This window comes from Sesamum indicum, linkage group LG11, assembly GCF_026168435.1.
Source record: "Sesamum indicum cultivar Baizhima isolate 11 linkage group LG11, ASM2616843v1, whole genome shotgun sequence".
Lineage (NCBI taxonomy): Eukaryota > Viridiplantae > Streptophyta > Magnoliopsida > Lamiales > Pedaliaceae > Sesamum > Sesamum indicum.
Window position 1 is genome coordinate 11,538,079 of NC_142667.1, and position 72,089 is coordinate 11,610,167.

At 31.9% G+C, this 72,089-nt stretch overlaps 5 protein-coding genes and 1 non-coding gene across 8 annotated transcripts; 1 reads left to right on the top strand and 5 right to left on the bottom strand.

Annotated features, from left to right (window-relative positions):
- Window positions 1-8,514: 8,514 nt before the first annotated feature.
- LOC105173712 (P-loop containing nucleoside triphosphate hydrolases superfamily protein) lies at window positions 8,515-13,365 on the bottom strand. Of its 2 annotated transcripts, XM_011095572.3 has the most exons (10): window positions 13,099-13,365; window positions 12,929-13,001; window positions 12,703-12,812; window positions 12,084-12,227; window positions 11,333-11,441; window positions 10,895-11,247; window positions 10,742-10,815; window positions 10,171-10,475; window positions 9,649-9,895; window positions 8,515-9,108 (listed from the first exon to the last, which is right to left on the bottom strand). In XM_011095572.3, the coding sequence occupies exons 1-10, from the start codon at window positions 13,223-13,225 to the stop codon at window positions 8,863-8,865; spliced, it is 1,788 nt and encodes a 595-aa protein (XP_011093874.1). In that variant the 5' UTR covers window positions 13,226-13,365; the 3' UTR covers window positions 8,515-8,862. The 2 variants fall into 2 exon arrangements, with proteins under 2 accessions (XP_011093874.1, XP_011093875.1); XM_011095573.3 differs by lacking the exon at window positions 13,099-13,365 and having other exon boundaries at window positions 12,084-12,189; window positions 12,929-12,948.
- Window positions 13,366-25,420: 12,055 nt separating this feature from the next.
- LOC105173713 (3-oxoacyl-[acyl-carrier-protein] synthase II, chloroplastic) lies at window positions 25,421-31,854 on the top strand. The gene is made up of 14 exons (XM_011095574.3): window positions 25,421-26,205; window positions 26,928-27,133; window positions 27,227-27,430; window positions 27,890-28,000; window positions 28,096-28,191; window positions 28,324-28,369; window positions 28,446-28,525; window positions 29,099-29,167; window positions 29,260-29,344; window positions 29,883-30,037; window positions 30,126-30,206; window positions 30,804-30,863; window positions 31,214-31,368; window positions 31,587-31,854. Exons 1-13 carry the CDS (start codon window positions 25,872-25,874, stop codon window positions 31,328-31,330), a joined length of 1,644 nt encoding a protein of 547 aa, XP_011093876.1. The 5' UTR covers window positions 25,421-25,871; the 3' UTR covers window positions 31,331-31,368; window positions 31,587-31,854.
- Window positions 31,855-32,776: 922 nt separating this feature from the next.
- On the bottom strand, window positions 32,777-32,850 carry TRNAV-CAC (transfer RNA valine (anticodon CAC)). Its single transcript has one exon. It is a non-coding gene; the product is annotated as a tRNA-Val (tRNA).
- Window positions 32,851-33,252: 402 nt separating this feature from the next.
- LOC105173715 (ARM repeat superfamily protein) lies at window positions 33,253-43,778 on the bottom strand. Of its 2 annotated transcripts, none has more exons than XM_020697737.2 (18): window positions 43,129-43,778; window positions 41,758-42,289; window positions 41,323-41,583; window positions 40,974-41,065; window positions 40,074-40,277; window positions 39,593-39,997; window positions 38,499-38,677; window positions 38,277-38,370; window positions 38,094-38,150; window positions 37,310-37,444; window positions 37,110-37,181; window positions 36,762-36,875; window positions 36,524-36,685; window positions 36,310-36,438; window positions 36,026-36,127; window positions 35,862-35,941; window positions 34,357-34,506; window positions 33,253-34,221 (listed from the first exon to the last, which is right to left on the bottom strand). In XM_020697737.2, exons 1-18 carry the CDS (start codon window positions 43,624-43,626, stop codon window positions 33,609-33,611), a joined length of 3,879 nt encoding a protein of 1,292 aa, XP_020553396.1. In that variant the 5' UTR covers window positions 43,627-43,778; the 3' UTR covers window positions 33,253-33,608. The 2 variants fall into 2 exon arrangements, with proteins under 2 accessions (XP_020553396.1, XP_011093877.1); XM_011095575.3 differs by having other exon boundaries at window positions 33,253-34,212; window positions 43,129-43,777.
- A 6,164-nt stretch (window positions 43,779-49,942) lies between these two features.
- LOC105173716 (Plant invertase/pectin methylesterase inhibitor superfamily protein) lies at window positions 49,943-50,948 on the bottom strand. The gene has a single exon (XM_011095576.3). It carries the CDS (start codon window positions 50,763-50,765, stop codon window positions 50,187-50,189), a length of 579 nt encoding a protein of 192 aa, XP_011093878.2. The 5' UTR covers window positions 50,766-50,948; the 3' UTR covers window positions 49,943-50,186.
- A 15,258-nt stretch (window positions 50,949-66,206) lies between these two features.
- On the bottom strand, window positions 66,207-67,094 carry LOC105173717 (uncharacterized). The gene has a single exon (XM_011095577.3). It carries the CDS (start codon window positions 66,950-66,952, stop codon window positions 66,344-66,346), a length of 609 nt encoding a protein of 202 aa, XP_011093879.1. The 5' UTR covers window positions 66,953-67,094; the 3' UTR covers window positions 66,207-66,343.
- Window positions 67,095-72,089: the final 4,995 nt, after the last annotated feature.

Here is a 72,089-nt window from a genome sequence, read left to right on the forward strand (position 1 = left end):
TTAGCACATTCGATATATATGTGTAGTTTATTTGATTAAATTTAAGATATTAATAATTGATCAAAATTAATAAATAATTAACTTTAATATTTTATGAATAAAAATACTTTTAAATAAATTACTCAAAAAGAATATGGTTGTGGAAGTATAAAGTATAGTTAAGGACGTTTTAATCAATCCATATTTTTGGAAGGATGGTAATTATTATAGGGGTCTCCCTCTTAATAAATAATATAGATATTATTGTTATTTTATTTTATCTTTTTGGCTATGCTTTCGGACATATCATAAACCTAATATTTTTGGTCCTTTCAAGGAAGAAAAATTCTTTCTTTTATCCTTAATAGTATGCGATTCATTGCATCACTTTAAATTCAAATATTGATTCAATATATCGATAATCCTAAATTAATAAATATGTTCAAACATGATAAAGAAATAACAAACTACCATATAAGTACATATATACTCATATTCATGAAACTCGAGGCCACAACTTTTTGATGGTGAGGCCTCTACCTTGCCAGTTAAGCAAAATCTCATTGCTGTTTTTTGCCGATGAAAGTAGTCAAACGTGGAACTGACACAAGAATAAGAGAGGAAACCCCGTTGTATGTCACCATATGCAATAAAGAACGACACTAACACTACACGAATGACATTTGATGACGATTTTTTCACATAAATTCCGCATTGATCGTAATAAATTTATGATTTTTTTATTCAAATCAAGTTTATCCGAATTAAATTAATTATATAGTAAATATGATATACTTATTATGTGATTAAATTAATTATTCTTTTAATTATATATTAATCACACGATAAATATATTACACTTAACATATAATTTGATCAGATACCACCAAATCGAATCCATTAAAATCTTACTAAATCTACAAGAAAAGAGACACGCTTTTCAAATGGAGAGAGATATATGGGAGGAGAAAGGAAGAACGGGATAAATCTGTGGTGGGCAGTTGACATGCCATTCTAATGATGTCGAGTTAGGTATGCACATGCTCATCAATATGCTCATTCAACCCTATTCCAATAAAGAAGAAAAACAAAAAGATAATGACGCAAAAGGAATTAAATCAGCTCCTACCTTTACAATAAGATCAAGAATCTTGATAATTAAGAAGTTAATCATGGGATTATTCCCTTCTTAATTACATGTTAGTTATTGGATCAAGGGTTTGGACATGCATGATGTGTGAGTTTAAGGATGTCAAGTGTACATATTCTCACTTCCTACATATCTTAATTTGATTAAACTTCAAAGAACCTATAGCCCACGCATTTCAATACATGCCCTTCATTGCGCATATGAAGTAGCTATTGTTGATGAAAATTGATTGCAGTGATGTGACAAACACCATTGCCCTCTAAAATATCAGAAATTGCGAAATGGGATAAGTGTTTGTGTTTGTATCTTTTTTGCTTGAATCGAGTGTGATCTAATTTATCTGACCTGATAATCCACTGTGATATTTGTTGATTTATAATTCATCCAGAGACGGGCTAGTGAGACATGTGGATCCGTACATTTATCAAGGGGCTAGGTGTACATTTATGATTATCAAATCTAGCCCTTCAACCCTAATTATTACCTATGTGGAACTCTAACTTAAATGTCGAAAGATTTTAATTTATAGTCACTCAGTGAGCCTAACTATTATACTGCAGGGCATTCCACCACTTTGGATTGAGGAACTCAAGTAGATCCTGTTCTTGTGTATCGACTGACATGGAGATTGAATCCAGTTCTATTCGCCACCTCAACCACGACCCCAAGCCAGATCACCAATACCATTCATCTATTTTGATAATTTCACGTAAATTATATTAATAAGGTCAGCCATCAACTACTTATATTAAGATATTTGAAAATTATGTAAACTTAAAATTTTATTCCTAAAAAAAATTATAAAATTATAAAATTAGACCCATAATCACTGAACCTGAATATAATGCTCATCAGACATACTCCACACTCCAACATCCCCTAAATCAAAGTTTTAAGAAATCATATCCCTTGTTTTAATAATAATAATAATAAATCCTCGTGTGAATAATGTGATTAATTAGTACTTTAAATCCATTATCCAAAAATTCACCAAGAAATTCCTTCGCGAAGGGAGAGTAAGTTTAAAGCTGTCCGTCCCAAGTAATTCAAAAAATACAGTAACTATATCATCCCTAACTATAAATTCACGATGCAAAACCAATTAACACAAGAACCGAACAATTCTCAACTTGAAATATACAGGTATGTACGTGTGTACAATATACAGGTATGTACGTATGTATATGTCTTCATTATTTTAGTAGTGTATTTAATCTCGTATTTCAGTACTATATAAATATATATGTGTATATATATATATATTGAGATCTACACACACACATGCATGTGAGCTGGTGTAATTTTAACCATGATTGTGTGCATGATTGTGTAATGTTAGTGAGGGAGCCACCAAAGGTCGACATCCAGGTGATTCAACAATATCTCTTAGCTGGGATCGAAGTTGAAGAATTCTCTCTCTGTGTGTGTTATCCACCAAGGGCAAAAATAGAAAAGAAAAGATTATACGACAAAAAAAACATATCATGTATCAAAAATTCTTATTCAAATCAGTTTTGGTTGAATAAAATTAATCACAGAGTAAATGTAATATATTTGTTAGATAATTGATCACTTTTTATACACCAATCATATTATAAATATATTATATTTATCATATAATTAATTCAAATCGGATCAGACTGAAACTTGACTAAAATTCCCCCACCATGTACATGTTCCTTTTGTGGGTCACCTCCTTTTAATTGCACCATTTATAAGGTGGGGTTCAATCAATCATCTTCCACTCTGTCCAGCTACCAACTTGAGCATCCATCCATCCTTTCACCTATCCTCTATTAATTTTATTTTTTAAAAAAAACAAATATATATATATATATATTCAAATTTCATTGAATACTAATAGATTTTCTTGATGTGTCTCGAGATTTCGTATTTCAGAATAATTAATTTCCTCTTCACATATTTTTGTACCTCAGTTTTTGTCGATTAAAGTCGAATAATATTATAATTTGAATTTTATTAATTGATTATTCACTCGAAATTTGACTTTCTAGAAAAAGTAAAAAAATGGGTCCCTTTTTTTTTTGTTATTTTCATTTGTATGTTATTAATGTTGAATGATCAGCTCATTTAAAAGTTTAAGACGACAATCATTTTTGTCTAAGTCTTGCATGTGAAATTTCATTCTTTTTTTTTTAATTCGAATTTAAGATTTTTTATTTGGAATAATTCTAATACTATGTTGAATAATCATTTCATAGCTGTTAACCAGAAAAAAAAAATTAATATCTTTAATAATTATTAAGTAAAGAGTTGCACAAGGAGTGGAATTAAATAGTATTATGAGGTGATCTAATGGGGTATATATGTAAAGTGGTGCAGCTTAATTTGCTGGAAAGTAGGAATGGGTTGATTACTTGGGAAGAAGCGTGGGTTCTAAAGCAGCACTTTTCCCTTCTTTTACATCTTCCATTAGTTGAAGCAAAAGTTATTACACAAACACAGTTATGAGATCCCAATGATACTAACTTTTACGAGGTTTCCAGGATCAGCTTTCATACAGGCTACAATAATCTCTAACCTGTATATATATATATTTATACGACGATTATATATGTAATTATGTTGTTTGATACTTTAGTCTTATAATTTGCTAAGGTTGTAAAATGGTTGTTCTCCTTTTTCTAGATTTCCCACAAAATTGACTAGAATTTTCAAAGTTTAGGATGAACACTTTTTTGGTACTGTAACTTAGATTGTTGGTGTCTTCGTCTTTTAAATTTTAATATAACATTTTGGTTTTACATCTTTTTTATTTCAACAATTTTAGTTATTTTTTTCGTTGGAATTCACCTTTCTAGCCGGAAAAATACATGTGCATAACCCGTGACCTTTTAAAATTAGGGCGACAGTACTTATTGGCTCGTTTTTTTTTTCAGCATTTTTGTCCTTTAACTTTTTAAAGCAGAATTCTGATCCTACATTATTTTTTAATTTTCACGATTTCAATTCTTCTTTTTTTTTTTGTCGCAGTTCACCTTTCTTGCCGATGAATGTGTACTCCAGCCAAAAAAAAAAAGGACTGAAATTACGAAAACTAAAAGGATGTAGGATTAAAATGCTAATCTAGAAAGATAAAGAACCAAAAATGCATTTAAGTCTGACAAGAAATATGATGTCACTTTCCAGTTAATTTTATCATAAAATCGCTAAATTAAAAAAAAAAAATGAAGAACTGCTTTACAACCGTAATAATAAGTTACATAAGACTAAAATATCAAATGATTATAACTACATGATTAAAAAATACAATTAAACGTTATATAATTAGTGACGATTTTATTAAATGGTTTTGCACTACGAGGAAATTAAATGCTGATGAGCCTGATTTCCAAAAGTGGTATTTGGATTACAAAATCGCGAATTCCCATCTACGAATATTAATTGAAAACGCTAATTGTCCTCCATCGATGGTTGACCGCCAGCTCGAGTTTCAGACATGGTGAATATAAGGAAGGGTACAAGGTTAATGAAGTAAGACTTGGAAGGGACAAACAAGAATCGCGTTTCACGCCACCAACGATGGTTTGCAGGAACAAGAAACTTCTTCTTGTTTTCCAACCCACGTCACCCTCAGTTCAGACACCCATGCACATTTATTCCGAGGTATCACCCAAAATTCTAATTTAAATTAAGTTTAATTATAAAATAATTAATTTATAATATTTTCTTTCGTTATATTTATCATGTAAATTGATTAATTTTTAAAATCATATATTGACTAAATATTTAGACTCTTATAATCCGTAAACGAGGGCAAAAAGCTAATATATAGGTCAAAATATTAAATAAAAAATGCAAATTAAGTGATTGAAGAATACAAGAAAACAAATGGCGGGTTAAATGCCCTTTTTTTCAAAATATTAAGGTATTTTTTATAAGCCCTTTTTCTAGTTCAGAAGGCATTGTGTCTGTTTCAGTTTTCAGGACGAGACAAGATCAAGTCCATTTTTAAAATAGATGATGAGATTTGTTTTATTACATATAAAATTTGAGGAAAACAAGAGTATGTATGTAAAATTATGAGCGACAGTTATGTAGTAAAATAATTGTTGATGGTTTGTTTCACCTTATTCCTGGGCACCTTCCTATCAATGTGCTATTATTGCACCTCCATGTGCCAATATGCACTTACATCTTCACATAATTAACTTCCATTTCTCTCTAATCCCTGCATTAAATTAAATGACAATAAATCTATCTTATTAAAGCGTTCGACTCTCATCATATGTGTAGATTTCATATGTGAATTTATTACAATTTATTCAAAAAAAAATCTTTGAAATGAAAACGATGGGCTGTTATTCTTTTTTTTCTTGAATAAGTCGATTACCATCATTAATTTCAAATATCTATATTTAAGAATTACTGACAAGTATAACAATCATATTCTAATTAATATCATATAAATACATGTAATTAATATTTACTATTAAAGTAGTACGTCATCTATTACAAAATAACAAGATATCACACATTGACGGAGTGTGAGCCCCCTGATTTTAGAGTCATGAGGTCTCAATTTTGCTAATTAAGTTGTGCTTCATCTGCAAATAATGATGTGTTGATGGATTTGATCTGTTGCTCAATTTATTGTGATATTGATGTAACTTTGCGAGTATAAATATAAAAGAAAATGAGATAGATTAAATGCAATTGTGAACATCTCACCAACAGATTTCAATCAATTTGAGGAGAAAATATTTGGTCCCAACCGAATGTGATCAAATTAAAGACAATCGGGTGAAGAAATGTGTGATTTGAGCTTGAAAGTGACGTCCTTCTCAAGTCGTCAAATGTGATCGATATGAACCCTAATTTAATTTTTGGTCCTAGATCTGGTGTGTCCATAAATTACTATAAGGGAATGTTGGTGTGAGTCTCAATTACAACTTTTTGATATTCAAATCAGTCAGATCATTCTGATATAAAAATACTGAGTATAATATTACGTTCTTGAAGGAAATTCTATTTCTTTTTTAATTCTTACAACTTTTTTTTTAATATAATCACTTTTTATGTAATTCGTATAATATTCAAGAAAAGTGATAATATAATACTAAAAGAATAATTTGGGATATCAATTATATCTTCTAACAGAACATACACGGACATGATACATACATATATATACACAAATATATATATGTACTGATACGATTTGCAACTCAATTGTCCAATTGCGCGAGGTATTGTCTATTTTAATTTGATATGAGTTCATGATTTTGTCCTATGATATCTCGATAAGAAACCAAGACTTTAAACCTTATAAACCACTTAAACTGATCGTTTGCATTGAAAATTCTAAAATTTTAGGAGGTGGAAAAGGAGGCATACTGAGAAGGTAGGCGATGAAGGCAAAGAGGGCCTAAAGTGGGCCAAGGGGAGAGTTAATGGCCTGCAAATTAATGCAGGGAAGGCCCACCACTGCGAAAACTGCACGTCCACGTCGGGGCCCATTGTTTGAACCCAAACCAGGGAATGCTAAATTGACCTGACGTGGATGAACGCAAACCTCACCACCAATTTATGGATGTCCAATCTTCAAAGTCTTGACGTGATGTGTTTTCTGCTCCACTGTCCTCGCTAATGGTTGACTGGATTAGGCTTCGCACGCACGTCTCTTCCCAGGTGTTGATAGATATCTATTTTTTTTTTCTTTTTTAATTAAACGTTTTGATTAGTCATTGTAATATGTATGCAATAAGTAATTTTTTATATTTTAAAATATACTATAAATAAAAATACAATATATCAATCAGCAAATTACATTTCATTAAAAATAAACAAAAAATCAGCTTAAAGTATTAACGACACAATAAAAGAATTTTTATAATATTAGAATGACATGGAGTCACTTTTGTTGGGAACAAAAAGAAAATTATAATTAATTTTTAAAATTATCTAATTAGAAGTATAGATATCATATTTAAAATGGGTACAGTGGTGTCGCTGACCGTTGTTTGTGAGTATAGAGGACTTTTTTCTTTTTATTCATATAAATGAAAAAAATAAGATTGAATGATCAGGACGTGATTACAAAAAATATTAATACAGGTGATATATTCAAATTTGTATGAAAAAATTAGTTGTTTGTTTATTTAGTATAAATTTTATTTTATATATTTATGGTAAGTTTTATGGAAGTTCGAAAAATACCCTGAGATAAATTAGATAAGAATAAGATAAATATTTGAAGAAGTTGTAGAAAGAAATAAGATAAAGTTTGAAGTTAAAAGAGAGAAAAAATATAATAAAAATTTAGAAGTTCTTTTTGAGAAAATAAGATGTCAGAATCTCTCTCTTTCAATGATGTATTTTATTCCTTTGGGAATATCGGACTTTAGAATAAACGGTTTCTAATTTATCAATTGAACTTTAACTTTTTTTTCGTAAAATATGGGGTTAAATGTAATTTACTCTTGTGTTATGTGAAATGAGAAAATATCCCATCTCAATTGCTTAGATAGAAGGGTAATTTACTTCTTCTTCCAAAACACAGGAAGTAATTTGTTATTTTATTTTTTATAGGGGATTTTTTGCTCATTTCTCATATCACAGGGAGATAAATTATATTTTTCCTGTAAAATATGTAAGCAACTGTGATTACATTGCCGCGGTATTTCAAATATTGCAACTATCAATAAACATTTGAACAATTAAGAAATAATAATGACTAACATTGTAAATATTTGGTGAAATTCAAACTCAATATGGATGCGCTATTGTAATAGCATAGGTAATGAGTGATTGTTGTACCACATTAGGAGATGGTCACAGATGTAAGAACTGTAAATGCTCTTAGGAAATAGATGATGCAATGACATGAAAACTTGATGGACATTTACACAACTCTATGTTTGGTAGAATGGGTCTTGTATATGTTACAGACGTGTGTATTCCAGATTGCGGAATACGTGGGCTGGTTAAATAACGAAAGGTATATATTTCGATCATTCGTATACACAAAATACCAAATGTAGCATGAATTTAACTCAAGTGCTTTGGGCTTTCTGAATGAGTTGAATACAGCAGTGGAGTTACTTTAGCCCAAAACCCCGGATCAACTCCTGGGATTGCACCTTGTTCCATTCATCCTCTATGTTCGTTCATATAATTTTGGTTTGGTTAGACCAGTAATAACGGGGCTGTTCTCCAGTTTCCGAATGCCCGATAACCTTCTCAAATTTGCTGATACTAAAAAAGGAGGCCAAAAAGTATCTTTTCCATTAGCATCAGTTTCTCTGTTGTTCCACCTATTGGTTCCGAGTCTAATGATTTTTGTCAAGAACGTACGTGCTGATTACACGCTCCAATGCGGTTTCAAGCTAAGACTTTTGACTTGATTTTCATCTTTCAGCACATTGTTTTGACAAAAAAACTCCAATCTGAATCAGCTTTAAAACTTTGGTAAGTCAAATACATGATACATTATGCATCTGGCATCTAAATGCATTCCTACACCGACAAAACTTGTTGAGAAGCAGAAATAAATTGATACATGCGTTGAGAAAGAGTGATTTACATATCTTCAGAGATATAACTTGTGCCTTTTCAAGCCCTCGCCTTTCTGCTTAGCCTTCTCCACATGCCCCTTTTATGCCATCTGATCGGTAATAATCTCGGATGCAGCTTGCCCACTACATCAATAGGTTAAAGGAAACAAGGCAAAACGCAGAGCTTGGATCTTTCCTGTCTTCAGAATTCAGGAATCAAGATTTAGTGATAACCCTCTTCTTTGATTTTACTTTTTGTCTGTCATCCCTCTTCCTCTTCTTGATCTGCTTCTGGATTGATTTGTTAACTAGTGAAGGTTGTTCTTTCAATGCAAAACTTTTCGCCACATGACCCAAATGAAGTTTCTTCACCATGAAAATCTGTTTCAGCTCACCGCGATGGGCAGTATATGCACGGACCCATGAGCAAAATGCATCCTTGGCTAACTTCTTCAACTTTGGCTGATAATAAAGAGGAATAGAACTATTACTAAAACATCAATCACATTAGAATGGAAATTCACAAAAATACAATGAGAGAAAAAAGAGATCAAAACCTTGAGACAGATGACTAAGCATTGCTTGACCTTATAGAAAATGATAAAAGTCAGTCAATCATTACTGCAGGCATACTATAGACAGATGAGGATCCCTATATCCTAATTCCTAAATGAAGTAAACTCAGGATGTTAGAATTTTAAAAATGACCTTTGGTACGCACTAAATATCACTCATCATTATCCGGATTCTTCAGATTTGGATGCTACTTGGATTACTCTCTGCCATCTCCTTATACCAAGGTACAGCAGGAATACAGTGAAGAAAACAGGATAAAATGTATAAGATCTGATTAATTATCTGGACAAACAAGATTCACAGCCAGATGTAACACACAAGGCATGGCATTGAATAAAATTTCTATAGGCATAACTCTAGTAAAATAAAAACATGTAAAGCTTGCATAATAAAAGATGCAGGAATAAATGACACAGTGAGACACACCTCCGCAGAAATAAAGGATTCTAAGGCTCTCTGCAAAGTAAGCAACCATGGATGCATCTCTATTGAAACAAACTTCTTGACCTGGTGCTTCGGGCCATACAAAGAGAAGCTATTCAGAAGTTTTAGAAGAGGATACTCTGCTAGTGTCACTCCATGTTTTTCCAGGTCCATCATATAATCCACTTCAATTGGTTGAAGGAACAGGATCGAATCTCCCTTCTCACCCAACCTGGCGGTTCTTCCAACCCTGTAATGGGCAACAAAATAGCATAAAACTGGTGTTTGACCACATAATGTCGGATCAGGAAACCCTTCCAACATAAGAGGAAATCCTTCATATACTGCACCCAAAATACAAAGTAGGAGTAGATACATAAGTGCGCCCGAAGTCTATACCCATGGTTCCAAAGAAGAAATAACATCATGAACCCCTAAATCCAAATGCAGCAGGAAAGATGGAGGAACAAATTCAGGGCGTGATTTTCAAGCAATGTTACACCCAAATAGGGGGAAAGGATGTACCTGTGAACATACTCAGTTGCCTCTCCTGGAGAATCATACTGTATGATGCACCTGACTTTTGGGAAATCCAGGCCTCTGGCAGAAACATCTGTTGATAAAAGAAGAGCTGATTTTTCTGTTTTGAATGTCTGGAATGTTGTTTTACGATCCTCATGATTCATGTTCCCATGTAGCCGCAAAGTTTTGCATCCCAAAAATATCTGCCTTAGTTCTGTTTCTGATTGTGACATAGCAGGCCACTGAAATTCACTTAGCAGAAAATAATGGAAATCTACTGCATCACAAGTCGAAAAAAATACCACCACCTGTAAAATGGAAGGCACTGCCAGTGGTTATTTAGAAAAAATTACAAAGGCAAATAATTGATACATGGGCCAGGGCAAGGAAGGGATTTTGATGCATTTTGGATAAACTTGTTTATGGCTTCACCAATGCATCAGTTTTAATTTTTCTACCTCACGAGAAGCACAAAGTCACAAACTGATGCTTCCAGATATAGAAGTTCTAAAAGATCATAAAATAGAGATAAACATCAAAGCACAAGGTCTTAACTCTCAGAAAACAGCCTTACCTTTTGGGAAGCCTCTCTCTCAAAGAGATGTTTTAAAATGGAAAGAAGCACTACAAGTCGAGAACCACATGGTACTGTCAAGAGATAAGTATTAGAATATAGAGGTAGCAAATATTAGGTTGTTAATCAACAAGTCCAGATATTTCATTGTACCTTTAATATACCTCTGAACTAACTGAGCAGGAAGCTTATATTCCTCAGCTGAAGAACTCAACATTTTTCTGGATTCTTCGACTCTATCAGCCACATCAGGTTCAAGTGAAATACGATTGCGATTAACATTTTGTAAGATCTTCTTGTCATCAAGACCAATCATCACCGGATTCTCTAAACTAATTTTAGCAAGATGATTTACTTTTTCATTCAAGGTAGCTGATAACAGCAAATTCTGCTTCTGAACTTCAGGAGTTGCAGCTGAATTTGCCCTGGTGACAGATTTGTCTTCACTCGTGCCCAAACAATTAAGTATCTCTTCTATGTCTTTCCCATACCCTAGTTCCAGAATCCTACCAAATAAACAAGCACATTAGGAATTCCAAGTAACGCATCTAAAGCCTGTTTAGAATCTTAGATAAGATTAATATGCGATACCTATCAGCTTCATCAAACACTATCCATCGAAGATTTGTGTGTACAAATGATGAAGTATTCTTCAAGTGGTCCAGAAGGCGTCCTGGGGTTGCAACAAGGATAGATACACCTGCAAAAAAATTGACCAAATTAGATATGAAAAATGAAAGAAGATGTTTGGGTCAAGTTTAGCTACCTTGTGAAGCCTACAGCACAAATTTCTTGCGTATTGATTCATATATGGGGGAATGAAATAACTATTTATGATACTCTTTTAGCTAGTATCAACATGCTTAACTGGCCACATATGGCCAGGGCGTATTCCACATGGACACAGGTAATCAACACACCATTTATATAAATTTTCAAACTCAATTAGGTTGTTGGGGAACAACATTCATTGTAGGTAGGACGTATTAGCATAGCTATTTCCGTCATCAAAGTATAATAAATCAGGTAATGCACTAATGATAACCAAAAGATTAAAGAAAATACCTACAAGCTTCACAATAAAATTTTATGCAATAAGCAGCATTTCTGGATTCACTTGCTATAATGTAGAACACTAAATATCAATGCCATCACTCTAGACATTAGCTTTTCAGGATACACATGCTACACAATGCAGAATGAGGTAAATGGTTACTTTGTATTTTGGAAACTTAAAATTCACCCCATACCATCAAGCTGAAATCATCGGTATTAAGATTTTAAGATCAGAACCTAGAATTTCCAATCTCAGCAACATGACAACAAGAGCAACAGCACGCACCTTTTCTTAACCTAGCTTTCTCCTTCGACCTGTTTTCACCACCCATTATATAGCCAGGAACAATCCAATGAAAACGGTGCAACAACTTCTGCAAAATTTCATACACCTGCATGCATAATTCACGCGTTGGTACAAGAACCAACGCTAGCATTCAAGATGTTATTACATTAGAATAATTTGTAGGGGAAGACAGGGAGAGGTGAAGCCAGATACACAACCAAAAAGGAGATGCAATAAAAAATAATATAACTCTTAATGCTTTTCAGCCCAAGCTACATCAACTATAAGGTATAGCTCGAGACTTTTAGTCCGAGCTAACATAAACTTTTGCATGCAGACTTGCAAACTTGCAGCTCAAGCCCCTGGAATTGATAATTTAAACTTACCCTTCCACATGCAAGTCTGTACTCCCAAGCTCTAAATACGTTGAAGATAAAATACACTTACTGTCCAAGCAGTCAAGAAGGCTACAGGTTTGCCAAATTCATTCTGGATTCATATTCTACACAAATCCTAGAAATTACATAAGAAGCCTATTTTCCTACGGAGACACACACACAGAGAGATGGAAGATGAAAACCATGCACTTGGAATTTAAAAGCAACAAATGAAAACATACCAAAAGTACCATCCGAGCGCTGAATTCGTTTATCATAGTTCTGCAACAGATGAATAATTGGAGCTAGATATGCCACAGTTTTCCCAGTTCCGGTTGCTGCATTCACAAGCCTAATTTCCATTTCCAATAAAAAATATCAAAAACTCCTAAACTACAATTAATCACCACCAACCACCAGACCCAGAAAAATAAAAAAATATAAAACGAACCGGGATAGTAAACTTACACATGTCGTCCAGAAAGCACGACGGGAATCGCTTGCGCCTGCACCTGCGTCGGAACCTCGAATCCCAGCCTCTCTGTTAAGCATTTAATAAAAAAAGAAAAAGGAAAAGAATCATAATTCAGCACACTTAGAGCTAATAAATAGTGCAATATACAGAAAGAAGGAATTACCCTTGAGCTGGTCGCACAAAGTGGAGTGGAGCCCTAGGCTAGAGAAAGAGCAAGAAGCGAACACCTCTGATGAATTCTTGCTCTCTTCTTTTAATTTTCCACCACCACTCTTATTCTTTTGCTCCATTCTTCAGCTTACATCAATCTCGCAGACTCCAATTCAAAGTTAATTGCTCTGTTTTCAAAGAATTTTGATTCCTGCTACTGGTTTTAGGGTTTAAGCAGCGGATTGGGATTACTATGTGAAACTATAACGGCGGGCAGACAATTGGGTCTTTTTCCCCTCAGTACTCTCTCTTCAGCCCATTTAGCTATGGGTTTGGATTTATGAAAGCTCAGGATAACAATCTCTGTTGGGCCTTCTTACATTGGGTATACTATGAAACTGGAATTAGGCCTAATTCTCTATTCGAACCTCATCACATTAAATATTTTTTTCCTCATATTAGTATTTTTCCTCGTAAAATATGATTATACGCTATTAAAAATGATTGAGGATACCGTCACATTATACTATGTTTCCTCATAAATAATTTTAGCAAAATGCAATCAATATTTTCTCATTATTGAAATTATTCATATTTAATTAAAAAAAAAAAAGTTAATGTGACGAAAAGATTCACAAATATATTTTTTATTTTGAATTTTTAAATGTTATTTGTGTGGAATGCTTCCTCATATTAATATTTATATTTCACTCATAATTATTTTAATTTCATCACAAAAGATACTTTATGTGACGAATATTTTTATTACAAAAAAATTGGCTTAATAAGACTCATATTTTGCACCCCATTTATATTTTGTCGGACGTTTAATACAAAACCTGACACGCCAGAAATATGTTTCATGGAAACTAAACTACGTGTCCCTACTAGCTAAATTCCAAGCAATACAATGACATTGCAATGCAATGTCTTCAATAATTACAAATATAATAAAAATTTATGCATTTGCAAACATCGAGATAAAATATTTAGATATAAAATATATGTGTTCAGGTAAAATTTATATTACATCTGTGATACCCAAAATGTTCAAATAGGCTCCTGTAATAAATAAAATACCATAGAACTTTATGTATTATTTGGAAAGGTACACACTATCGCTTAATGTATTTAAACATGAGTTTTATGTTGTACTGACAAAAATGCTCTTTTTGATCAATACCTATATTTAATCTAATTTAAAATTGTAGCTAAAATTTAATCATGTTTATACAAAATAAAATTATATTATTTTTGTATATAGGCAATTATATATTTTTAATGTATATGTATACATTTAATTTGCATCTATTAGTATATGTCTAGTTTAATTTTCCTCCCATATTTCCATCATGACCACCTCTCCACGCGATTTTACCACTGTTGGGAAGCCCACGAGCATTTTGGTACCCCACCCACCGATAATTTTCAATCAATTGGATATTTATTCTATTTTTTTGCTCAAAAAATCTTAACCCACTCCCCATTTTCTATCACTTTTTTCTTCGTCTGATTACCTCTCGAAACGAGCTTACCACTGTTGGAAAACCCATCTACTTTAGAGCATTTTAAGACCCCACACATTGCCAATCTCTCATCCATCGACAAATTATCGACGTTTTTCCATTCAGAAAATCCCAATTCGCGTCCCATCTTCAACTGTTTTTTTCTCCGCCATTCGACCACCTATTGATGCGAGTCTACCACCGTTGAAAAGCCCATTCGATGAGGAGCATTTTGACACCCCACCCACTGCCATCCTCCTGACCGTCGGCGAGTTATTTGCATTTATATTTTCTTGGATTTCTTTATATATACATATAACTTGAAATATATATTTTTTATATTATACTTTAAAAATACATATAATTTAAAGATATGGATAGTTTGGCCATTGAGGGGCGAAAAATACTTGATTAGCCGCATTTTCCACACGTGAGATACAATTCTAGAGGAGAAGCGATAATTTGTACCTTTTCTTAATAATACAGGGAGTTTATATAGTATTTTATCTATCATATAGACTTATTTGAACTATTTTAGGTATCACAGGGGAGTAATATGGATTTGACCCTATCATGCTTGAATATTTTAGTATCATTCAGACTCCATAAAAAAAAAATGACTAATCACATTTCAATCTAAAATTTATTTCTAGATATATCTTCATTCAGGATAATTCTTATGTGTTAACATTTAATGCCCTCGAACCTAAAAAAGAATCTCTTCTACAGTAAAATTTATTAAGAAATATAAAAAAAATTAATGTTAATACTCGAATATTAGATTATCACATACCACATACAAATTTCCATTTTTCCTAATAAAAATACCTTAGTGAAAAAATGTGTACTAATGATCATGAAAACTAAGCAATTGAAAAAAAAAAAAAAAGAGAGCACAACTATGTATTCAAGTTTGCAAAAGAGGCGATACTAGGGGAGTTAGTAATTTCTGTTGTAAATTTGATTATTTTTCGATTTTAATAGAAAAGGAACGGGGACTCCAAAAAGCTCTCCCAACTTTAGAGTGATTTAATTTTTTAAAAAAAAAAGTTTGCAAAAGAGGCGAAAATTGAACACAAGTAAACATAGATTTTAGCGAAAACAGAGACAACATAGCTACGTCATCTCATCAAAACAGGGGCAGAGCTGCCTCTGTTCGCATGAAGCTCAGACTACAAGCATGGTGACTGGAGGGCGTGCAACGTGATAAATGTACATTGAAAGGGTGGATTGAATTTTTTAAGAATAATTACACTCTTCTCTCCTAAAATTTGGTGTTATTGCACGTAGATTCCCTACAGTTAAAAAATTATATTTAATACCCCTGAGATTTGTTTTCATTTAACAAATGAGTCCATATGTTAGTCAAAGTTCGCGAAATTTGCTGATATTGATAAAAAAATATATATATATTTACCTACGATTGACTTAGTACTGATTTATTGCATGTTAAATAAATATTTTTATGATCAAATTATCGTCATACATCGTCATGCGTTGTGCATAAGAGGAGGTATATCTTCATAGTTATAAGGGTAGTATAGTCGAAAAAAATTATTTGACCTACAATAAGTCAGTAATAAGTCAATCGAGAGTAAATATCAATTTTCATTCAGTTTTTTTATTAATATCAATAAATTTAGTCAATTTTGACCGACGGATGGGCTTATTTGTTATTTGAAAGCAAACCTCAAAAGCATTAGATATAATTTTCCAAATCATAGAAGATTTTCATATAATTACACCAAATTTTAAAGGAGGAAGCGCTATTATCTCAATTTTTTATTTCAAATTATATTATATCTTCTATTCCATTCAACATATATACATGAAATTGTTCAACCAAACTTTCGCGAGTGCAGGTAGACATACATTACCAAACAGGAAATTTCATGTAAATCTGGAACTTCACCTCTATTCCGACCAACACATAACACTTTAAACTTTATCTCGCATAGGACGGATTAATTTTTTTCGTTATAAATTCTATTCTATATTTTACTCCATTCAACATACATACACTACGTGTATAAAAATAATATTATATATTTTATTTATTTTAAAATATATATATATATATATACACACAACATATGTATACAAAATAGACTTTGTAATAAAAAATTGGATCAGAGCTAATGTTCGCAATTTTCAATGCATGGAAAAAGATGGTCGAAAAGGGGAACTTTAATATGGTAGGGGACCCCAACAAAAGTTAGAACCAGCATAAATAAATTGTGGAAAACAAGAATCGAAGAGTCAGTGTGGTATAAGCTATTGGAAAATGAATGGGCATGGTACAACCTTAGGTTTACGTATAGACATATGAGAATACATTTATGTAGCTATCTTTACTCCGTGTGTTACACATGATGCTCATTAATGGTTAATTGATGTGTATTATGATCTGATCCGTGACTTATTATGTTATGAATTGTTTAATTTAATTTTATATAAATTTCACGATTTTATCTTGAAGATGTATTTGGCCAAGGAGAAGAGGTTGGAACTTACAAATCGTTTAATTTAATTTTATATAAATTTCAATTGATTAGATTTGACGGCTCTGATATAATCAATACGAATCTAACGATTATTAAAATAAGAAATAATATATATTAAATAAGAGTATAATGGCCATTTTATGAAAAAAAAATTAATGTCGTTAGTTAGATTTAATAGAAAGGAACGATTGAACTACATTTCACAAAATTGAGCTGAGTTTTTTTGTCTATTTTTAAAACATAAGGAGATCTTTTAGCAGGCTTTTTAAAACATATGGTGGCTTTATGCATTTTAGCCTGAGTATTAAGTGGGTTGATGATGATTTCTGTATGTGTTGGTGATGTGTTTTAAGTGAATTGGGATGAGTCCTATATAAGTTGGTGATGGATCTTAAATGGGTCTAACCCCATGGTTTAATTAATTAAATTTATTATTGATCAAATTAACTACATATAACTACTTACATATGTTCTAATTTTTTCACATTTTTTGTTAGAAATAAATTTACCAAAACATATTAATCATGTTTTAGTTTAACATAATAAAATTAGGTTGCAGCATGGATCTTATATGGATTGTTGATGAGTTTTAAAAGCGTCCATTCGATTATTTATTTACTTAAATTCATTATTGACTTAATTAAACTACGTATCGCTTTCACTTTAAAAAAATTAATTTTTAATGAGCGTATTTTACTTTATTAGTGGCTTCAAATTAATATACCTTTTTATATTGGAACAAAATTAATAGTTTTAATTTTTATTAATTTAAAATTATAAGTGATGTCATATCAACGTATTATTAAAAAAATATATATTATAAGTTTATATAAGTTATGGAGTTCAAAATTATGGTAAAATATTTTCAAAAATATATATATCTTTTGTTTCATTGATGTTTTAAAAAATAAAAATTGAGAAGTAGTGGTAAGCTTTTGTAGCAATTGAAAATGAGAACACCAAGAATTAAAGAGCAACGGTTGAAGTAGGTGGACAAGCTGACTGCAAATTGAATAGGCACACACGCACACCTCCAATAAAAATATCTCATACCCAAATTAGGATTGTCGTCCATGTGGACGGTACACTTTAATTGGGTTTCTTTGGAAAATAAAAAAAATAAATAAATTGAGGCATTATAATAAAAAAAAATTATGAATTTGAATTCAGCGAATGTCGTGTATATTTATTTTTAACATATTTATTAATTTGAATTATTGATATATCGAAATAATTTTTAAATTTAAAATATTAAATAATATAATAAATAAGGTAATATAAAAAAAAAATCTTGATTGGGGTTCTAGCTAAGGCCTAGGAAAAGACACCTAAAATAGATATCTTTAGTCCGTATAGTAGACATGATACATTACCTTTTTTATTTTATTTTTTCCATCAAATAAAAGGTTAGGCATAAAATGTCTTTATTTTTTCATTAAAGAAAATTAAATATTTAATTATATCTTAACGTATTATAAAATAATTGTCATCCTCTAAATAACAAACTATGAACTAAGTAATTTTATTAATTATATGATTATATCAATATATGTATGAATCATATCAAATGCCTCCCACAATAATGAACAACTTTTGAATTAATTATACTGTAACAATTTATTAAGTACAGATCATATTAATGAGTATGTACAATTCAAATGAATTAATTATAAGACTAGCTAACATTGTTAATAAATATTATGATTAATTACATTTTGTCATCCGAACTATGATCTCTTTTACACTTTGACATATAAGTTTTTTTTTTTTTTTTGTCAACTTAATTACCATCTCAACTTTATGAAATTTTCCATTCGTCATTTATAGCTATTTTGTTACCAAGTTTAATATCACATACAATGTTTTATGTGATATTAAGAGTTATGTAATGTGCTATTTTTTACATATGCACATTACGTGATATTTTTCTGGCAAAGAAATCAGTTTAAAAATGATCATATATGATAAAGTGCAAATTTCGCAAAGTTGAGATAATAAGCTGACACAAAAAAAAATGATGTTAAAATGTAAAAATAGACATAATTCAATTGGCAAAATGTAATTTAACCTAAATATTATTGGCAATTAATCATTACTCATTTAATACCAAATCCGTTGAGTAGCACTTAATGGGATAAATAATTAAACTCATTAACTAAGTCATTCTATGAACGTTACAACTTATTATGGCTAGTGATAACGTGATGGGCTCCCCGAAATTTGACCATATGACAGGCTCCGACTTGTGACAAAGTGACGAGCTCTAGCTGGTAACTGCTATGATGTATATACACATGTGACCAAGCAAGGGGTGCAATGACTTATGAATAATGAGACGGATATCAACATAGTAAAAGATGCCTTAAAGGAGCAATAAAGACTAAACAACTTACATCATAAAGTGAGCATAGAATGGTCTCAACGGAGTTTCCCACTTGAGGCAAGTTGACATTCATGGTGGAGCATGTGAGATACAACTTTTACACTAGTGGTCTATTTACCAGACCCTAGTAAAGTGAGGTAATGATATCTAGGCTATCAATTTTTCAAGGTTCAATAGAGTTGTCAACTTAATTAATTAACTAAAAAGTTTAAAGGCGGGCTGGACCCAAGAAGCAAAATACCACCTTTAATCTAACTGAAACCTACAAGTGCGACTGAGCCAACTCAAGCTCATTTATAGCCTGTTGACGGCCCAATCAGCTTAGTTGACATGTCAGCACCACTTTTCGCTTTGGGTGATATATCAACCTATTCACACGTCAGTAGGGGATAGTCAGACCAGTTGAAAATTCGGGATAAGGCTAGTTTGACACCCGACAAGTAACAAACGTCTTTTTAAATGGCTGATCTTTCCAGTTAGAAGGCTTTTTCGGTTCTTGCTTGCATATGATGCGGATAACGAGGCATACAATTGGACCAATATAATTTCATGAAAGTAGACTTCTTCAATAATTTACAGATATCAAGATCATGCTCAACCAGCTTCCCAATTATCTATCCAACCCCTATAAATAGGAGTTTGGATAGATCAAAGGAGTTATCTTAGCTTTATAACTTCATTTGCGCTCGCTTATTCAATTTACTTAGCTCACCAATCTATTAAATCTCTTATTTTTATAGAACTTCGCACGTTCTTTGTATATTTCTTTATATAGTCTATTAAGTCATATATTTTCTGTATATTATTGATTTAATTTTTTTTAAAATTATTAATAATTTAAATATCAAAATGCTAACAACTATTTTGCAGGTTAATCCTTAAAAAATTTTAGGATTCAGAGCGATTTTTCGACGGTTTATGGTATTGTTGGATTTTGACTTGCATCATTATAATTGAATAAAATTATCTCATTAAGAAATTCGTAATTTTTCGTATATAATTTTAATTTAAGCATCCAACATCACTTTAATTATATTTAATAGAAAATAACTTACTTATGTCAATAATAATGTCTCGTACAAAGGGAGATGAAGATCCTTAATTTCCTTTGACTTTTCAAGAGAACCAAACAATCATCACTGACAATAAAGAAAAATTAAAAAGATACAAATTAGCAAATTTATTTGGTGCTCTAACCACAAAGGGTGAGAAAGTGATGATTCCATTTCTTCAGTAATGCATTCATTCAATTAGGCTCGTTTACTTTCGTTGTTTGTATAAATAATTGATAGAACTCGAATGAATTTATTGTAAAATTTGATAAATTAATAAAAATTATAAGTTGTTTACTTGATTAGATTGGGTGATGGATGAAAAAATTTTAATAATAAGAAAAGGTAGGGAAAAGATCCGCTTCTGTCTGAATTTCCCAATCAAACCACATGTGGTCTGATTTCATATCAAATCCAATTAAGATTTGGTCCGAGCTTGTAGGAGTCTGAGCCGATATTATAAAAAAGAAATGGTTTACACAATTGGATAAATGACACAATACAGACTTATACCTAAATGTAAACATGCCCTTAATACATTAATATAATTACAATTAATAAATAAATTATACTAATTCAACCAATACGTTAATATGACTATGACCAACAAACAAATTACATTAATTCAATCAATATATTAATATGACTATAAATAAATAAATTATAATTAACTCAAGTAAACTATGACAAACATTCACACATTTAGTGGGACTCGAACTTATGACCCTATGTTTGTTCATAGAATCTCATCTTAACCTTAACCATTAGACCAGAATATCATTGATGATCTATTGAACAAGGAAAAGGGAGTAGATAGCATTTATGGTTTTCTCACCTTTTGATCAAGAAATAAATTCCACAAATTAATGTGTGAATCTTTATTTATTTCACTAATAATAACTACTAGACATAAAAAACATTATGCTTTTTCCAATTTTATTTATGTTTCCTCATTTTCTTTTCCAATTCTTTGACATAGAAAAAAAAATCATATTTAATAATATATTTTTCTTTTCTTCTAAAATCCTTGTACCAAACATAACCTAAACTAAACAAGTAGGATTTAAATATTTCTTTTGGCTATCCGAATTTGGTATCCCGATAAACTGAAACATTGACCCTGAATTGCTGCCTTTGAAAAAAACAAAAAACGAGAGAGAGAGAGAGTGCTTTAATTGTTTTTTTTTTTTACTCTATTACGCATATATATATTATTTTTCTCCATTTTTTTTTTCATCCTGCTGATAATCCTATTACATAGTTTTTAGAGAAAAAATACTACATCATCTATTACCGGTAGTAATTTATATTTTATTTAAATTGAATAATTTAGAATTATGTACAATAAGCATTTTGATGAATACTTTTATTAATAAAAAATATATTTATTCTTGTTTGATGAATATTTTTACTAATAAGATTTTTAAACTTTATATACTAAATTTATTTTAGAATATATTAGTTTTTTATTTCTAACAAAGGGTTTATCAATAGAATTATAAAATTAATTTTTGTTGTATACATATTGTTACAATCATACCAAATAATTTAAAAAAAATTATTATTCTTTTCCTTCCTCTTATCTTTTCACTTCCCTTTTTCTCTTATTTGAACCAAACAAACACTTAGATAATTGCACGCAAACAGTTTTTGAACAATATTGACTTTGCATTGCATGAATTTATCCACGTATCCTTTGTTTTCAATTACCGACCACCTATGACGCATGAACACGAATACGATAATACAGACATGATACAACATTAACATTATTTTATAGAATATTTAAAAAATTTAGGATACGATGCGCTATTGTACGGATATGACTATAATATATGTTTTATTATTTTATACATATTCTTATAAAATTGAAGTATGTAATATTTGACACAATAAGTAAAGACCGAATATTATATTAAAATAGTATCAAAATGTCTTAAATAATTTTTGTCTAAAACACAGTATTTTTCTTTTTTAATTTTTAAACACACAAATGCTATATTCGACAGATGTCGAATGTGTACCTCATTGATTGGGATGATTTGTTGAAGTGTCGTGTATTACAATCAACCATATAAATCATTTTTGTTTCCCAAAAATTTAGTAAAAGAAATTAATTAAAAGAGATTCCAAAGTGATTTTTTCTGTCTTATTATTTCTGATTGCATAAGTCCTCAACCTCTTTTATTTTACTACATTCGACAATTTGCTAAATTTGCTAATGTTTTTATCTTTTCATGCTAAATTTATTGAAATTCATACAAAAACGTAATAATTCTAAATTAAGATTCTTCATTAATCAAATAACGTTAAAGTTTATGTCATGTCCTATACGGATACTTAATTACACAAATACAGTAATAATCAACTAAAAGAGATTCCAACTTGATATTTCTTGTTTTTTCGTAACTCGAATACTTAACTTTTGTAATTCAAATCGTATGGATTCAACTCGATTTATCTTAAACACGATGCATACAAACTCATCGACCACCTAAATATTCCTAAATTAATGATTTATGTGAAATCGTATAATTTAAGATATTTATAAATACTAGTATTTCATGCTCTTACGATTCTCGTACTCCTCTTATGATACTTTTGATTTAAGCATTGGAAGAATATTATCAGAGTTTTCCCGATATGGTCCTCACAATTTCTTGACTTTGCAGGATTCTTAACTTATCTAAATATATTTGGATCTTTTTGTATTTGGATTAGATCCTTATAAATTTTCTAAATTCAGACACACATATAAATAAAATAAAAATAAGAAAATCGAGAGTAATATTTGTAGTCACGTTTCTTCCTTGCCTTAAATAATCAAACTTACTAACTATTTGATTTTACTAAATTTCACCATTTGTAAAAATCATTAGTTCTTCTCATATTAAATTTATCCCAAAATAGAAAAGACGTACGGGAAAAAGAAAATTTTCGTCCTATAATTTTAGTCTTAATTCATTTTGATCATTTATTTTTGACAATATTAGATTTAATCTTTTATCTATAAATTTTGCATAAATTTGGTCCTTTAGCCTAATTTATAACTCTGCCATTTTAATGATAAAAGCTAATAGTCAATCCTAATATTCTAAGTGTAATATAAATAAATATTGTTTTAATAAACCTAAACTTTTTTACCATCTTAGGCGAGCATTAGGTACGAGATACAAAATGTATGGATATATATGGATTAAAATTACTTTTAAAAAGTTGTGTAATGATAAAAATTATTCGAAATTGGGTCAAATGACTAAAATTAAGCAATTTTAAAAATTACCAAACTAAAACTAAAATGAGTAAATTTAAACGACCAAAATTAATGACAGACAAACTTAAAGGACCAAACAAATAATTTTTCCAAAGGTGTACTAATATTAAATATAGATTCTTTGTTCATCAAACAACAAAATGAAAGGCAAAAATAAAAAAAAAAAAAGTAGGTCAGGGTTGTTTTTGTCATTTCCATAAAGCGTGCGTCTTTTTCTTCTGTTGATAACAATTAACTAGTAATTTATGGTATACGTACTTTATATGTGTCCGCAACTTCTATAAATATCATTTAAAATAAAATGTTTATAAAATATTTATTATTTAATAATAAATTAATATTAAATTTATAAAAAAATTGTGACAAAAACAATAAAGAATTTTTTTTTAAAAAAATTATTAAAATATAATGGGGATAGAAAGTTAAATGGTTGTTGCGAATAAATTAAATATTAAAATTAACATATCAAAATAATCTATTTACCAATTTACCCATTTTTAATTATATAGAATATTAATTAATTAAAAGACAAGGCTGCAGACATCGACATTTAATATCAACATTGCCGCAGTGATACATGTTTTAAGCATTCACTTCTCGAGCAACATACGCAGTCCCACGTATTATACCGTAAGGTATACACAGGTCGGAATACACTATCAAGTAGACATACGTATAATACACCTAAATATAGAGTAGTGAGATACGCCACAAGAATATGATATTAGTGACAATTTCAAATGTAACCAAAAATATATTAAGTGACGATAATTTTTATCTTGTCACTATATAATTATTAGTGGTAAAAAATATGTATAAAGTTGTCACTATGTATAATTAGTGACATCACAATACAACGACAATAATTATTTATTGTCATTAGGTCGTCACTATACATGTATGATTAATTGTATTTACTACAGACAAATTTATACATAATTTTTTATTACTATTTTTTTAATAAAATAATAAAATTTATTATTGTGGCAAAATAAAATTTTTTGTCATTAACTATAAATATAATTAGTGATAATATTAAAATTATTACTTAAATTTTGTTGTCGCTAATTTTTCTCATTCGTCGTAGTATATGTTTTATAACAATTCAAAAAAAATTAATGAGTTGGTCATTCAACGGTCAAGATAACTAAAAGGTCATGTATTCAAATATCATATACATTTTTCTAATAATAATTATTAAAAAAATTTATGTGCTCGAGATGTATTGAAATATTAATATTAAATGCTTCACTGACATCTTAAGTAATCAATATTAAATGTGATACGGGTATGTTAAAATATTAATATTAAGTATTTATTGAACGTGTTAGAATATTAATATTAAAATAAAGAAAATGTGCTAAATTATTGATATTAAAAATAGTTTTTCTAAATTTATTAAGATATTAATATTAAATAATTTTTTTCACATTAAGATAGTAATAATAAATTATTCGAATATATAATTTTGGGCTAATTTATGATTATGAAAACAATTTTTGTGGCCGTAGAATTGTGTTGGGATGTATTTGCACGCAACGCAACAACTCATAAGAGCAGCCCCCATAAGATATATATATATATATATATAGAGAGAGAGAGAGAGAGAGAGAGAGAGAGAGAGAGAGAGAGTATACGCTAATACAGACAGCATAATCTGATCTGAGGTAAGTGGGTGTATGTCTGTGTGAACTAAACACTCAGATATTGCGATTTGCGACCATATATCATTTTTCTATTTTCAAGAATCTCAAACGCAATTGAAAAATCCAAAAGAACGACATCACTTCGATCCATCGTCTCTCTCTTCTCTTTCTCTCAGATTCAATCAATCAAGTGAGCCCTCTCGTTAATTTCACCACCACCCTTGCTCGTTCTAAACCCCTTTCCCCCACCACACACATACACACACTGTCCAGTCTCCTCCTGAATTTTCTGTATAAATAACGGGAAGAAAGTCAGCATAAATTGCTGTATAGACATTGGGTTTGGTAGATACACACAGATTTGTATACATACATTTGGTTAGTAGTAGTGTGTCGGGGAGAAACGAGTGTTGGGGATTGGAATGGCGGCGTCTTCGGTGGTGTGTTCGTGGCTTATGGCCGCATGCATGTCAGTTGCTTGTGAAAAGGACTCTTCCATTTCCATGCTGTCGACGCCGTCGTCTAATTCATCCCGCATCAGCAAATGGGCGGCGCGTCGCAGGAAGAGGGCTCTTGCTAAATGTGCTCCGCAGTTGTCTGGCACCCGGAATCTCATGACTTCTTGCTTGGCGTTCGAGCCCTGCGATCGCTTCTATGAATCTTCGGATGCCTCTGAATTTTTCTTTGGCTTCGGATCGAGGAATGCTCTACTGCATCGAAGGCGCAGGAAATTCCAGCGGCCCACTGCCCGTTCTGGTGATTTTTTTGTATATATTACTCTATGATTGTGCGATTGAGCTTATATTTGTCTTGCTTGATGGATTTTTATGGCTTGTCTGGAGAAGCTGATTGCCTTTAATTCTATTTCTGTTTTTGATTTGGGTTTTTTATTGCTCACGATGGATTTATATACTATATTTCATATTTTTTCTAGTATGGAACCATCCAATTTTAGATTTATAGCCATCGACTCAACTACTGGGGAAATGGTTTTTGGTAGAATTAATTTCCACTTAGTTGTTGTTTGGGCGGGTACTTAATGACTGATTGCCGTGTTATTCTTCATAGTTTATGCATGAAGCACTATCAGCTCCATTCTGGTACAGTTGTTGCATTATTTATCTACACGATTGGTGCTTCCCCTGTCTTTCTTGTGTATATCTATGAAGATGTGTACAAGTTCTTACCTACTTTAGTTTTTTCCCAGGGTGGGTGTAGTTGGTTCAGTTAGGTCTGCAGTCTTAACTGTTGATGCGGTCCACTTCTTTATTACCTTCAATCTATTACTGTTGTTGGATCAATGGGTAGTTCATTTGTTATGACTTTTTTAGCTGCTGCCAGTTCTAATTTTTTATAATTCTGTATGCCACATGGATGGCTTGCCTTTGATCTGTTTTAGGCATCATGATACATTGAAATGGTTTTACTGGGCCATTAAGTGAATTGTTGATTTCTATGGTTTCCCGCGTAAATTGCAGGAGAAGCAATGGCAATAGCTGTACATCCGGCCATGGAAGTTACACCCAAGAAGAAACCTTCAACCAAGCAAAGGAGAGTGGTTGTGACAGGTATGGGTGTGGAGACACCACTTGGTCATGATCCAGATACCTTCTACAATAACCTGCTTGAAGGAGTCAGTGGCATTAGTGAGATAGAGGCTTTTGACTGTTCCCAGTACCCAACAGTACGTCTTGCTTGTACTTTGCTTTACATTGTTCAAGGCTAATGCTTCTGTTTTTCACTTGAACTGATGTTGACTTGAGGGTCTCACTTGCAGAGAATTGCTGGAGAGATCAAGTCATTCTCAACAGATGGCTGGGTTGCTCCCAAACTTTCCAAAAGAATGGACAGGTTCATGCTTTACATGCTAACAGCAGGCAAGAAGGCTTTGGCTGATGCAGGAATTACAGAAGATGTCATGGATGAATTAAATAAAGCAAGATGTGGAGTGCTGATCGGTTCTGCTATGGGTGGAATGAAGGTCAGATTAAATTATTTGCCCAGAGTTGAGAGGAAGAAGGGGTTTTAAGTGAACTGATGAATAAATATGCAGAAATCGAGTTGACTAGAGGCTCCACTGGTTATAGTACTTTAGAGTTGTGCATTTGCCAGAAATGTGATTTATTTATTTTTAATTCAATTCTTCTGCCATTTGGTTCTCCTTTATTACCAAAATTTAACAGGGGTTTCATAAAGTACGTTAGAACTTTTTCCTTCTGATATTACGTTTTCAAACCATATATACGCTTGTGATTCTTTAAATGAAAAGGAGAATTATTTTGATCACCTGCCATCAGATCTTATAAATTTCTTTTATAAAATTTTTGAAACGAAGAAAAATATATTTTGGTTCTGATAGTTCCAGTAAAGAGATTTTCTGCTGGCACATCATTTTTATAGTGATATATTTTTACTGGTGTCTCGTTTATTATTTGAACAGGTCTTTAATGACGCAATTGAAGCTTTGCGGATCTCCTATAGGAAGATGAATCCATTTTGTGTACCTTTTGCAACCACAAACATGGGCTCTGCCATGCTTGCTATGGATCTGGTTACACAACTTCTTTGTCTTGATCATAGTAGCGTGACTTGAGTAACACATAACATATTGACATCATCCTAAGCTTTATTAGCTCTGTATTACAGGGTTGGATGGGCCCAAACTACTCCATATCTACTGCCTGTGCTACAAGCAACTTCTGTATACTGAATGCTGCTAACCACATCATCAGAGGTGAAGCTGTAAGTCTCTTGCCTTCTATTTTCAAGCACGGACTGGAGCTGCAACAAACAAGTTTGATTTTGCAAGTATCCAAAGCTAGACCAACCTCTCGTTTCTTTTCGCGTATGCTGATGTCTGTTGAGGTTTTGCAGGATATGATGCTTTGTGGTGGCTCAGATGCTGTAATCATACCAATTGGTAATAGTCTTTTTCTTGTTTTACATAAGGTTCAAATGCTCCTCTCTTCAGTTTCCAATCATAAACTCTGGTGCAGGATTGGGAGGCTTTGTTGCTTGCAGAGCACTGTCTCAGAGGAACACTGATCCTACTAAAGCCTCGCGTCCCTGGGATAGTGTAATGTTCCATATTGTTTCTGAATGTAGTTTAAGGAGTTTGTTGGATCTGCTGAAAGAAACTTGAATACTATCTCATATGTTTCATAGGCAATGTCTAGAAATTCCCTTTTCTCCATATTTCTGCTGTTATTGTTATTTGCTACGAACTAGAGTACAAAGTGAAACTGTCATATTGTTCCTCAAATGATATATTATCTCAATACTTTTCTTATGTCTAACTGTTTTGCTTAATAAGTTATGAAGTAACCTGCAATAGCCATAAAAAACTATTTCTTTATAGGTCAAGAGTAGCATCATGGCAGCTAATGTGATCATTACTCTAGTGATACCTTCAATGTCCAATATTAGCAATTCTTTCTTCCATGTGATTTTATCATTCCTGATCTGGGTTATGGGTCTTGTCTGGAAGATTATAGCTTTTATGTCTCTAAGAATGGAAGGAAATGAGACCTACAAAAATCCATCAGATGTAGAGTCTTGTGCTACTAGGATGGAAGGGGAGCTAGTCAAAGGTCCATATAGTTTTATCTCAACTGTCACTTCCGCCATGACCTAATTTTGGTCTTTGCAGAGTCGGGATGGATTTGTTATGGGAGAAGGAGCTGGAGTATTACTGTTGGAAGAACTTGAGCATGCTAAGGTATCCGCGAAAACCTTTGCTTCAAGTGTTACTATTTCTGTTTACTTATTTATTCTTGAATATAATCTTTCTGATAATTTGTGAATGAGCAGAAAAGAGGTGCAACTATCTACGCTGAGTTTCTTGGTGGAAGCTTCACTTGTGATGCTTATCACATGACAGAGCCTCATCCTGAAGGTATATCCCTTGTTTTTCATATCTTAGAATTAACATGTGGGGAAGTCAAGATCTTATTGCTCGAGGAATGTGATTATATTTTTATTTATTAATGAGTTAGAGAAAATGGTTGGAATCCTCTGTTGTGATAAACTGCCATATGCACAGAAATTTTCCTGCCTACCAAGATCATTAGTGATGGCAATGAAATTGTGGATAGCCTGACTTAGAAATATGCATGTCTTGCTGATAGTTGTTTCGAAAAATTTAGTTGCCTTCTTGAAAATGTTGGACACATTCATAGTCTGTAGGTTTTTATCCTCAATGATTTGAATTGCTATGCTCCAATCTTAATTGTGCTTTAGTTTCTTTCCCACAAAGGAGAAATCCACATTGTTTTCTCAATGTCCTAGAATTTATCGAGCTGTAAATGAAGTTGCTCTTCTGTGTATTGTCTCTTACAGTGGCCAAAAACAAGATATACAAAACAAGGAAAGATGTGATTTGTTATATCTTTTTCTTAATGCATTTTTTACCCTTTGATAATATTCGCAAGCAGGAACCGGTGTAATTCTGTGCATAGAGAAGGCTCTGGCTCAGTCAGGAGTATCTAAGGAAGATGTCAATTATATAAATGCACATGCAACATCTACTCCAGCTGGTGATCTGAAGGAATATAAAGCGCTTATTCATTGTTTTGGGGAGAATCCAGAGGTTTCCTAATGAACACGAGTTCTCTTTCGATACATACTACTTGCAATAATTTTCTGTGGTATTTGTGGCTGATTTAGCTATTTTGCAGTTAAGGGTGAACTCCACAAAATCTATGATCGGGCACCTGCTTGGAGCAGCTGGTGCTGTGGAGGCTGTTGCAACTGTGCAGGTGCCTTGCAGATTTAATTATTTAGCAAATGAGGCAAAATGAGCTCAGCATATATTTGTTAACTTGGAATTTGTGCACATCCTCCTAATAATCTCTGCATAAGAAAATGAAAACAAAATGAGGGAGGAGTGTGGATCTGGCTGGAACGGCTTTCTCGTCATCCAAGCTCCCCTATTTGGAATATAGATCACCATTTAAATAAGTGATCTTAATCGAAATTATACAGTGCATTTTATGAATGGAAAATTAACTGATTAAAATGAATCAGATTTTTAATTTGTGGGATTCCTGCTGGCTACTATATACTTTGACTTTCACTTCCATCCAATTAATGCTCCTTGGTTCTCGTTTAGTCATGTTGTGTAATTGTGGGATTCATTATTGAAGTGTTCCCTTTATCCGCTTTATTTATTTAATTTTATTGATTTCACCAAGGCCAAACATTGTTGTTTCATAGGCATTATGTTTTATCTTGTTGCAAAGTCATCCTTTCCAGTTCTTGTTATACGGTTGAGCATCTTAATTTTATTAGCTACTTGGGCTTTACTAATGATTTACGTGTAATCCTTTGTTAAAGTCGATCTTATCTTCTTGCAGGCAATTCGGACAGGCTGGATTCATCCCAATATCAATCTTGAAAATCCAGATGATGGTGTGGTATGGTTTTTGCCTTCTAAACTTCAGTAATCTCACATGCAAATGGAGCATCTATAGAATGTAGCTAGGACACTTCATAGAGGAGGATAAAATTCAATCACATGCAATCAGACAGATCAAAACATGCATAAATTGAACTGTGAAATCGGTCTCCCTTTTTAGTTTCTTTTCTACTGGGTTATAGTGACCTAATTATAGCCCTTGCAGGAGTTAGTTTGGGCCATGTTCTTTACTGGTAGCATAATTTGACAGAGATTGTATTGATGATAAAATGCAGTTAGCTAACCAAAGTCAATTCATCCGCCATTATTGTTCTCATAAACATTTCTTGATGACTGCACTTGATCCAGGATACAAATGTGCTGGTGGGGCCAACAAAAGAACGACTGGCAATTAAGGTGGCTTTGTCTAATTCATTTGGGTTTGGCGGCCACAATTCATCAATTTTATTTGCTCCATTCCAGTAGATTTTGTGGTGCTTAAATTAGAAAGAATCGCTCCAAAGGTATGTAATGTATACATATTGGCCTCCAGGCTGGTAAAACAGCTGAAATACGCAAACCATATTTCTTTTCTAATTTTGCCAAATACGAGGAAACAGTCCTTCACATTAGAACTCTGTGATGTTGAGTTTCTTGACGGAGACTTGTGCTATTGGTGATTTATGGGTATTATAGTTTATTGTTGCTTCTTAGCTAATCTGATGGTTTTGCTCTTCTGCAGTGTCTTTGGTTGGCATTCTTATGTTCCTTGGGTTGATTGATCGGAGACAAAGGGAAAAGAAATGCCCTTAGATGCGAAGGGGCAATGGAAACTCGTAGGTCCTCCAGATTGTAGTTGTGGTGCTCTTTTCATCGTTGTAACCACTAACCTTGGATTTAGATTGAATTAGCTGTTTTAGATGTACTAGTGAAACAAAGATTCCTAACCTGTATGATTAAATTTTGACTTGGAATTTTATGGCATCATTGAAAACATGTCATGTCTGCAATTTACTGAATCCTTGTAGAACAAGGTGTGGCTTTAATTACATGAATGCTGTGAGATCAGATGGTCCTAACATGACATGAAATGCTGACAGCTCCTCTATAAAAACATAATGTAGTCCATCAGAAAACCACAATGCATGAGATTACTTGGGTATATGCTGAATGGTTTTTATCTAATCTTATATACAAATGCAAGTAAACTCTCAAAACTGAAGCAAAAGATCATAGCTTTAATAAATATCATATATAATATGCCGAAGTATTGGATACATAAAATCCCGTAGCATAAGATAGGAAACTCTTGTAATTAAATAAACAAATACCACGTCTTTTTCCAATCCAAATTTTCTGTTTTCCTCATGTTTATTTTTAACATTTTGCTTAAGGCATCATGGGAAGTATATCCGCATATGTGCTGAATATTCTTCACAAAGTCCCATACATTGGACACACATTCACCGATTTGTCACCTGTGCGGGTGAGTGTGAATCATATCCATACAGATACTGGAAGCGGCTTCTGTCCATAACTTGGTAGAAATTAGAAAATATGGCATTATTATGGTGATAGTGATGGATTTACGAGATGAACCATTATTAACCCCACATCCACTTTTAACCACATTGATAAATTTATACCATTGCGACAAATCTGTCCCTTCACACATCGTCCTGGAGTCGTTGTTAAACTCCTTGATAATTGATTTCATGCGTCTATATTTGAAGGAAGAAAAACAGAGAAGCTTTAGTGAAAAACCAGAGTAACCTATATGTTTGTTATGGTAATGAAATGTGCAACACCACTAATAAATGATGTGTAATGGATAGTAGAATTAGACCTATAAATACATATATTCTCTGGGTCCAAATTCCAATCCAACAGCTCTGAAAAAAGGATGTTGAGAAAGCGATATATTGAGTAGTTTGTCTGAGCCCGGGTTCGAACCGGGGACCTCTAGTGTGTGAGACTAGCGTGATAACCGACTACACCACCCAGACGTCTTGACATCCAGCTATCCAACAATTAAATTTCTTCGAATAACACAGCAACCTATCGACGAAGCTCGTATCTTAAGATTTAGCAGACATCGGGCAACTGAAAGCCCAACATATTCCTCAAAACACCCAATGTTTTATGAGCTCATAAAAAATCTATGAAAACAAAACTTGTTCCTCAGAATGCAGTCATTGAGGTTTGTTCATACGCAAGACATCTAACGTTGAATTTCACGAATAAAATACGACTTCTGGCTTGCCATTACATAGCTGTCCAAACCTGAAACTCGGAGCAGCATTTGCAGATTTTTCGATTATAACTTAATTCATCAGGTATGAACTATGAATACAAATGAACAAACGCCTTAAATCTAACTAGATAAAGGAAACCATGAACAACGAAAATAACTAACAATAAGTTCTAATAACATTTCATGCTTCAATTTTCTTGATAATTCTCAAAGTCATATCACTCAAGGTACAAAAATTAAGTGATAAGAAGTAGAATCAAGCTTGTTTATATAGACTTGATTTTTCATCTATATACATTGGAAAAATATATAACTCATTTTAATTTCAAATTCCTAGGTGCCAATGGGGGGTCTTCTTTCAAGCACTGCCGGGACATGCAACTCATACAATCTTTCATGCACTGCCAGGTCTTCTTTGCGAACTTGCACTAGAAATAAACCCAAAAAGCAAATCTAGAAAAATTGAATGACCAAATACAAGTTCAGCAGACACAAAACGTCAATAGCCATTCATGTTTTCTTTTGGCTGCCTTTCTTTTTGCTCTTTTTCAACATTACTCCCTTCATGGAAAGGGCATGTGAGGCGCTTTTTCCTTCCAGCTTCTTTGTTAGCTTCACAACACTTGCCATGCCTTTTCTCGCAGCTGCTCTATGCTCTGGCCTTCGGCTCACCATTTTACGGTCAAGTGGCCAATATGCATAAGGTTCGAGCTTGTCCTTTCTCTTCACGTCACCACTTGCCTTCTTACTTGCATACTCCTTGCCCATGTAAGCCCACCCACTCTCTGATGTCTTCATGCGCTTTTGAGTTTTCTTTGAGTTTGCAGACAAGTGACTTCCAGCTTCACTTCTTCCATCTACCTCAGTGTCCGAGGGCACCTCTCGCTTCTGTTTCCTATCGGCCCTTTTTCTCTTAGCATCCTCGTGAATAATCAGACGCCCATCAGCGTCCATCTCTGGTTCCTCATCTGAATCAGACTTCCTATTTACCAGCTGTGACGATCGAAGTGCAGACCTTGTTTTCTGCCGATCAAGCAAGTCAAGAGGCTCATCATCCAATTGGTCAAATGAGTCTTCTTGCAAGCTCTTTGCTGCCTTACGGGATTTCTTCGACCTGGTCATGCTTTACCAATTGTTAGTTAAAAAACATAGAACCAGAGTATGATTAGTCACCTGCCCGGGTGCTATAGTGGCATCAGATATCCTAAGTAGTCCCATATAGATTATATTAATCAGTTACACAAAAATCTAAACTCACCGTAACAAAGATGCTTTGGATTGTAACACTGAGGAATAGTTGCTCTGCCGGCTAGAAATACTTTTCTCATCCACCAATTCACCATCACTGTTCCTCATTTCCCCATCATCAAAATCAGAAAATATTTTTGTATGATTCCATCTACTTATCCTGTAAAACAGATGAATGAACAACCACATCAACCAACAAAAATTAAAATGTGACTAATGAAAGTAGTCATGGTACAGTTATTATGGTTCCTTTTTCTCAAGTAAATATCTGAAAGGTTCATTAAGGTCCACTTCGGCAGCCTATTTCAGATTTTCTATTCAAGTACTGTCCCAATTTGCCAACCAAGACAAAATCTTTGAGAAGTATACATTTTATTTCGACTGCTATAGCATTCAAATATGACTCGATTCAAAGAATAAAATTATTTCACTGAAGAACTTGGTGTACACCTGCAAACATGCACACAGATAGCTTGCAAATTAAATAGTCATCTCAGCTGAATGAAAGTAACTTGAGAGAGCATTCCTATGGTTAGTTGATATGTCGGATATCTATGCTGATAACTCAATATTTTTAAACGATGTTATAAATCTAGGACAGCCAGCCATAGGCTTAGACCCCATCTGAAAATACGAAATTACACTTTCTCCCAAAAAAGTTATAAAATTACACTTACGCCCCCTCTGAAACTTCACTATGCTACCCCTTTCGTTAGAATTTGGACGGAAAATGTTGGCGTCAACAATTTTTTTACATAAATTCCCAATTTTACCGGCAAACGTTGTTTATATAAATTAAAAGGGGTGAAATAATAAATACTATCCCGAGTATAGCCATTGGACAACAAGTAGCTATTTATAAATGGAAAAACTAGTCAATTTTTACTTTTTTACTTCCTATATATGGGGTGTGGTGCACACTATTGTTGCATATATTTCATGAAGCACTAGATTAAAATACTTGAACATGACATTTACAAGAAATAGATACAACATTGATGTTAAGCTCACTCCATGTATAAGAAGCAAAAGAGCACCAAAAGATGACTAGTTTTTTCATTCATTTATTATTACTTTGTATCAAATGGCTATTATTTTGAGAGCAATATTTTAAAACAAATACACTTTTGCGTTTATATCTATATTATATTTAAACCGTAACAAGTATAAAAATATGATAGGAAAATGTTGAATGAGGGTAAAATCAGAAATTTATGTATTTTTCTTTTTCGGCTAACGCCAGTATTTTCCATTCAAATCCTAATTTCGCATTTTCGGAGCGGATCTTAAATGTAATTAATCCTATTGCTGAAACTATGTTATAAATCCAGGACTGCCAGCCATAATCTTTAGATATTGCTAATTGCCAGCTGCTTTCCAATTATTACATTATCTGATGATTTTGACAGCCAGTTGTACTTGTTGATCTAGGAAACACTAAATTTGAAGAACTTTGGGGGCATTTGGGTTTTGTAATTCTTAAGCATCCATGTACATAGCAGGAAAAGCAAATACCTGGATGTAGTTGCTCTTGATAGAATGGACCTGTCTTCTACAGATTTAGCAGCCTGTTTCCTCTCTTTCCGCTCCTTGAGCTGCATTTGGAAGAATTTCACCAAAAAGTTATATTTTCCGGGAAAAGGAAAGAGTTAACCATCCTAATCTGAATTACTACAAACCTTTCTTATGTTAGTTAGGAGTTTCATATGCTCTTCCGGCATGACTTCCTTCACAGCATCAAGGCCACATTTCTTCACCAGCATTTCAAGAAGCATTTTAACCTACACAAATACAAAAAAACAAGCAAATATTACATCTCTAAATCAAACTAAATTTTAGAGCACAAAGGAGACTATTTACGCATAACTTCAGCTCATTGTAGCAGCAAGCATTTCTTAGATGGTGTATAGAATCCAAAATATTCAGAATGAGATTTACAAGAGACAACCCAAAGGCTAATTACTTTTGCTTTGAAATGGTTTCTGGTGCTATCTTGCCAGTTCAGCAACCCTTCCACCATGCTTCGTAAGTGTGTTTGTAGACCTTCTGTTTGTGATTTGGCCACCAATACCTTCAGAAGACCTAAATTAGCCTGCAAAAAATGCAATAATATAGAACCAAAAGGGTCAGTCAAAAAGACTAGCAGATTTTAAAATATTCAATTTGTAAAGGTGGACCTTAATTATTTCTTTATTCTTTCTTTGGAGGAGGAGAAATGTGGATGGAAGAACATTGTAAGCCGCGGAAATAAGATCCGAGAACTCATAAGCTAAGCGAGCTAAGCCTGTCATTGCAGCACTAATCATATGAGGGGTTTCACCTGCCAAGCCCCCAGCAACCTACGTATAACAAAAACAGGAATGTAACATAATTGGATAGCAAGGAATGTCAGCATGGGCATAATAAATCAAGTACCATATTAAAAAATTGGTGTAGTTTCTCCTTCTCGCCGCCTTTCTCCTCATCTCCACATGCATGACCAATCTGGACGAGAATATCATATGCTCTATTTCTTGTTTTCTTGTTAGCCTAGCAAGGAAAAAAAACCAATAAGATGCAACACCTGAAACATACTACAAAATTTGTGAACAAGCCTGGCTGTGAAGCCCAGAAAAATTGGAGCAATGTAAAGCAATTATAGCTCAAGATCTAATACCTAAAAGAGTTGAAGAAAGATAACATAATGATAAAGCTCCACTATTTTAATCCAATTAATCATAATGGAACAACAACATATTCAGTAGTAAATGACAAGCTTCGTACCTCTTTTAGGGCTAGTATAATTTCAGTAAGGAAAGAGGCAGTGATGTCGTGCCTCCTCTGTTCGGACCCTTCCTGCATTGTATAGGAATGCAAAATTAAAAGCTCCTCCAAGTGTGGAACTCATATGACACTATCCATTTCAAAAGGTCGACCTCCTGTCAAGCTAAGCTATAACAGAATATTAGTGTAGTGCTTCTCACCTTAGAAACGTGGATGATCAAGAAGTATAAACAGTTGAGTCTGTGACGTTTAGCAGAAAAATGACATGATGGCAGCACCTCAATCATCAAACTGAGCACCTCTTCCAATTTTCTTGAAATAAAGTCATCAGAGTACTGTCAATCAAATTTTCACTTAGGTCATCAGCCAAAATGTGAAAACATTCAATAAGAATTATAATGCATCCTTTCTTCCTTCTTGGTAAAATGTGCACTCATTAGTAACCGTGGACTGATAATAGTAATAAAAGCAGATGCAGTAGTATAAACAAATTTCACAAATGAAAAAAATGATTATTCACATAAAAATCAGCTCATTTTAGTGACACCATATAATGGAAATGATTATAACGTGATTCATATACTCTAATTTTGATAATATCATGAGGAAAGTGGGATCTAGGAAAAAAGAGACCATGAGATTTCAGAAAATGACACCAACTCATGGTGATCACAATTGATTACAATAGGCTACTCTTTTTAAGAATACTTATGAGATTAACCATACATTTTTTGCTTGCATCAAGTACTAAGATCTTGGGATTTATAGTTGTACATGTCTCAGAAACTAGTTCCACAAAATAATGTATCTTTTACAAAACAGAAGCCAAAATTAAAATGTAAAATAGTTAGTTTGCAAACAGGGGAAGAAGCTGTCGCTGCATCTTACACATTGGAACTCAACAACAGGTCAACCACTAACCAGATTGAACAAAGATTTTACTTCTACAAGGGCTAAATTTTCTTATTTGGAGCTTTGGAGTACCTGAAACACCAAAGACAGTACTCTATAGGCCTTTTTCTGGACCAACCCATCAACATCCTGGAATGCAGAAGATACATACTTGAATTTAGTTTGTATACTTATTCAATCCAAAGGACATATATATCCTCCACCACAGTCCACATGCACAATGGTGGGTAGTAACAGAGAAGAATATGGATGAACCTTCAGTGCGGGTTGTACAGCAACAAATAGAAGATCAATTTCCTTGGAATCTAAGCCAGGTAAAAAGGAAACTGCAAGGTCAAATAATTGTCCCCTGTAATCAAGAAAAAACTATTATAAACTCCAAAGAAAGATGTAGTTTTCAGTTACTTGGCTTATTCAGGCAAGGTACTCGAAAGAGAATGAGAAATAGTTGTACACCCAGATACACATTAAACGCACCTGGCTGTTGACAGTGATCCATCATGGGATGAGTTGTCAACCTGCATGAGATTTGAGTTCTTGGAGCTTCTTGATTTGCCAGCCTCTTGAGTAACCTTCAGAAGCTTCTGCATGGTTTTCTTGAAAAACCATGTGACCACCTCCTTATCCGATATTGAAGCAAGCTCTCCAATTGTAGACTGCAAGACACAAGCAAGACTCATCAAAAGCTACCTTGATGAAGGTTAAAATTTCTTTCAACAATATGCCAGGATCATTTCATTTCATTGACAAATCTAGATAACCATTTAGCATCAGGTGCCACAATAAATCCTGTTTCATTGACTTTTCAACTTGGATGCCAAGTTGGTTATCTAGAATTATGGCAGGTCTCCCCCTGTTTTTAGTTTTCTCAAAATAGGGGATGGATGTCTCAACTTTTCTGAACCAGAAATACAGAAAACAGAGAAAAGGGGGAGCATGCTAAAGAAGGGGAAACTATGGGAAGTTATTGAGTAAAATAAAAAACATAGTGCAGGTCAAATTTTTTTTCTCACGTACAAAAGTTATCATATATGTCATGTGACTCATGTCAATTGGGCGGTCATTCATGAATTCAGCTCTGGATCCTCCGAATAAAGCTTTCATTCATTGTATTCCATGATTTCAAGCAATTCACTCAAAAGAAGTTTGGTATTGACAATTTGCTGATTTGTGCTCATTATATCCTATGTTCTACCTTGGCGTAATAGTTTATGACTGAGTACAATAACGATCGTTGTGCAAATAAATTGATAAAGAAGTAAGATGTTACGGTTACGTTATGGCAGTTCAAGAAGTACAATCAATAGGTATCAGAGGTTGTTAAGTATTTGAAAGAGAGATCACATACAGGGCATCTATAATATAGGGACACAAGGGCCAGAGTGTTGCAATACTACTGGAGTGTACTTGCAAGTTGCATCATTCCAGAATGAGTTGAATGGCATATGTGGAAACACATCTCACAAATGGCCGATTAACCAGCCCAAATACAAGACTATACTATCTAATGACCCACGAATTGAATTTTAACTCATCTAGCAAAAGATAGGAAAAAGGGGGTTCCAAGTTACCTGCAAAATGCCAGCAGTATCTTTAGAAGACTTAAAGTAGACTCCTGTAAGAACAGACAATAACTCCCGAGCAGAGGATTTCAATATACTCAAGTTAGAGCCAGCAACATGTGCAGTATAGAGGGCAATAGCGCATCTCTCTGGTATGCCTACTTCAATATTAGGACTATTCTCGTTTCCTTCCAGAATTCTCTTATTCTGCTGAATAAGAATCTGCAAGCTGGAGCATATTATACCACGGACATCAGGTTCGTCTTGAAGGGCAGTACATAGTGCTCTCTCCAAAGCCTTGAAACTTTCAGCAGTATCAACAGGATAGTTGCAAAATGATGGTAGCAGTGACCACAAGGAGTACACAATCCCATCAACACTCCTTGCTGACTGTATTTTTCCTTCTTGTTCGAGCTGAATTGAGTACCCTTGTTCAGTACACACCAAAAAGACAATATCTGTGATAAAAAACTGAGAGAGAGTTTTATACCATTGCAGACTTCCTCTTCATTTCTCCAACCATGGGTAAAATTGATTTGGTAAAGAAACTCAAATGAGCACCAACAGTATACTGTTTCAGAATTGGAAAAAGCCAAAGGTTGCCCTCAGATAGATCTTCCAAATTTAGAGGCAGAATATTCAAGAAGTCCTCAGGTCCCATGGCTCCAAGAGCTGATCCCACACACTCGTGCAACTGCCAGAATTAATTATAGAACTATTTAAACCAAATATAATTAGACAGGAAACCAAGGTACGGTGCACCAGCAGATAGAATCACAGACTACAAACTAGTAAAGCAATGAATACTTATAATTAAAAGTACGCCTTGCCTAGAGTTTCTCAAGAAGAAACTCGTCAGGACCTGAGTACACTACAAGATGCTCTCATAAGTATCTACAAATTACCCCAAATTGAACAAAACAAGATGCATAAACGAAATGCTACATATTCCATACTATCTCTAATAGAAAATAAACCCTCACTCTTTACCCACATTAATTATCTTTCATAAACGCCAGCTAGTAGTTCGTTATCCATAAAAAACCTCACTGGACTAAATATTTTTGGACTTGGTTATCTGAAATCACAAACTTAAAACTCAAAATCAACCATTCCCTTGGAAGCTACACCCGAGCAATTTACAGAAGGATTACTAAGACGGATCCAGTGCCTTTTCATCATCTAGTATGAGACGTGAGGGAGAATCCTTTTAAGAGAAATACTGAAAGATAGTAGTTTGGTACAAGGGCTCTTTTAAAAGAATAAAAGTAAATTCAAAAAGACTATACAAGGGCTTTTTTGAAAAGAATAAAAGTAAATTCATAAAGACTATTCAAAAGTACATCAAGCTGCCATTAATCCAAGTTAACTTTCCTTAAATGATGATTACCTGCTTCCTGAAAGCAAAGTCTCCATCTGGCAACTTCTGCATATCAGCTAAACTCTTGAGTGCTTCCTTCATAAAGTAAAAAGAACGTTTACCTGCAACGCCAAGCCGTAAGGGCCCTTGATTCAAATTACTACAAATCCTCTTTCTAATGTCATCACATGAATGATATAAAAATAGAACAATGCTTTTATATGTTTTGAGTGAATGAATGAGGAATGATGTGTTGGGTAAAGTTTATCTCTTCCAACCAGGTCACCAGGAAAGTTAAAATACCAAATAAATTAGAAATAAGCCTGTGTGCAACTAATTCACAAATGCATCTGAAACAAGCAGATAATCTAGTGCGTACCTAATTTGTCAAACATGGTCGAAACAATTTGGAATGACATATCCCAGACGGCTTCATACTGATAACCGAGCAGGCTTTCAATGGTTACACAAACTTTTTCTATGACTGTGGGTCCGGATTTCCTTGTGCCCGCATTGGCACTGACTGAAATCTGATCGACACCCTGTTTTATCAAGCTATCGTCGATACATGAATTTATTAAGTTCTTAAATGTTGCCACAGCAGCTACCAAGGCCTCCTCATGTCCAGAAGCCAACACATCTGAGCAAAGCCCAAAGGAGAAAAGTTTAGTACACTGCATGCGAGTATATACCACATTTTTTGTACTCAGAAAAAAAAAGGGGGGGAAAGGGGAAAAAGTGCCAAAGGATTAGACTACTCATGAATCGAAAGGAATAATAAAAGAGAGTAAAGAAGAGAACAACAACAATTGACCTTTTAGCGCATTGAAAACAACAGGAAGCTTGACCACACAAACTTGTCTGTTGAGAGAATAAACTCTTTTCATCCCAGTGTCTAGCAAGCGAGCAGTAAATGTCATGCTATCAGCAGATGACTCGTCGCGCGAGACTGAGATAGCTAAAGAGCATAACAAATCAAGTAGGACTTCTGCAGAAATTTCTCCAGTAGAATGGATACATAGGGCACTGAGACCATCTGTTATGCGTTTAGTAACAATGGGATGTCTCAGTTCCAATAGAGATTTGTAGTACTTCAAGATGTTTGCCGATGATTTTGAAGACATAAAAGGAACACAGGTTTTAAGAGCATCCAGAATGTAAAGGACTTCCTGTGCTGCTCTGGACCCTTCCGAAGCATTTCCACTTGATCCTCCAGCAAGCAGAAGAAACCTCTCAAAGACATTTGTAATGGCTTCACTTGCAGGTGCCAGCAATGGTGAAAGCATTGGCACTAATTGAAAATACTCCAGGACATCACGGAGACATGAATGTGATTGTTTTCTTACCTGTTGTTTCATCATCCAAATCATGCTCAGAGACGTCAGTCAAGAAGAGTACAGAATTGTGTTTGAAAACTAGCCATCCATAAAAGACAACAGTCATTCACATAAACCAATGTACTTTTCCACCATTTGTTGGTTCTTCGACAACCTCAACTCTGAGAAACCCATGTATTAGTTGTGTTCCCTCTCCCAGGTGCACTAAATTGATTTTTCAGTCAAAACAAATAATTTTTTAAAAAAAGAAATGAAAAGCATCCTATAGCTTAATATTATGGCTATGTCCCCAAACAATGATAGTCACTCAAAATTACTGAACTACTTACAGATGACTGAAAAGAAAAATATGCAATTTGACTGGCTTATGGACAGGAGAAATAGCTTATTGGGTTACTTACATTATCTTGTTAAACTAAGCAACTTAAATGAAACAGTTATCTCAAATGGTGGACAAAAGTCCTTTCAAATCTACTGTTCTTAGAAAGCAAAAAATCAAAGAGTAAAACTTCAGAAGACAAGATTCTCAAAGAAGCAACATTTGGTACGAACATCCTAAATAACACAAACTGAATGAATAACACTTTCAGCGACTCATAAAAAATCCACTTTTCCAAATACCTTAAATTTCATCAAGCAACATAATCTTTAGCCAAGCTGCACTACTAACAGTCTCCGCAAAATAAAGACGCCTAAAAGAAAATGACACCTAGGAAGGAATTCCCTTTTCAATTAAACAAATTTGAGTATCACATGTTATCCACACATACCAGAAATGCATATATCGCTAATAATGGAAAAATTAACAACATAAACAGAAACATTATAAAGACACAGCTTTTCCAGACCTTGAGCCGATCATCAGTTATGTAACTGATGAGGACGCTGTACAACTCTGCAACGTCTGCCCACCCCACCTGCTCCCTCACGATCAGCAATCGGGAACAACACTTTAACCCGGGCACAACGCCATTAACTTGTATCGATTTCCCTCGAAGAATCCGAATTAGAAGCCCGGATAGATAAACGTATTTCGTCTTGAGCACAGCTGGGGAAAGTCTGTCGATAACTAGACTCAGAATAGTAATTAGGGAGTCCAGGAGGTGGCCGGGGGAGTCGGCGGTTGAGGAGAGGCGGTCGATGGAGGAACACGTGGCGCCAAAGTACGCGATGGGGGTGAGGGGGAGGTTTTGGTCTTCCAGTTCCTGAGCCATGGCGCCTATGGCGGCGCAGGTGTGGAGGTGGTGCTCGTTGTTTGAATTGCTGAACTGGGAGAGTACGGCGGAGCAGAAGTCCTCGTTTGAGTCATGTAATGGTGGCGCAGCCTCCATTTCGACGCCTTCCATTATCGCCGGGGATGTAGGGGCGGAAGATTGAGGGCGTCCAAGTGTAGGGTTTTAGCTTTCAGGGGAAAAGGGTTTTATTGGTGTGTGATTTAGGAGCTTTTTAGGTTGGGAAGAATCGGGTGAAAGAGAGACTTTCTGCGCTGGGGCTCTAATGGACTATTAGGATAGAATTGTCCTTTCACATTTAATGGGGGGATGAGGTTCTTGCATAAATTTAAACCCTTCATACAGAACTGGTTTGTTCCTTATTAAAAATATATATATAAAATAATAAAGTGAACTGAATATTAAAAAAAATTATTTATAGTTCAAAAAAATAAAATAAGTGTATCTACTAAAATCGAGTCGAAAAATAGAACATTAAGAATTTTTGAAGCATTTTATTTTGATTTATGGAGATAAATAGAATATTTTGGTCCGCGTTGATTCTTATGCCAGTAGTTCTATACTTATAAACCAATCTAAACACATGATCGATTCCCAAACAACTGGATCAATTCTGAAACATTATTTTGACACAATTAAGTTTGTTAAAACTCACAATCAAGCCCAATTCGATGTCTTTGTAAGTTATAGTCAAGCCCAGTACATAGTCCATGTAAAATGGGCCTCATATTAGCTTTAAAAAATTAAATTTGCCCGTCTTCGGATCTTCTATACCACAGTGTGCCACAGGGATGTGTGATAGACATTGGATATATTAGTTAGCACTTATCAATTTCAAAATTAATTTAACTGTTTACTAATTACATAATTAAAATATAATTTTGATTTTTTATGATTTGCTTTTCCATCTCTCCATCCATTTTCTTCCCCTCATTTTTCTTTAATTTACTATTATATAATAAATATAAGAAAATCATAAAAATTGGACACTAGAAATAAAAATTATATTTAATTATATAAGTATTTAAATCGTTGAACCAAAAGTCATTGTGGCATAAATAATAAATATTACGTTTAATTTATTTTTTTTTAGAGTTGTACCATAATTGAGAGTTTAATGCGGATCCTATATGTTTATTAATATTTTTAAAATATAATATCATACTATTAAATAAAAATAAAATTTATAGATAAGGAGTACGGCCCTTTTACGTGTTAAACACAGTGCAGCGGTTGAGCTTCCCTCCTAACACTTATTAATTGCATTAAATTTTGTATGTGACCCCTATGAAACTTTTGTTCTCAAACATGTAACACATTCATATGTAATTTTGTGTGTAAAGAGCAATACATGTTGTAATACATTTTATGATAATTAATAAATGTTGGGTAGGTAATCAAGTGTGAAATGACATCCTAATTATTTCTTACACTATTGATAATATGATAACCAATTGATAGAAATAAAATAAATTACAATTGTATTTGTTGTTTGATATAATTACAAATACATAGTTTTTGAAAAAAAATACAAATATCTTCTAAAATGGAAAATAATTATGTAGCTCCTGGATAATGAGGTAAAAATTACTATTTTATCCTTACTAAAACTTTTACAAATGTTTAAAAACATGTAAAAGAAATCTAAGGATGGGTATAAAAAGAATATTTTTGATCAATTCACTACAAAAAGTGAATTTGATAACTAATGGGTTTTATTGTAATTTCACAAGAAAGTGGTTCTTACAGTGATCTTTTTACCCACAATCATATTATCTTCGAACTCTCAACTAATATATTGTTCCAAAAAGAAAATCTCACTATATTTATGTTATTTTTACTATCCAAACAGTCCAACTAAATGTGACTTAAGGTCTGATTGGATGTCAAATTTATGTGCCGGAATTTGGATTGAAATTTAATTCATTGTTGGATAGACTATCGCAAGCCTAACCCAAATATAAGTTATCCTATGTGACCCATCCGACCGGAGAAGATACAAAGTTACCTTTTTGTCCTTGAAAATTTATTTTACTAATTTGTTTAGGGGCAAATTAGAAATTTGATACTACTTTCCTAATTCTTATCCATTAAAGTAAATAAATTATTATGCATCACATGTTTATCACTCCTTTTAATATTTACCAAGGTGGAAAATTTTGAAATATATTCTCAATTTTTTTTCGAAAATAACATGAAATCGACACCAAGCCAGAGATATCAGGATCTGCCTTAATTAAAATATTTCGATGATCATGTCAGTGAAGTGGTCTAAAAATCGTAAAATAAAGATGATTGCAATAAGTCTAAATGACAACTTGAAAAGGGAAAATATTTATAGGTTTTGGACCAATGATACAGATCCAAGAGACGACCAAATTTATTTTTAGGCTTCTTGAGCCAAAGTATCTTATTATGTTATAATGAAATCTATAAATATTTGGTCTGTATATTTTGTATTGTTTATTCTATAATATTAATTGTATTAAGAATTTTCGTAACCCATTAATTTTTCTGTAATAGTTGAGTTAGAATTTGTTTATTTAGTCTCATCACTGTTGGGATAAATTCCCAACAGTTCATATCAAATACATACAAGTAAACATAACAAAATATATCCTAAATAGTTCAACTCCACATGATAATACATTTTTGAATTAATTATACTTAGATCCCTTCTAAATATGAGAAATTATACTCTCTCCTAAAAAAATTGAAATTACAACTTACACCGCCTCTAAAAATTAATTGCTTGCACTTGACCCTCTTTTATTAGGATTTGGAAGAAAAATGCTAAACTTAGTGACAAAGTTTGCATAAATTTTAAACTGTTCCCCTCATTCAGTATCTCATTTTATAAATACAAAAAAATATACATGAGAATATTAAATTAGCAACAAAATTACGTAAGTATTTTCTGTTCAACCCAAATGAAAGAAGGTCAGGTGTGAACCAAAAATTTTCAAAGACGGAGTAAGTGTAATTTTAATTTTTATTAAAAAAGTAAATTTAATATTTTTTTAAAGAAAACTTAAGATAATTAACCCCCTTTTATTTATCATTTATTTATCCCAACCACTGAAATAAACGAGGAAGTAGTAGTGATATGGGCCAAGAAAAGGGCCAGATAGCCCGTAATGAATAGACAAACTGGCCAATCGGATGCTTGCCCCAAGACCCTGAAATGGGAATCAAAAGCTGCATAGTGAAATGGATGGTTACACTCACTACTCTCAAATTATTTATTTCAATTATTGTGAACCCACCAACCTTTTCCAGCCCCAATTTATCACACCAATTTCTTATCAACTCCCATTTCATGTGGATTGATTATTTTGTTTCAGATCTTATTGTGTTTTTATTTTATTTAACTAGTCATTGTGACACGTTTTTGTGTACATATAATAAATAATTTTATACACTTTAAAATATATTATATAAAAATAAATATATGAACAAGTACAGTACAAAAAAAAAAGAAACTAATTTATCAATTTATGAGTGTGTAGGTATGTTGTATAGATATATCTATACTACATAAAAAAGAAAATTTCATTTTTACTCACAAATAACGGTTACTTACACCGTGATACTAATTTTTTAAATTATCAAAAATATCCTTATATATTTTCAACCACTCCTACTCAAATTCTTCTTTTTAATCTATATATCTATACTAATATGAAAATTTCACTCACAAACATCACTTTGTAAAACAATTATAGCAATTTTTTTGGGTAGATAATATTGCTAACTTAGTTTATTTTAAATTATTTATTTATTTCTTTTTTTTAAAATATATAAATAATTACTTATTGTATGCATGTAGGAATGACGTGTCACAATGACTAATAAATTTTATATGTATAGAGAGAAAATTATTTATGTGATTTAAGGAGAGATATTATACCTATTAGCATGTATATATTAACTGAAATAGAAAATATAATATGATTTAAAATATAAATTAATTAAATCCGCATTTTATGAGCTACCTTGTTGGGTGCAATGATCAATCAATCTTTTCGTTTTCAAAAAATTACATATATTTTGATTTTCTTGAAAAATATATTTACTCATAATTTGATATAATTGTAGATTTTCGTGATTATTTAAAAAATTATAAATATTTAATTTAATACAGACAAAAAATGGTGTCCCGGTCCAATTGAAGTACGAAATAATGGGATGGAGTAATAGAATGAGCAGAACTGAGAGTGTATTCCCCATTCTTTGTGTACAACTGAGAAATTGAAATTGAAGCTTGAAGTGTGAAATTAGAAGTAAGAAAATAAAGTTATTCTTTCAACCAAAGCTAGGTTTTTTTTTTTTTTTTCCACTGGGGAACTCTTAATTTATAGACAACTCTTATTCGATTAAATAAAATCAAATCTCCCATGAATTCAGTTAAGAGTCATCTCCCAGCAGTTGGAGACCTAGGATCATTAAGGGTGATTGGAGTAAGCCGTGGATGAGAATATCTTTTAGAGATAAGAATGTATTTTCGAATTTTTGGCAGAGTACTTGGGGAGATACCTTTTCTCTATTAGAATTGCAAGAGTAAAGAGTTAGGTTACTTCCAGTTGAAGGCACCACGTGTTACTGTTGACGCGGTAGGTCTTAATATAAGTTTGTGCGAGTGTGGCCTTAGAGGTCCAAATGGATACCAACTTATGTCACTCGTGGATGTCACATGAATGAGCTTCTATTTTGATTTGGGAATTTCAAAAATTTGTGTGGCCTTCTTAGATCTAGACCGCTTGAGCTGATTTACCACTTTGAGGCACTTCTTGTCTAACTCCTTAGGGTTGTACTCGAATTAAGCTTTTTGGCGGGCACCTTGACCTTACTCGGACTGGGCCTCTTGGGATATTTTGGGTCTTGCATTCATTTGGACTTTTTTGCAATCTCTTTTTTTCTTTAGGACAGTTCCTTCGGAAACAAAAAAATTAAAGTCAAAATCATTTGGGTATTCTATCAATTTCAATAAAATGCAATCGGATCAAGTATGAGTTGGCGATCAAAACATATATGGATAGAATGTATAAAGGAGTCTCGAAAAATAAGTAATTTTTGTTGGGCCCTTATCGTTTTTTTAGGTTCATTAGGATTCTTATTGGTTGGAACTTTCAGTTATCTTGGTAGAAATTTGATATCTTTTGTTCCGTTTCAGCAAATTAATTTTTTTCCACAAGGGATCGTGATATCTTTCTACGGGATCACAGTTCTCTTTATTAGTTCCTATTTGTGGTACACAATTTCCTGGAACGTAGGTGATGGTTATGATCGATTTGATAAAAAGGAAGAAATGGCATATATTTTTTGTTGGAGATTTTCGTTTAGGCATCTTTGGATCAATTAATGTTTTTAGGCATAATGAAAAATTACAAATATCCCCCGTCAAATGAACAATAATTAAGTAACCCCTAAACGATGAGGTAAAAACTTACTGTTTTACCATTGTTATTTAAAAAAAATATTTAAAATAATATAAAAACAAGGGTGTGTAGAGTAATAATACATAGGTCATATTAGTTCATAAAAATATTTTAAAATTTTTCAAAAATATATATAAAATTATAATTTATAATTTAAAAATAATATTTTGACAAGTTCATCATGAAAATTGGAGGAAAACTTAACAGGAGCTAACAAAGTTGACTCATTATTATACGAACATTAAAATCATGAAGTATTTATAATTTTTCAAATAACGAGAATATACTTATAATTACATCAATTAAAAAAAATGATCATAATTTACCTATATAATAATTAATTCATAATTTCTTTAGATAATATTCAAATGGCAACCCACAGTCCAATTATGTAGCTCCACAACCCAAAAAACAAGAAAACAAAAAAGAAACTATGTCGTACGTTAGAAATTTCTGAATTTTGGAGACATGGAGGTAAGTAACACGGCAGACCCATAACTAAGTAGGACCGCATAATAATTAAGGATATTAATGTCGGTTTTACAAATTAATTACACACACTCCATCACGCAGTATCTCAGATGCATGCGACGCCACTTAAGTTCTCAACCTAATTATATAACCTAATCACGTGATCAATTGTTTTGTTTCTACGTCTGCCCACTGATGGACATAATTCCTCACTACTACTTCATGATAAGTGTGTATATGAATTTTGGATTTGATTCGATCAAATTCGAATGAATTATATAATAAGTATAATTATTTATTGTAAAATTAATATATAATTTATAAAAATAACTAATTAAACAGCAAGTATATTATATTTAAATTTTAATTAATTTAATTCGTTTAAATTTGATTTTGATAAAAAAAATTTTAAGAAAAATGACCAAATCGTCATATGTTAAGTTTATATTTCTCATTTCATTGATTTGATGCGATTAAATTTGGTTCGATGCATTATGCTTAACACTCTGACGAAGAAGAAATTGGCAAGCAGAAGCTACTAATTTCAGCAAAATTATGCACACACAAACACGGAACTAACAAGGGGCGGCACAAATATTACAAGACTACATTATGAACTCATATATGCACTTATGCATACATATATATATAGAGAGAGGGAGGGAGGGAGGAGAGAGATTTGGGAGAGTCGGAGTTTAGATCATAGAGTAGTGAAATTGAAACAGAGGAAGCCATGGATTCGATGTGGGTGTTCATCAAACTTATTCAAGGTTTGCCTCGGGACTGATCGTCGAGAAGGTTGATGAGATAAAGCGCGTTACTTGTAACTCTAGCGACGTTCGTGATCTTCCGCCGCACATCCGACCGGACTTTGCCGTCGATCTCCTTGAACCCGTCGAGGCAGGTGTCCTCGTTCGTCAAGGCGGCGCTCACCCACGTCTCCGCATTGCTCATCTGCCACCTGAAATCGGCGCCGCGCCGAAGGTGCTCCAGAGCGGCCAGCGTCTTGCTCAGCTCCTCCACGGAGTCTCCCATTTGGTCCACGCAGTCACTGAGGGCGCCCTGCTCCCTCCGCCCGCCGACCTTCAGCTGGGACAGGAACTCCGAGGCCCTGCGCACGTGAGCCAGGCTCACCCTCACCGCCGCCTGAGCCAAATCCCTGGGGGTGCTGGCGGCGGCACCGTAGGAGGAGAGGGTCCGGAGGCAGATTTCCGGGTAGCTGGCGTGGACGCAGGAGCGGCGGACGAGGTCGTGCTTTGGTGCCTCGCCGGCGTGGGTAGTTGAGATAAGCATTGTCGGAGAAAGGAGGAGAATGAGGAGACAAGAATGAAGGGTCCTTATCATTTTCGGATGGGCGGGTAGTTCAGTGGAGAGATCAGTTGTCAATGCGGCGGTTCACGGTGGCGGCGGCAAGTGTGTGTGTGTGTGGAGTGGGGGTGGCTTAAGCTTTTAGGGTAGTGGGTGATAGTGTCGGAAAGCAAGAGAGATAAGGGGGTATATATGGGCAGTTTGGATGTTCTTACAGGGTTTGCTGATATATATATATATAATAATGTAATGATATATTCCTAGATATGAGTGAGGGAGAGACATTAATTTGGTGCTGAAATTGGACCAAATTACAAGAAGAAATCTTTACTTGAGAAAGGAATTTATGCACCATAATTATGAAAATAGAACTACAGCTATCTTCACATTTTATATTCTAGTGAGAAAGTCAAGAAAACAAGCTCTAGATCCGTATTATATATTTTGATGTCTGATCCAAGTAGTTAAAACGGGTCCGGTCCTGATCTACTAATAGTTGTAGGTCGGGTCGTTGGCGATTCTAAAGTTTCCTGTAATGTGGATCTTAAGAACAACAAAACATATTAGGCTTATTGAGCAGCCCCTCACTAAGGTTCCCGATTTTTAAGTTAGAATAAGTGGGGTCGAAAACGATTTGAAAGACTTTAATGTAGTCGAAATAGTATTAAATGCTCATGATTGACAATATTTATAGTTTTTCATACCATGCTGAGTTGCTCCACGTGGCAACATCTGGAAGAACACCTGCCAAAAATGCAACGGCTGATAATTCGGGTCTTGGTCTCAAGTCGGACTGGGCGGGTTAGTTCAGCGACCCAACCCGCTAATTAGCATGTGAATCTTGCCCATTTTGCCAAAATTCACTAAATTTGTTGATATTAACAAAAAAGTGGAATGAAAATTGATATTTACTCTTGATTGATTTATCACCGATCTATTACAGGTCAAACACTTTTTTTTTTAACTAAATTGTCCTTATAAAGTTGAAAATATACCTGCCCATATAGATAACGCGTGAAGACGTATAGGGACAATTTGATCTTAAAAAGATTTATTTGACATGCAACAAGTTAGTAACAAGTTAATTTGGGGTAAATATAGATTTTTTTTATATTTTTATTAATATCAACAAATTCGATAAATTTTGACTAACAGAGGCACTTATTTGTTAGACAGATACAAACTTTAAGGGTGCTAGATATAATTTTTCAAACTACTAGAGGGTTTATATGTAATTACACCAAAAAGTGGGGGGAGGGGAGTGTAATTATCCCTAAAACTTAACATATTTAGTCCATTTGTTTTATGAGATTTATCAAACTAAATGTATCGAATTTTCACAATTGTAAGATAATTTTGAAAATTTCGTAAAATAGAAGACTAAAAGTATCGTACCCCATATCCTATGGAGTTAAAAGTGTAATTTCACTTTATTTTTCAAAATTTTACCTCTAAACAATTTTACTGATTTAAACGTCGTGTAGCACTAACAAGATATTCTAACTTGGTATTCTGTTGCAGAAAAGTGGGGCAATGATGATTTAACCTAAATTTAGATTCAAATAATATTTATATTTTTCTGCCATTAATTTGTTTTACCAAAGTTCATGTGAATGGCAAGTTGAATAAAAAATTAGATTCTGTTCTAGGTAATTGTTTCCCAACTTGAGGACTTATTTTACTTTCGGAGGGTATATAGGAAATTGTGTAGAATGATCGAGGACATTTTGGTAAAAGGATGTTATGAGGTCGGCATACATGCATCTATTTGCACAATTTGAGCTTGGGATTGGGTTGAGATGCAGCAGTAAGTACATACAAGTACATCGAGCACCAATGGGAGGTCGACACGCGTCACAGATTCACCTCCCGAAGCATCTAGATTTTACCACCGGTTTACAATTTATCTGGTACGGTGTGAAAGTTAAATTTGGATTTTATTTATGGAAAATTACATTCTTCTTCTTTTTACATTTGTTGTAATTTTTTATATTTTTTTGTGATTCAAGAGATTATACTTAATACTTCTGATATTTGGTAATATCTGATAAATAAAATTTTAAATTAGTTAAAATTTATCAAATTTGTTATATTAGTAAAAAGTTTGAATGGTAGTTCATATGTATTTTCGAATGATTATTATTGACTTATTACAAATCAAATAAAATTTTTTGATCGCAATATCTTTATAAATGTAAAGATATACCCGCCCACATACATTATTGCATGAAAGTGTATAAAGGTGAATTAGTTAGATTAAATTTATTTGGCACGCAGTCGGTGAGTAATGAATTTATCAAGGATAAATATGAATTTTTTTTTAATATCAACAATATTTGATGAAACAAAAGGGTCTATTTATTTGATAGAAACAAACGTCAAGGATACTAGATGTAATTTGTCAAAATACAAAAAATTTATGTGTAATTACACCATTGAAATTATCCCTTTTATTTAAAGGGTAAATTATATTGACGCTCTTGAGGGTGTCCTTACTTTTTGAAAATTATAATACATCCTTTGAAATTGTAATTATAATTATATTTATATTTAAAGGTAAAAATTTACACGAATATTTCTTGGAACGCACTACACTAGCATTCGTCTCAGGGATGTAGGGGTAATTTTTTCAAAATAGAGAGTATATGCGTAATTTTAATTTAAAAATTTTAAGGGTATTAATGTAATTTATGCTAAATTAAATAATTGGTGAGATTCGGACGGTTGAGGATGCATTGATGTGGGTGAGCTCAGCATCAGTGGACTATTACTAGGATTTGTTCCTCCATAGGTAGGACATGCATACTATTCGTGTTCTGTCTGTCCCTAATGAACATACATTATATTTTATGGTTCAAAAATTAATTAAATTATTCATTATTTGATTAAAATTTATGTATAAAAATTATTTTTGAGCTTACTTTGTTCACTAATTAAATAAAATTTGAATTCAGTTTTTCATATGATAAGTTTTCAATCTCGATTCGTATTTGATTTGAATTGCTAAAAAAACTATCGAGCTCGAACTGTGTCATATTCGATTAAAGCTCGTTCGACTTTGATTTAATTCTTAATTAAATTTAATTTAAATATAATTTTTTCAACTTGATAGTAATTTAAACAAATTTGGATAATAAAGGGTTCCTTTTCGATTCGGATTGTTTACAATCTTAATGATATTTATATTGGAAAACAATTATATTATATGGAGTATACTTTTGTATAATCTAAGGAGCAAGTTGAATAATTATAAAATGAAGATTTTCTCCTTCCAATTTAATTAGAACCTAAAATGCACAAACTAGCAAAAAATTAAAAAAAAAACAAGAAAATTAAATACTTCATGGTAGATAATTACTATTAAATAAAATTGATGCAAAAACTAATTTTTTACCATAAAAAAAATATTTGCTATAGCCGAAAGCCATGGTTTAATCATTTGCCATGACTTTTGACCACCATTGCAGAAACCATAACTAGCAACTGTTGTATGACTGTGGTCAATAACTATTTGATACGATTATTTATCAGTACCGATGATAATTGAATCATAGTTAAAGTTATATTTCTTATAGTTAGAGTTGTCTGCAACAACTAGAAAACAAGCATTTGTAAGTTTTTTTTTAATTGAAAATCAGTTGGAGATAGTATTTTTAGTCTACAACTCATAGTTTTTAACAGATTTAAGCCAAAAAATTTTAAGCAGTTCCCTACCGACTTCTGCAGCTCATTGATGAAATTTCAAATATTAATTGGTTTTCAACAAATACTCCAAGTACTTCATTCTTTCCTCGCTGTTCACTTTTATCTTCAATCACTCAATATTTTTATTCCAGCTAAATTTATAATTCCTCTACAAGACTACAACTGATTCTCACCACAAAAAGTATGAACTATCACAAACATCTACTTCGTAGATGTAAAAGCTGTATTGACGAATGATTTGATAATTTATGGTTGTTGACGTGTATCCAATCATGGGATCCAAAATCATCCTATTTACACACACACATATATGTGTGGCTTAATGCAATTTACTCCCCTGTAATATTATAAATGAGCAATTTATTCATCTATGATGAAAAAACATAGCAGTTTACTTTTCTATCTAATGAAGTAAATTACTATTTTTTTTTCATAAAAGAGATAATTTATTCATTTATAATATTATAGAAGGGTCGCTTGTGTTTATATATATATATATATATATCTACTTTAAAAAAAAAATTTAAAGTCATGGATGGATGTATAAAAAAGATGATGACATGAATGTAAGAGAGGTTTTTGACATGCAATGTGAAAATGGGCGGCCTTGAATTGTTGGGTTGTCCTTAGATGTGAAAGGTGTATGGATGGGGCATTGGGCACCATGGGCAACTGTATACCTTTGTTGCACCCATTAATGCAGCAATTACAGCTTTTCCTCCTCAGTAGTTGGACACCTCACACCCAACCAAACTCAGCAAACCTTCACATTAATTTCTCTCCCCACAAAATTCATTTTATTTTGATGAAAAACAAAGAGAAGTGAGATTGTAGTCCCCCCCTCCCAGTTTCTGAATCAAATTTAGTTTAGTTGACGAAATTGAAATCTTATAATAGAAATATTATAGATAAGATTTTTCAGTGATGTGCGAGTATTGATTTAATTTAATAATAGGTGTTCATGTATTGTAATAGTGTTTATAATTATATAATAACAAGCTCTCTTGAAGTTTTATGTAATGATATATACTATTGTTGTTTGAAAAATTACTAACACGCTCTAACTTTAAAGGCTGTTCAATAATTAGCCCAATACATACTCTTATGAACTATGAATTATAATTCTATTTATTTTTTAAAATTTTCTGAATTTTTTATGGACTGTGTGGACTATGTTTTTTTTTATTTTTCAAAATGTTCCATCCACTTATCCGATGTTTTTACGATGTTTTTTATTTGTTTAAGAAAGAAAAAATTACAAAAAAAATAAAGTTGACAATTCCAAACCTCCGTACAAAGATTATATAATTTTATCAAACATGAGGGGGGAGGGGTTTGTAATTTTTTCAAAAAATGAGAAGATATTCATAATTATACCAAATTTCATCAGAACTCGTTATAATTTACCGGAATCAATCATACATAGTAACTGACATGTATACTAATTATTGACGATTGAATTTTATACCGTAATTATATTCAATTTATTAAAAAAAGAAAAAGAAAAAGGTAAAAGGGGCCCATGTGGAAAGAGTTTCTAATTAGGAGTACTATTTCAAATGTTAATAATAGGGCAGCAGGGCATGTGCGAGGTGCAGGTGCTGCAAATGGTCTCTCTTCCCCACCATTTGTTCTTGTCATCTATAATTGTATATATATGTGTGAAGGATCTGCGCCAAATAATTACACACACACACACACAAAGAGTTTGGATCTTATTTTTCAAATTGATTGGTAAATTGGTAAGTAGATGCCTTAGTTTGAAAATGTAGTGATGTTAAGTTTAATTACAACAAATGACTTAAATCATAATTGTTTGTGGTATATATACTTAACTATCAGAATTTACATGATCAAATGAAACAAGAAACGTCCGATGGCAGGACTGAGATTCACAGTTTCATCATTTTGGTCGGAAGCTTTGAGTTTTACTTGGAACTTATATAAGTGATGATTTTATGAACATTTACGTCTATATTTCATAATTGTCTAGCACACTAGAGAAGGCGTAAAAGGGTTTTCTCTACTAGAGTTTTAAAACTGGACAAGGGTAAGTCTGTCTAGCTTCAGATTTGCATAATGCTAGTTGGCTGAAGCTTGCCTTGTGTGTAATTGATAGTGGATTCGGTGTATTAATGCACTTTTTATAAGATTTCTGTGGTTTTCTTTGGAAATAGTTTGAATCTTGGAATAACAATGGTGATGAAAAAGGACCAAATTTCTGATTGTGTGTAATTGATAGTGGATACGTTGCTAAGAAATTGAATTGTGTGCTGGTTCACATTGCATGTACCATGGTTGGAGTCTCGCTCCCGTGGGAAAAGCATTAACGATGATGAGACTTACATGTATGTTTATATTAATGTTGGTCGTCTTTGTGTGTTTGAATTTAGATGATTGCTGTTGGATCCCAATGAAATGATCTTTGAATTTGATTGGATGTTGTTGTTGTTGGCTTTGAACCAATATTTTCTGCTGCAGTAGAAATATTTGAGTGTTGCTTCTGTAGCAGAAAAATACTTTTACTGCAGTGAAATAAATTTTCTACAGCAGCATATTGCACCCGAAAAACAGTGTGCTGCTGCACCAGAATTTTTTGCTTAAGAAAATGTTTCTAGTTTGAATTGGCATAAAAATTCCTGCAGGCCTTGTTTCGGCATTGCTTTCACGTCTGTTTTGGAAAGAAGCAAGGAATTTAAGCATCAAATTTTTAAGAATGCGATAGGAGAGGAGAAATAAGTTTGTGAATGCATGAAATTGCCTCTTTCATTTCAATATTCAATATTCCGTGCTTTTTCGTTTTATGTTTATTTATTTTGATTTTATGTCTATATTTCAGGTCATGGAGATATGGAACGAGGTGTTCGTGAAGCTACTTTTTGTCTCCCGCGTGTATGTTTGGCTTTGTACACAATGTTGACCTTTCAGATTGTCTATTGACATGGTTGAGAATTTTGTAATGTTTATAATATCGACTGATACTTATACAATTATTTAGTTCTTGGTATGTTTGTTCATGTTGTAATTAGAATATTATACTTTTTCTCAAGTTAACTTATTAATTTATAATATATGTTAGTGATACGTTGATTGACCAATTGTGCTATTCAATATTGGTATAAATACTAACCGTATATGATAATACTTTCAATTATTAATATAAATAAAATCATAAATATTAAAAATAATAATTACTAAAAAAATATTGGGATAATTATCGTAAAAAATGGTCATAGTAAAAGTTAATTTATTGGAACAAGTAGAGCTTAGTAGTAAAAGATGATACTTTTTGCCGTTGCTTTTGCTATGAATTTGCCGTCGTAATGAAATGTGAAATTCTGTAGCAAATACCTATGTGGTGGCTATAAATGGACAATCATAGCAAAAAGGTAGTGATTTTTGCTCTTCTTTGCCTACAAATATATGTTGTAATAAAAGCCCATTTTTCTGTAGCAAATACCTTTTGCTACGCCAGTATTTTCTACCACCAAAATTCGTAGCAAAACGTTTTTTGCTATGATCTTCTGCTACGAATTCCTCATCAAAATTATAAACCTATTTGCCTGTAGTGCTAAAAGGGTGTTTGGCGGAGCTTATAAGCTCCTCAAAACATCTTATAAAATATTTAAGGGTTTTTAAGTTCTTGAAAACCGTTTGACAATTATTTTTTTTAAGAGTTTATAAGATACTAAAATAAGATATTTTAGATTTTACAAGCTCTTTAAAAAAATTTTAATTTCACCTAACTTCTTCTCAAAAATCTTATAAGCTTTTAAAAAAACAGTTAACTTCATCCAATTTTATTTTAAAGCATATTATTATCTCTTTAATCTTAATATTCAGTAAACAAAAATACATTCGTAATTTATTAGTATTTCACTTTTACATTTCATATCATTGACGTTTTTTCACAAAGCAAAATTATCTATTTATGCAATTTTAAATTGTAATAAGTAATTTGATGGCTTTTTCAGTCATTATTACTAGGGTTAAATACATTTTGCACCCTAAACTATGCATAAAGTGCATTTACACCCTTAAACTATAAAATATAACAAAATAGCCCTTGATAATATGAACTATTTTTTTAAGACGATATGACCTTATATTTAAATCCGTAAAATATGTCTATTACAATCATTCTCCTAAATATAATTTGAATTATTATATTTATTTAAAATAAACACTACCCAACATTATGATTTTTATTATAAATGTAGAATTTGTATAAACTCTAAAAATTTAAAATCCTTAATTTTTTTTCATAAATAATAAATAATTAACATAATTTTTACTTGTGTTGTTATATATATTGACTTTTTTTAAAAAAAAATAAATTATCGATATAATTTTAAAATATTAGATTACATATATATATATATATATATCTTAACGTCTACAAAGGTAGTTTAGTTCGAATAAAATAATTTGACATAAAATAAGTTAGTAATAAGTCAATTAAGGGATATATCGATTTTCATTTAGTTTTTCTGTTAATATCAACAAATTTAGTAAATTTCGATTAACAAGAGGGCTAATTTGTTAGACGCAAGCAAATATCAAGAATATTAAATGTAATTTTCCAATTTATAGAGAATTTATGTGTAATTATCCCTATTTTTTATTGCAGAAATACCAATTTTTTATAAGATATAGGAATAGAGTAATACTTATGCCCAGAGTGAAGAAAATAAACATTTATGTGATTTGGGCCAAGAAATAACACTCACGTGGGTTCTATATTGTTGGGCCCCCATTCTTTCCTGAGCCCAACAAATGGAGAAAAAAATGTACTTGCATATGCAAAATTTGTCTATGTATACAATAACTTTTGTTCTTGAACTATCATATAAATTTGATCATGGTACAAGACATATATTTAAATTTGAATTTCTTACAAGAACAATTTCGAGTGAATTATCATAATAGGCCATTGATAACCATTTATATTAACGTGTCTGTAAAATCATAATTTTATCATAGACGAAAAAAAATTATATTAAAAAATTGAATAATTTTTTTATTAAGATATTTGAATTGACAGTAACATCGGAGCAAACTTCACACTCCAATTGATGCAGTAAGATGTATATTGCACAAAAACCCATAGCAATTCCCAAAATTAAAAAAATATTTATTTAATCAGTTGAAAGTAAATTTAGAATCATTCGATCACTGCCCTTTATGTTATTTAACTCTTATATCATCATCAAATTAAGTGTAAGGATGATATTGCAAATGAATAAATGTATATAGATATTTAAAACTTACATATTTTGTATTATATTTGACTCATATTACAATGCTCCCTTTAAAAAAAAATCAAGTCATTTGAAATTTAATTAGAGTATCAAAAATCAGTTTTAATCTTTTACCATAATTTATATATATATTATCTTATTTGGCCCGTTAAAATCTGTGTGAATATATATTTTTTGAAATATAAATTTATAGTATATATATTACACTGTGTGGTGAAGTGATTGGTGTCCGATTCTATAAGATATTGTCTGCTCTAATTTTTTATGAGCGTCATGATTTTATATTGAAAAAACATTATCACATAAAGAAAAGAGTTACTGAGGCTTATACTGCTCTAACTCTTCGTATACAACTTATGTAGAATACAGGGCTACACTACATCAAAATATAAATAATATACTTGATATTCATAGGTAAAATGAACTATAATATAATCTTTTAATTATATATGTATAAAATAATTGTAGTTGGACAAAGCATTTGATGAATTAATATGGTGCCAGTAGGAATATGACAAAAGTTGTCATGACCCCTCAACTTAAACTCCCAAGGTTGAGGTGGTTGTACCTAAATATTTTAATCCATATATATTCTAACTCTGAATACTTATTTTTAATCATTGCAAGCATGGAGATAAATTTCTAAATTATTTCGTCAAATATATATATATATATATATAGATCGAAGAAATATATTTTATTTTCGTATTTTGTATATTAACATTAAATATATCAGTTATTGATGTTTATATTGCATTTATATGAAGAATTATAGTATGACATGGATATTACAGCATAATAAACATAAATTACAAAATAATATGTATATATATATATATATTATTTGTTAATTTATGTAAAATAAAACGGTAAGTTGCTCATAGAATTCATAATATAAGAGTAAGGGTAAATTAGCATCCCTTGTTTTTTTGCAGTTATATCTCTTGAAATTATAATTGTAATCACAATTATATAAACACCTCTTAAAAATTATTACACTAACACCTCTCAAGGGAGGATGTTTATGTAATTTGATCGAATTTCAAGGAATATCAATATAATTTATTTTATATAAATAAATATTATTAATTAAGATATACATACGTGGAATACGTATAACCAATGAAAGAAATAACAGATAAGATATTTGAGGTACATGCTTACGTGTATATAGAAAAAGATTATTATTATTTTTCCCCTCTAGATTTTTTGTGAAGTAGGATAATGCATTCATTCTATGTTTCCTATAGAACTGAGTTGCGAGATAGAATTCGTGCCCAGCCACCTGATTTGGTCGAGGTCGCACCGTCGGTTGGTCTTCTTATTAGTACACAGCTCAAGGGAATAAATTTGAAATTCATAACAACGAGAGCATTCTGATGGTCAAGTTAAAAATGATTTAAAAATTAATAATTCAATCCTAAAAAAACATATTTGAATATTGAATTTTCGACTATTTATATGGGTAACTTTCAATATTCGGTTGCCATCTTGAGATTCAAATTACACATAATTGGATCGAGTAGAGTTAAAATTGATCTGTTCCGACTCGAACAAAAAGACGCGGATTCTAGCCGTCTTTGGAATTTTGATTTTATTTGAAGGGCAATAGTGGAGTTTCAGGGTTAAACCTACATCACCACTCATTGTGATAGAAAGAACAAAAAATGAAAATAAAAATATGTTACTAATTAATTCATGGGCACGACATGCCAAAAAAACATCATGGGATCAATTTGGTGGGGTCTTAGGTTACACGCTTTTAGAGCAACTAACAGCGATTTATAGGCATGTCATGTAGATTCAATGTATAGGAACCAAAAAAAAAAAAGAAGATATTGGATGAAATAAGGGGGCCTTGTTTTATACACAAATTCAAAATAACGAGCTCAAACTATATTACTATCTCAGCTAATTTGTTTGTTAGAAAAGATTACTAGAAAAGATAATATTAATAATAAAATATAGACTGATATTACCAAATTTAATGTTAATGGTGTGTTTCAAGTGATGATAACTTTTATTTTGTATAATATGGTATTACAAAATTTAATGGTGACGAAAATTGCATCGAAATTATCATAATTTATAATTAGTGATTCATATATAATGACAATTCATAATTTATAATTAGTGATTCATGTACAGTGACAACTTAATAATAAAAACATGATTTATCTTGTCGTTCTCCTATACATCTATGCATGCATGCGTGTGCCAACAAGCATCCTTAAAGTAGTATTGTTATGTCTTTCTTATGTTTGGTTTTATTTTCTAATTATCTCTAAGATCGAGATGACTCAAAATATAATGTTTGCCATCATATAGAAATATTATATCTCGATGTTTTTATCAAATTTGACATAAATACATATATATACACATATATATAAATATATATAAAAGAGACATGATTTTATGATGAACAGTAACTTTGATCTCCCAGACTGCTCCAAAGTCTCCCAGACTTTGGTCTCTCAGACTACTCCACATAACACAAAAGACTACTCCAAAAACATGCAAACATATTGATATAAATTGTTGGAAAAACTCAAACTCAGATACAGACTCATTGACTGAGGAGGGTACCTACGACTAGCTAGTGGATACCTTTTACTACAATAATGCTTATTTGATTGACAGCTTTAGCATATTATTCTCAAGTGTCCAAAAACCAATGTGTACAATTTTGTCATAGTCCATCTCAGTTTGCTTTCACAGTTCAGACATCAAAGTTGTTCAAACTCTTTCCAAAAAACTTATTACATAATTAGAGTTTTTCACTATTAAGTGGGTGTTTGAGTGATCTTATAATAATTAAGTTTTTCAGAATATTTAAAAGTTTATAATATTTTAAAAATATTTGGTTTAATTCGAGGGATCGGATTTATAAGATCTAAAAATAAAATATTGAACATTTGTATCTCAATTTGCTATCAGAATTCCGAGTTAATTATTGTTTACTTAAAATTAGACAAATTCGTTATATTCGAATCAGCTCAAGATTAATTAAGTAGGAGTGCATTTGGATCAGAATTCCATCTAAAGAGGTGTTGTTCTCCAAACTATCCTTACGATCATGCAAGACTTTTACCTATTTGTCCCTACTTTTGTCAAAATTAGCAAAGATATCACAAATTGAGCAATTGGAAGCTTGTTTTTCTCAGCCTATTGCAATTTTAATCTTATAATATAGGGTGTTTTGCATAATTAAATCTGTATCTTTTTATAAGAGTTAATTTTAGTCTAGAAACTAAACGGTGAAATGCAAAAAAACATCAAATTGTTAAGGCTTTGTTTGGTTTTATGTTTTCGCTTTTTCCAATACAAGATAAAAACACTTAATGTTTGTTTTTGTATTTTTACACCTTATTTGTATGTATTTTTATTTTTTAATTTTTTATATAAAAAAATATATATACGCATTTATATATATAATATATAAAAGACATGATTTGACAATAAAGATTGATTTTTGTCTCTATAAAATACAACATTAAATATACAATATTTATATAAAAAAGATATGATTTGACAATGAACAGTGATTTTTGCTTTCCAAATCTCAATATCAAACCTACATCACTTATTTTAAAATACTTTAAATTACCTCAAAACACAAATCTAAACATATCATCTATTTTCAACATACACTTATTTATTTCTATTTTTCTCTCTCTATTTCCAAAACACAAAATAAAACACTCAAACTACAAATCTAAACACTGTGTAAATTTTTTGGGCCAACACGTGGCTCTTAAGTTGAGTTAATTAAATCTTAAATCTACCACTAAATTGCAATATTAGTCCCATGTTATAGGAAATTTGACAATATTAATCTCATACTTTTTTAAATAATCAAAATTAATTTTGTAACTTAAAATAATCTCACGAGAAATAAAATATCATATAATATAAGTATATAATTCTCAAAAATTATAATATAGTTGGAAAGAAATATGAAGAATACATCCAAAAATTTAGTGCGATATAAAAATACAAGAATTTAGAAAATCTCTGCTATGTTTGGTTTCATATTTGTGCATTTTTTGAAACACACCTTATATTTATTTTTTTATTTTTTACACCTTATATGTGTATTTTTTTTTCAACTCTCTATATATAATAAGACATGATATAATATAATATATATAATATAAAAAAGACATGATTTGACAATAAATAGTGATTTTTATCTACAAAAAATACAATATTAAACATATAATTTATATATATAAATATATACAAAAGAGATATAATTTGACAATGAACAATAATTTTTATTTTCAAATCCCAACATCAAACCTACACATTTATTTTAAAACATATAATTTATCTCTAGAGCATATTTATTAATTTTTATTTATTTTTCTCCATTTCAAAAATATCAAAATAAAACTCTCAGAACAAAAATTCAAATATTATGTTCCAATTTTCGTTTTCCTCCTCTACAGCAGCCATCTTTTCACTACTACAATTTCACGCTTCTATGTTGTATGCAATTACTTAGTTGCAAAAGTGTCAGTACTTTTCACTGCTGAAAACATCACAGCTATATTTTTGTCCCCTGCTTTTCTCTGTCACGCTTTAATGATCGACTTTGGAAACTGTGAATGCCTTTTGAAGCTGACCTATAAAGCATTGTACTCTTAAAATAATTATAATAATAACATTTTTATTTTCTAAAATTGATATAATTACACATATATTTTATATTATTTAAAAATTATACTTAAAATAGAAATGCTTCGAAATTACAAAGCATTTGAAATTACTTTCGTCCAATAATAATTTTTCCTTTTAGTTAGAATCACTGAATTTGATGAGATTAACAAAAAAAAGTAGAATAAAAATTTATATTTGTATTCGACTGATTTATTATTGATTTATTACAGGTTAAATAATTTCTTTTATTACCAAATTATTTGTGTACATCTTCATATATTAATACACGTGCGGAGGTGGTTCTACCGTTATGAGGGTAATTTAGTTGAAAAAAAATTATTTGACCTACAATAAATTAATAATAAATTAACTGGGGGTAAATATAAATTTTTATTTAATTTTTTTCAATTAATATGAGCAAATTCAGTGAATTTTAGCTAATAAAAGGACCTATTTGTTGGACAGAAGCAAACCTCAAGGATACTAGATATTTCAAACCTCAAGGGTCTATGTGTAATTAATTACAGGGGAGAGAAGTGTAATTCCCTAACAAAAATTTTACTTACACCCTTTATAAAAATACAAAATTATATTTTCTTCAAATAAATTTTGAAATTACATTTATACTCCCTCCAAAAAAATTTCCTTTACACCTAATACACTTTCGCTGGAGTTTGGACGATAAATAATAACGCCAATATAAAAGAATTATATAAATTTTTAGTTTAGCCCCTCATTTAACGTTTTCATATATATATATATATTTATACTTACGAAATGATAAATATAATATATATGTATATGCGTGTGGAATGATGTTAACATCATTATATTTTTTCTCTTATAAGTATAAAATTATTACATAAGAATATTAAATGAAATATAAAATTGGAAATTTATGTAATTTTATTGGTAATGCCATTATTTTTTGTCAAAACCCAAAATAAAAGGTGTCAGGCAGTGAATTTTGAAAGAGATATAACTATAATATTAGAGTTTTTTTGAAAAAAAATATATAATTTTTATATTTTTAAAAGAGTATAAGTATAATTAATTCTAAAAAAATTATTATACGAGAGAGAGTATTATATGTGTGCATATACGTATGTCTGTGTGTTGAGTAAATTGAGAGAACAGGTATTTAATTAAAATCATAAATCAAATTAGCTTAACTAAGAAACGTACGTGGGCTAAGAAGGCAGACAGTAGAGAATTGGAGAAGATTTAAGGACGTATCTGTTGCAATCTTCATCCCAATATATTTTCTCTTATATTTTCCGCTCCTATATTAATATATTAAAATATAAATTAAATTTTTACTACATTATAAATAATTATTACTTAAAAATCATGATAAATTAATACTATTAATCATAATTAGACAAACAAAACAAAATCTTAAACTTTTACCAACATTATTCGCTGTGGTTTTTGCATTTGTCATGTTTTGGCTACACTTACGGAAACAACGATTAATTGGTGTTGGAAGTCGTGGTTGATTTATATATGATATGAATTTTTTCTCTGATTTATAATAATTAACTGTAACGAAAAATCATATTGTTTCTAGTGATATAAAAATGACACAACTGTTATAAAAAAATTTAATATTAAAACCAGTATTTAATTGATGAGTAAATAAATTTTTATTAAACTATTTAATATTAACGTTATTTGGTAAAGTATATTCATTTATTTAATAATTATTATTGTCCAACTAATCCGGATTATATTACTCCATAATAATTAAATAATTAATTATTTGTTACAAAATGTCAACTCAATTGGGACTGTTTGTGTGGAAGAAATAGAGGACAAAAATGGAATTCTAACATCTGTAAAATGGTTTTGAGGAAGACAACAAAATATATATACAATTTTTGTAAGAAACCTTAACAACAACAACTGGTGATCACCAGTACTCATTATTATTCCTATCCAACCCCACCAAATTACAACTCTACTTGAATACATTTTCATCACCTACCACCCCACGCCACCATCCACCAACAACGCCGCCGCGTGTCTCCGCCTTCCCCGCCCCTGGTCCCACAACCGCACCACGCTGCCGTCAAACACCGCCCTGTCTTGCCACCGATACCACCCCATATCCCCCATTCTCACCACCACCATCATTCTCTCCCAATCCTCGCTCAAATATCTACCTGACTTCTCACTTACCCCCGCCGTCCCGTCCCCGTCATCCTCATTCTCGCCACCCTCATCGTCTTCCCTAAAATCATCCTCTTCGTAATATAAACTAAACTTGGTTTTCGTGCTACCTTCTCTCCCCAACGTGGGACAGGATGTCTTGGCAGGAGCAGAAGAAAGCTGTGTTTCACCCGCAGTCGAGAGAGTAGCCGGCTCAGCCACTTTTGGTGGCGCTGATGATGATGTTGACGCCGTATCGTGGCTCCTGCGGCGTGGCTCCGGTGTCGACACCGGAGCTGACGACAGAGCCCTGATCCTCCAGAAGCTGACGGCGGCGGTTATGACGGCGACCCATGCCCATATATTGTTGACGGCGGTGAAGAAGCCGTAGCTCAAGTAGTTGAGAGCTAGAGCTTCAAGTGGAGAATCCAACGCGTTCATTTCCACCGCTTTCTCTCTCTCTAGTTCTTCTATCTCAAGGTTTTCTATCTTTGCATAGGGTGTGGGGGGTGGGGGATTATATGGGGGAGAGAGGAGGTATCAGAACCGTTCGATCATATGCGCACGAAAGGATCTGAGAGTAGATGCCGGGAATCGAGAAAGGAGATGCTAATTGCCTAAGGTAGATCCAATATTATGTACCGGAATTTGTTTTTTATTAAGTAGATATGTGGGGACACGTGTAAGGTGGTCATTGGAAGATATGATCGTACTAGGATTTCTTGAGTCTCATATTAAATATTTTAATTAAAATTAATTATACAAAAAAATATATTACATTTGTAAAACATTCTTAAAAAAATTAATAATTCTAAATTTGGTTCACATATTTTTCATTACGCACTTGCTCAGCTTCGGTTTGTGTATGTACAGTTGGACCAAGTGATACGATGATCATACGCAAGCCTCGTTGCTGACGTGGAGTAATATTATTGGTTGAAAATCACATATTTATTTTGTTTGTCTTTATGATTTTTTTTTTAAATTTCACTTTATTATCCAGGGATAAAATTATATAAGTACTGGGAATTTCGAGTTGGTTGAGGAAGCTTCGAGTTTCAATAAATGCAAGAAACTGTTTCCACAATTTTTTATTTTTATTTTTTTACATGAGTTTCAACTAAAATAATTTTGCAAATAAATGAAAAAACAAAAATGAAATTAAATGAGTGAGTATTTGGTATATAATTCAAAACAACCAAATTGGGTTTACAAATTGTCAAATTACAACGTCAACCTCACCTGTTGAGATATGAACCGCTTGTAGCCTTTGGTTTTATTTGGACAGAAAAGTTTAAATCTAAAAAAAGTTTCTTGGATGATTTCCAATATTATATGAATTTAAAAATTTGGTATAATGTGGGTATATGTGACATAATGTTAAAAGGATTAAAATACCCCCACCCCTCCTCAAGCCAAAATATTCTTATAGAATAATGACTCGTGTGTTTTTAACCCCGGTCTAATGAAACCCGAATTGGCCCGACTTGATTTGTTGATCCCATAATTAGGGACGTTGATTACTTTGTACTTTAAAACTCGAGATCATGCTACGTGGATTTGTACAAGTATAGATATTTGATCCTCTAAATGCTCCACAACAATTTAGGGTTAATGAATGTAATTATTACTTTCACTCCAACACTTTTTGTTCTTTCTTCGATATCATGAATTGACTTAAGCATCAGAGAATTTTTGTTGGAGACCAGCCAAGTGAGCTTTCTATGGAACCATTCAACCAAGTGAAACCAAATGAAGCCAAGTAGGCAACGATTGATTTTAATTTATCTGATTAAGTTGGGAAATTGCGGTCCTATACACATAAAGGGTGTATAGCAATTTATTTTATTATGATACTGTAAATAACCAAATTATCTGTCTATGGAAAAAAAAGCAATATACCCCCTATGAAGCAATTTAAATTGCCTCATTTTAAAAAGCATAGAGATGTAAATTGTTGTATTTTAGAAAACATAGGAAAGTAAATCGTTATTTTATTTTTCTTTTATAAAATGATAATTTGCTCATTTGCAATATCAAGAGGAGGTTGCTTGTATTTTCCCCTAAACGTAAGTCCTAATGTTAGTTCCTAAGGAGCAATCCAATGATTTGGGTACAAGACTTTTTTATATGAGATCTTGTGTCCAATCTTTGATGTGTGCGTGTATTGGGTGCTTGACTGTTAAAAAATAAAAATAAAAAACAGAAATCATGAACATGAATTCCTACCAAAGTATAGGTGTTGTGCTAGTGCAATAGTCACCGATTGAAATTTATAGTGTAATTATAATAAATTCATTTTATAAAAAAACAAATAACTTATGAGAAGCTCTCAGGCTCCAGTAACCATCTCTTGTGGTCCTATAAATAAAACTAGAAAAATCGAATAGAGTTCATATAGCGCCATGTTTGTTACAACATTTTATTATGTTATAAATTAATTTCTTGTCATCGGAATATATTCCTATTTTATTGCATCAACAGATTTTGTGTCAAGAACTTATTTTTGAAAATAGAAAAAAAAAAAAAAAGACATAGACTACATATGTGTACGTATATGTTATTTAAATTAAAGTAGTGGAAATAAATGGTTGGAGAAAGACGGGACAATTAGTGAGAGCGACATCTTCCATCAATTTGTGGTTTTAGTGTTGTTGGATTTTAGAAATCAGAAAAGCCAATTTCAATATTTGGTTATATGCAGTTTGGACTATAATTGGGTGTTCTTTTCCCACTTTTATTTCCATGGGTTTTTGGGTAAATTGTTGATGATGTTGCCATTTTTTTTTTAAATATTGATTGTGAATATGAAGTTTGTATGATTTATATATTTAAAGATTTTTTTTTTTAATAATTAGATGCATTTTCAAGGACAAATTTATATAATTTCGGCCAACCATAATACGTTGAGCCATAGGTCCAATTACGTCAAACACCATATTTAATTATATAATTTTATTTTTTGTAAAGTTTTAAATTTTTTAATTTTAATATTCAAGAGATAAAAACACCTTAAATATTGTATTAATTGATTTGTTTTTCTTTGAAGTAGAAGAATTTTGTCCACACGCTCCAACTCTATCAATCAAAATAAGTCTCTTTCACTTTTTCGCTGTCGATTTTCTGTGAAAAGCTGCCGGAATCTTTTTAGTGCAACGAAATAAGAGAAAATAAAAATAAAATGAAATATGAGAAAATATTTTAATTCATTAGATAATAGTTTATGAAAGAGTAACGGAAAAATTGTGAATTCAAGACAATATAGTGATATGATTAGAAATGATCATTGTAATAATTAATGGAAAACAATATCCATCGTATCAATAATTAAGTAGAGCGTAGTGTACAAATGTAATATTTTAATTTAAAATCTGGATAACAATATTTTTTCTTACTTTTGTCATAAAATTGTAATTCTTTTAACTAAAGTAATGTGTATAAAATTATGAGACAACTTCAAAATGATCTCTTTCTCTCTTTTTTATTTCTTTAAGAAATAAAAAGGTTTATTTCATGGCTAAATATCAGCATTGAGTAAGTCTACAATGTGGTGAGGCAGATTATTGGATTTTCAATTGCAGTTTCTGTTGCATCTTGAATTTCGTTTCATATATAAATCCCATGTTTATTAATTTTTCTTTTTAGATTAGACTAATGATGTCATATTTATACATGAGTGGTATATATATATATATATATATATGTATATATATAGGGAAAAATGCAAGCAACCTCCTTGTGATATCGCAAAGGAGTAAATTACCCCCTTATAAAAAAAATAAATAGCGATTTACCTCCCTATATTTTTTAAAATACAATAATTTACCGCCCTATGATTTTTAAAATGAAGCAATTTACCTCCCTGTATAATGAGGTAAATTGCTTCATTTTAAAAAGTATAGGGGGTAAGTAGCGATATTTTTTTTTATAGGGGGATAATATGCTCATTTTCGATATCACTAAAGTATAAATTGCTATTCACCCTCTATATAAATATATATATATATATATATATATAAATTGAAATAAAAAATGCAACATGGATTGGAATAGTAAATTCAATCTGACAGCGAAGAAGGCTAAACGCACCTTCTCTTAAATTATTAGCAAATTGTGGTAGAGTATTACAATTCTACGATCCTCCAGACTAGCTATGTAGAGCAAAAGAAGAGACTAAAACGACCCGTTTATTTATGTTTTCATTTTCAGTTTTTAATTTTGAAATAATAATTAAATTAAAAATATGTTTGTTTATATTTATTTTCGTTAGAAATTAATAAATTGATTTGACATCACGGTACAATATAAAACACAATTTAATTGGGTAAACTGCAATTTAGCCCCCTGTATTTTTAAAAATATGTAAAGTACCCTACTGTGAAAATAAAACAGTAAAAAACCTCAGTAATTTTAGAAATATAGCAAAACACCCCCTCAGATCCGGAGGCCCCAAGATTCCATACTTTTAGTAAATGAGAGAGAAATCCACCAGACCAAAAATACTATAGATGCAAGATACAAAAGAGGAGTGAATGCTTTCTTTTTTGCCATTTTTCACCTGTGAATTTTTTTCAATTAACCCACTTCGTTTGTCGACTCTATGTGATCGAATATTTCTTTCAAACATGAGTTCTAGACAAGGTATCAAACCTATAAATCTATTTTTTTATTTGTGATTTTGTTTGAATCTAGAAAGAATACAGAAATCGACTAAAACTCCACTTCGAATTTGAATGAAGAAATAATCAAAAATATTGTTTCCATATATCTCCATTCAGCAAATTCCAAACAAGTATCTCCTTTCGATGAATGACTGAAAGAATTTAAAGAATGAATATTGCACACGCCTTCATGCAAGCGGGGCTTATATTTTGATAATAAACTAATTTTACATCTTAATTATGAAACATTAGATACTGCTCTGATATACATCTAATGGTTGAATTTTATAAAAAATAAATCGACGGTTAGATTTCATTAAATATGAATTGAGAGCCTAGATTTAATACACAATTCAATGGTACAGATTTTACCTAATTTAAATTATCGGTCCCGATTTAATATATAAATTTTTATCATTTTTTATTTATTAAATATGAATAAAATAATTAAATATATTACAAAATAATTTTAAAAGAATTATCTCCTTCTACCCCCCCACCACACAGCGCTCCTCACCGCCGACCCCTCAAGTCTGCTCCTCGTTACCCACTGGTAATGTCTTATTCTTGGGCCAGGCCATCCTGGGCCGAACTTGTTATATTTAGTCTTTGGGCCCATTCTCAAGAGATACGGTCCACATCTCCTTTAGCCCGTATCAATATTTTTAAATTCTTAAAACAACTTATAAGATATGAGAGCAAATAAGATATTTTAAATAAATTTAATTCAATACTTTAAGCTAAATATATTATAATTTTTAATTTATTTGTTAAATGTAATTATATTGGATCAAATCAGATTTAAGGTTCGGAGGATAAAAAAACTTCCGTTACCTTTAACATGTATTCGTATTGTAGGCTGACTTTGGTTCTAATTGACTTCACACCTGTCCGTAGTTATGTTTGTAATCAACTAT

Bases quoted from the DNA above. Each gene is read 5' to 3' on its own strand.
- LOC105173715 (XM_020697737.2), bottom strand. From the start codon at position 43,626: ATGGAAGGCGTCGAAATGGAGGCTGCGCCACCATTACATGACTCAAAC. The intron at 36,876-37,109 runs GTACGAAGCTTG...TTTCCTTGCTAG, and splicing joins TTATACTAGCCCTAAAAGAG to GCTAACAAGAAAACAAGAAA. The intron at 34,222-34,356 runs GTGAGTTTAGAT...CAATTGGTAAAG, and splicing joins TCCAAAGCATCTTTGTTACG to CATGACCAGGTCGAAGAAAT.
- LOC105173717 (XM_011095577.3), bottom strand. From the start codon at position 66,952: ATGAACGCGTTGGATTCTCCACTTGAAGCTCTAGCTCTCAACTACTTG.
- LOC105173713 (XM_011095574.3), top strand. From the start codon at position 25,872: ATGGCGGCGTCTTCGGTGGTGTGTTCGTGGCTTATGGCCGCATGCATG. The intron at 28,526-29,098 runs GTAATGTTCCAT...TGGTCTTTGCAG, and splicing joins CCTCGCGTCCCTGGGATAGT to AGTCGGGATGGATTTGTTAT. The intron at 30,038-30,125 runs GTTTCCTAATGA...GCTATTTTGCAG, and splicing joins GTTTTGGGGAGAATCCAGAG to TTAAGGGTGAACTCCACAAA.
- LOC105173716 (XM_011095576.3), bottom strand. From the start codon at position 50,765: ATGATAAGGACCCTTCATTCTTGTCTCCTCATTCTCCTCCTTTCTCCG.
- LOC105173712 (XM_011095572.3), bottom strand. From the start codon at position 13,225: ATGGAGCAAAAGAATAAGAGTGGTGGTGGAAAATTAAAAGAAGAGAGC. The intron at 12,813-12,928 runs GTAAGTTTACTA...AATGGAAATTAG, and splicing joins GTGCTTTCTGGACGACATGT to GCTTGTGAATGCAGCAACCG. The intron at 10,816-10,894 runs GTACAATGAAAT...ATCTCTTGACAG, and splicing joins AGTTCAGAGGTATATTAAAG to TACCATGTGGTTCTCGACTT.